This window comes from Syzygium oleosum, unplaced genomic scaffold, assembly GCF_021117445.2.
Source record: "Syzygium oleosum isolate NSW1041296 unplaced genomic scaffold, Sole_v2.1 Sole_v2.30, whole genome shotgun sequence".
Classification (NCBI taxonomy): domain Eukaryota; kingdom Viridiplantae; phylum Streptophyta; class Magnoliopsida; order Myrtales; family Myrtaceae; genus Syzygium; species Syzygium oleosum.
In genome coordinates, this window is record NW_026607514.1 from 2,873,427 (window position 1) to 2,944,933 (window position 71,507).

General features: G+C 40.1%; 3 protein-coding genes, 1 non-coding gene and 2 pseudogenes across 5 annotated transcripts; all 6 read right to left on the reverse strand.

Annotated features, from left to right (window-relative positions):
• Positions 1–1,895: 1,895 nt before the first annotated feature.
• On the reverse strand, positions 1,896–3,035 carry LOC115677544 (senescence-specific cysteine protease SAG39-like; annotated as a pseudogene).
• Positions 3,036–6,219: 3,184 nt separating this feature from the next.
• LOC115677575 (senescence-specific cysteine protease SAG39-like) lies at positions 6,220–7,540 on the reverse strand (annotated as a pseudogene).
• An 18,791-nt stretch (positions 7,541–26,331) lies between these two features.
• Positions 26,332–26,438, reverse strand: LOC115663919 (small nucleolar RNA R71). The gene has a single exon (XR_004003518.1). It is a non-coding gene; the product is annotated as a small nucleolar RNA R71 (small nucleolar RNA).
• Positions 26,439–34,420: 7,982 nt separating this feature from the next.
• Positions 34,421–36,024, reverse strand: LOC115677567 (senescence-specific cysteine protease SAG39-like). Its single transcript, XM_030600752.2, has 2 exons — positions 35,350–36,024; positions 34,421–35,228 (listed from the first exon to the last, which is right to left on the reverse strand). Exons 1-2 carry the CDS (start codon positions 35,783–35,785, stop codon positions 34,636–34,638), a joined length of 1,029 nt encoding a protein of 342 aa, XP_030456612.1. The 5' UTR covers positions 35,786–36,024; the 3' UTR covers positions 34,421–34,635.
• A 941-nt stretch (positions 36,025–36,965) lies between these two features.
• On the reverse strand, positions 36,966–42,644 carry LOC115677566 (ubiquitin-like modifier-activating enzyme atg7). 2 transcript variants are annotated; one of them, XM_030600750.2, is made up of 15 exons: positions 42,385–42,644; positions 41,383–41,704; positions 40,729–40,946; positions 40,216–40,407; positions 40,080–40,134; positions 39,892–39,986; positions 39,624–39,813; positions 39,425–39,530; positions 39,202–39,346; positions 38,965–39,123; positions 38,655–38,843; positions 38,247–38,447; positions 38,045–38,160; positions 37,802–37,961; positions 36,966–37,268 (listed from the first exon to the last, which is right to left on the reverse strand). In XM_030600750.2, exons 2-15 carry the CDS (start codon positions 41,519–41,521, stop codon positions 37,098–37,100), a joined length of 2,136 nt encoding a protein of 711 aa, XP_030456610.1. In that variant the 5' UTR covers positions 41,522–41,704; positions 42,385–42,644; the 3' UTR covers positions 36,966–37,097. The 2 variants fall into 2 exon arrangements, with proteins under 2 accessions (XP_030456610.1, XP_030456611.1); XM_030600751.2 differs by having other exon boundaries at positions 42,266–42,644.
• Positions 42,645–43,554: 910 nt separating this feature from the next.
• LOC115677562 (cullin-1-like) lies at positions 43,555–51,715 on the reverse strand. The gene is made up of 19 exons (XM_056304079.1): positions 51,557–51,715; positions 51,157–51,337; positions 50,943–51,042; positions 49,034–49,081; positions 48,724–48,951; positions 48,557–48,634; positions 47,129–47,218; positions 46,967–47,044; positions 46,827–46,886; positions 46,153–46,182; positions 45,993–46,079; positions 45,743–45,892; positions 45,614–45,669; positions 45,371–45,491; positions 45,134–45,295; positions 44,898–45,041; positions 44,586–44,804; positions 44,318–44,485; positions 43,555–43,834 (listed from the first exon to the last, which is right to left on the reverse strand). The coding sequence occupies exons 2-19, from the start codon at positions 51,285–51,287 to the stop codon at positions 43,733–43,735; spliced, it is 2,052 nt and encodes a 683-aa protein (XP_056160054.1). The 5' UTR covers positions 51,288–51,337; positions 51,557–51,715; the 3' UTR covers positions 43,555–43,732.
• Between the last annotated feature and the right edge of the window lie 19,792 nt (positions 51,716–71,507).

The window sequence follows — 71,507 nt, forward strand, 5'->3', positions numbered from 1 at the left end:
CATGAATCTGTAAGCAAATCAACAGGGTATCGCAATTGCAAGTCTTTCATTACTAAACAAGGGCGTAGACAATTAAATTACCTCCACAAATGCCCCGCGTGTAAGAAACCATCCGTCGAGAAACCAGAGCACTAGTGGAGTTTGAGCACTTGCAAAACGCGTCCCTGTGATCTCGCAAGCAGGTCAAGTCTGAATCTTCCACTATCATGCGCCGAAAGTGAAGCGACTTCAAGCAATCAAAAGACTGCACAATCTGGGGCACCCACAGAGTCACATAAACTTGATCTGCAACAGCACGAAAGAGACAATTCCCATCCTCCAGCATTCTTTTGACTTCCAAACCCTTAATCATTCTAATTTCAATCTCGAACTGACGTTCTCTTTCCAAATCATCATAAGATACAAAGCATGGTCCCTGCTCATCCGTGCTGTTATAACCCTCGCTTTCACAATGAGATCTTGAAGAATGCCGTGACCCAGTAGGTGAAGCTCGAGTTGAAACAACGGGCCAAGCACCTGATCTTATACTCCAGATAATCATCGTTCTTGTACTCCTTTCCTGCTCTTCTTCTGGCAGAGTGTCGAGGAGCAAAGGAGAAAGAAGTGTTGAGGTCACGAGGCATCTGCGACAACGTGGGCGCGGACGACAAAGGGCCTAGCGACCCGAGATGAGACGTTATCCCAATGCCCATCATTGCGAAGGTTGGATTGGATTAGATGATGACGACAATGTTTTATTGTTCTTCTTCCTGCCTTGACCACACTGAACAAAGACTAACTTCTGTGTAACCGAATGTTCCAAGGTATCTCCACATATGCCTTCAACATTGACTTCCTCCCAAACGAAACCTGCGAAAACAAAGTCTCTTTCCCGGGCAAATCTCCTTTCCACCACCACTTAATGCCATCCTCAGTTTGCATAATATCCTTCACTCCCACCAGTGATGCTATACCATTTTGTGCGTAAGATATATCAATGGTGGGTGATGATAAATCACTAGCGTCCAATGGCCGATTTTGACGGCAAGAGAAGAGCGTGCTTTTACGGACCGATTCGAGCAAAACTGCATGGCAGCAAAGCAGAACGAATGCGCCGAACAAAACTTGACTTTGATCGATTCTGACTCCATTGTTGCAAGATAATTCCTTAAAATTGTTGTAAAATAAAATGGCTTCGAATCAAAAGAGCAATTAAGTCGGACTTTGAGGCGTGATATCACTTTCTTTAAGGAATTATTTGCCCCACGAAGTTGCTAATGGTCACCGGCAAATTTCCTCAAGGATACAACAAAGTCTCGATTGAGAATACCGAATAGCAATTTCGGTATATCTCCAGAGTCTCTCTAGGAAAACAATTAGAAAAGATGGCTGTATATCTCTTGGAAGAAATAGAAAAAATGGTTGTTGTTCTTAATGAACAAAAACGTTGAAATATTTATACGTTGAACAAACACAACCTTTCGAATGTAAAGAAGTTATGTCCGAACAGACACAACCTTCCAAAGGTTGTAAGAGAGCCTAATTACCATTAGGCAGAAAAAAAATTCGAAATTAAATTATTAAAAAATAACTGCCACTCTATTGCGAACGATCACACTGTTTTAATATGACAAAACTGTTATTTTATAATAATAAATTCGAAATTTAATAAATAAATAAAAATGATCGTTGATTAGTGCCAAATCTCGTCCACGTGCGCACTCACATCCTTTCGATGTGGGACAAGGCACCTCATTGTTTGTTTTACAAACAAACTACCAACAGTGATTACATTCCCAAGATTTGTCATCAATTAAATTCCGGCACAGTTTGTGTACGTCAAATTCTGTTTGAAGTGAAGTTATCGATTCTTTTGTCTACCTGTAATATTTTTTAGTTCGAAATCGCCATAGAACCTATCTCCTCTGATAAAAACCGAAGAACAACCTTAAGTGAAAGATATTTTGTCCCAACCACTTAAGTAGTTGATAGGAAGCTTTCATTGCGATGCCACAAAGACCTTCCTCGGCCTTGATATCCCTTTGCATCCTGCTATATCCCTCCTTTCGCCATCCAGTGCCCCACGTTCTTAAACAACCTGTACTTGATTCCGTTCTGACAACATGGTGCAACTCAGTTCCGCATTCCCTGCTGAAAATGCCGCCTTTGTAGAACTGGAAAGTTAAATCGCCCGCGTCGATGACGCGGAAGACCAGCTGGTGAGCCACAGACTTCAGAAGGGCAGACTCGCTGTTGGAAGGCACATATTCGTATCCGGTTATCTTCGCAGCATGAGAGGCTTCTTTTCGCGCATTGCAAGAGACTCCTTCGTAAGGGTAATTAGTTTCAGTCGTGACGCCACGGTTTTTCACGATGAACTCGAAAGCATTGTCCATGAGACCACCCTCGCAGCCTTGGTCTTCGCTTGTGTCGCAATCCACTAATTCTTTGCTCAGATAAGCGGACGAGCTTTCGTGTTGTGACTTGGTTGGTTCCCTCCACAGCTGCCACAGCAGAAAAGGCCTGATAACACCCTATGATCCGACCAGGAGACTCATGTAAAATCTGATATGACAAATTTTTTTTCGATCGTTGATTTTTCATGAGGCAAATGGAGTTGGAAATTTCTAGTTTGATTGATGAATATTAGTAACGGTGCCTTACCACATTGGCCTTGATCTTTAACGGGCTTGACGGCTCCTTTCTTCCTCCAATCCATGTTTGATGGAACCACGCTGACGTTTTCGTATCTAAAGGGCTTAGCGCTCAACGACGGCTTCGGGGAGGACGGGCACTGGCATCCACTCCCGGAGGCCTGGAACTCCTTGTTTGTTAGGTCGGTTAAGATAGCTTGTATGGTTTATCCCCGGCCTTGTTGAAGGACTCTATAAGTTCGAGTTGTTCTTGAAGATAATGAAAGCCCGCTCTTTCTCGGCATCGTCCTCATACACCTGCCCATGACGAGCCATCCATTGTTCATGTCTCTCCCGCATGGTTGCTTTGTGCAGTTTGTGCGAGCGGGCTTGGGAGGCCCAAATCCCGCGAAGGGCCACCATCACAAGAACAAGTTTGCCGTCAAGCTTTCGTCCTAGGTCTTGTGTGTGTGTATTTGGAGAGTGAATGAGTGGCCAAAGAGAGAATTTTGTTGCATGTATTTATAGATGGGTTGGGTATACCATTACTCAAGAAGAGCTTGAAATTGAGTTCCCAATGATTATCGATGTGAATCGATGGGAATCGATGTGAACGAAGTCCCTGAGTGCCCGGTGAATCCGGCAAGTCGTTTGTGACGTGATGAACCAAACAAGTTGCGAAACGCTGCTTCGTTTTGAGTTGCTCTTTCAGAGCAACAAATATGGGGTTCATAAGGAAGAGGGGAAAAGTGCCAAAAAAGTCCTAAACCTTTTGCATTAGCGCCAATTTAGTCCTAAACCTTTTTTTGGTGCCAATTCAGTCCTAAACCTTTTGCATTGGTGCCAATTTAGTCCTAAACCTTTTTTTGGTGCCAATTAAGTCCTAAACCTTTTAAATTGGTGCCAATTCAGTCATAAACCTTTTATTTTTGTGCCAATTTAGTCCTTCCGGTCAATTTTGACCGGAATTTGCCGACGTGGACGCCTGCCGGCCGGTCACCGGCGCCGACGTGGCGCTGACGTGGATAACTTTAATAATATTTTAATATTTTTTTGAATTTATATTTTTTTTCCTTTTTTTTTATTTTTTTTTCCACTTTTTTTTTTGGCCCCCCCTCCTTCCTCCGGCGACCGGCCAGAGGCCAGAGGCCGGCGAGCTCGACCTCGCCGGCCACTGGCGAGGGCGGCGGCCTCGCCCGACCATGGCGAGGCTCGAGCCCTCGCCGGAGGCCGCGGCGAGGGCGAGCCTCGCCATGGTCGGGCGAGGCCCGACCTCACCGGATCCGGCGAGGTCGAGCCTCGCCCGCCGACCTCGCCGTGGCTGCGGCGAGGGCGAGCCTCGCCTTGGTCGGGCGAGGCTCGACCTCGCCAGATCCGGCGAGGTCCGGCCTCGCCCGACCATGGCGAGGCTCGCCCTCGCCGGAGGCCGCGGCGAGGGCTCGAGCCTCGCCTTGGTCGGGCGAGGCCCGACCTCGCCAGATCTCGCCATGCCGGGCGAGGTAGCCGCCCTCGCCAGTGGCCGGCGAGGTCGAGCTCGCCGGCCTCTGGCCTCTGGCCGGTCGCCGGACCGGCGACCGGCCAGAGGAAGGAGGGGGGGACAAAAAAAAAGTGGAAAAAAAAAGAAAAAAAAGGAAAAAAATAAAAATTCAAAAAAAATAAAAATATTATTAAAGTTGTCCACGTCAGCGCCACGTCGGCTCCGGTGACCGGCCGCCGGCCGGCAGGCGTCCACGTCGGCAAATTCCGGTCAAAATTGATCGGAATGACTAAATTGACACAAAAACAAAAGGTTTAGGACTAAATTGGCACCAATTTAAAAGGTTTAGGACTTAATTGGCACTAAAAAAGGTTTAGAACTAAATTGGCACCAAAAAAGGTTTAGGACTAAATTGGCACCAATGCAAAAGGTTTAGGACTGAATTGGCACCAAAAAAAGGTTTAGGACTAAATTGACACTAATGCAAAAGGTTTAGGACTTTTTTGGCACTTTTCCCTAAGGAAGAGAGAGATTGACTTGAGGTTTTGAAAGCAAATTTTCCCTTTGCTTGATTGGATTTTTTCGTCATAGTATATAATATATTTCATTCCGTTTGTAAGCATCCGAAAGAGATTGTTTTTATTTGGAAGCTTTGGTCAAGCATAAATGCGTCGTTTGGTTTGTCTCCGCCGTTCTCATCGACCTTAATCGTGTGCAGTTTTCCAATGCATCTCTCACTTTTACATCCTTTCAAGAGTCCAAAAATGTGGTCTAGGAAAATATTACGATGATGACGGTTTACATAAGCTAAGTCTACCTAAAAACTCATTTTTTCAAATGAAGGTACAAGATTTGCTTAGCGTTAATTGGTATTAATCGAGCTAACAATTAGCCTTTAATTTACTGGATAGCAAGCCTTCCATGCTCCCGGTGCATGTGAGCCGATCAGGTGGGTCCCACATGAGGTGCATCTCATCCAATGATGGTCACATGAATCGAATTAGAGCTAATAATTTTTCTTAATCTAGTTGATCTTTCAAAGAGCTTTTCGTTTTTGTTTGGTGCCCGTGTATTCATGGTTGAAAGTATGTTTTTTTTCGCCAGATAGAATCTAAAACGTAATTAAAGAGTTTCCCTTGGAATTAATAGCAAATTTGTTGGTCCTTGTTTATTCCAATAGAAATTGATACTAAAATAGGGGAAATGTGTGACATCAAAACAACCTTGATGGTCCTTGTACTCGAATAAGTAACGGGTTGGTAAACAAGTATGCTATGTGCACTACCAATAAATCTTACTAAAACCCTCTTACCAAATTAAATGCCCTTGTCATTGATGATACCTCATGCGTATAAATCTTGTTATTAACCTCAGCTGACGATGATTGATGTTTACCTTATATATATTCCGTAATTATATTTTGATTGATAGTATACTTTCTAAATGTGTAATTTCCTCGAGATAATTCAAAAGATTTGGTCCTCTAACTAGATTGTTTGTGTGATTTGGTCCGCCAGATAAATGGTAAGACGACCACATCGATGTGACTGAAGTCCAAGCAAAGCCCTCGTCTCTAACTTGAAAGTCATTTATCTCTGACTTGCAATTCATCTTTAATGACGGATAAAGAGAGAGATTTGAAATGAAAATTACATTTGAAGATTATGACACTGGATAAGGGTGACCATGTACTCTTAAAATAACATAAAATTAAATGTAAAATTAAGTTTACAAGTCTATTATTCAATCAAACTTCCATTTTATTAAATTTTATTTGAACTCTCATACAGCTTTTGTATGTCCGCTAAAAACACTCTATGCCTGATATAGATAGAATTACGTTCGAAGACATATGTCAGGGCAAAACCCGAGCCACCTATATAGTATATACTAATTAACTTGGATGGTAAATGTAAAACTCGATAAGATAAGATGTAATATATATTCTTTTAGTAGCCTTCCCTTGGGAACATATTTGAGTATCTTTTTGCATTTCAAATTGAACACCTTGTTATAATAAAATTCTATTGAGATTCTCAACTTCAGATGCATGATATATTTAATATAGTATCGATTTTGTTCATTAATTCCAGCATCTTAAATAACTGAAAAATATTTACTTTCGTTCACACTGAGGGTTCATATACAACGGGAGACCAATGTCTTCATGCACATGCAAGTCTACGAAGTACAAGCATTCACTGAAACAAGAAAGTCGACAACCCTCGACACATATGCACACACCGACAGAGACAAGTTTACCATGGTCCAATCTCTGTATTAACATGACATTGCTGTATTGTCCCAAGCAATTATGCAGTTGGATATGAAGCATCCATGGCAATGCCACAAAGACCTTCTGCAGCATCAATGTCCCTCTGCATCCTGATATATCCCTCCTCACCCCATCCGGTGCCCCACGAATTTTTGACCAACCAGTACTTGGTTCCGTCCTCACTTGTCCCGTACCCGACCGCGGTGACCCCGTGGTCCAAATCGGTCCCACATTCCCCGGTGAAAATCCCGCTGGAGTAGAACTGGAAATCTGATTCGCCTGCGTCGATCGCCACGGAAACTGGCTGGTGGGCCACGGCCTTCAGAAGGGCGGATTCGCTGTTGGAAGGCACGTCTTCATATCCAGTGATTTTTGCGGCACTAGAGGATGCTTTCCGGGCATTGCAGGTGCCATCGACAGCTTGATAAGGGTAATTGGCCTCGGTCGTGAGGCCGTGGTTGCTGATGATGAACTTGAAAGCATCATCCATGAGGCCACCCCCGCAACCTTGGTCTTCGCCACTCCTGTCACAATCCACTAGTTCTTGCTCGGACAAAGAGATCAGTTTTCCCGTCGTGAGTTGGGTAATCCCTTCCATGGCCGCCACAGCAGAGAAAGCCCAACAACATCCTATAATCCAAGGAAGATTCACGTAAGAAAACGAAAAATGAAATAGGATGATTGAATGTTATAGTAAAACCAAAGAAGATCCTGAATATATTTTTGATTCGATGCCTTACAGCATTGGCCTTGGTCCTTAACTGGCGTGACGGCTCCTTTGTTTCTCCAATCCATGCTTGATGGAATCGCAGTCACACTTTCGTATCGGAAGGTCTTAATGCTCGCTGGCCTCGGGGAGGACAAGCGCTTGTATCCAGTGCTTGAGGCCTTGAACTCCTCACTCGTTAGGTCGGCAAACACATTGATGGCTAGCTTGTATGGTTTGTTCCCATCCTGGTTGGAGGACTCAATGTACTCGACGTTGTTCTTGAAGATCGAGAAGCGTTGCTCCTTCTCAGTGGCATCTTCATACACCCGCCCGTGGCGAGCCATCCACTGCTCGTGCCTCTCTCGCATGGTAGCTTCGTGGAGCTCACGTGACCACGCTTGGGATGCCCAGAGTCCTAGGATGGTCACCATGACAAGAACAAGTTTGCCCTCGAGTGTGGAAGCCATGGATCACTCTTTGTTCTAGAGGGCTCTAAGACTATGTTTTTGGTATTGTAAAAAGTGTGTGAGTTGGCCAAGGGAAAATGCAGGGGTTTATGTAGATTGCGAAGGATCCTCCTCCTCAAGAAGAGGCTGAAATTGGATTCCATAGTGGTGTGAATCTGAAGAGAATAAGAACCCGATTAGCCTGGTGAATCCAGCACGTCGTTTGAGATGTGGACAACCAGATTAGTGCCGTGAACGCCGTTTCATTAGCGTTGCTTTCGTAACAATACATTGCTTTCTGGGATTTCAATTATTATATTTGTTTTGACTCTTAAGATTTGATTACTTTCATTTCCCTTTTCAAGTGATGTAATTCATTACCCTTCATTCAATAACACAAAGTTCATGAAAAGTTTTTCTTGTTTTGAGGGCATGTTTTGGTATATCAAACTGGCCTTGTGATAAAATCCTACCATTGAAATAAACGTGAGGCAAGGAAAAATTCTGAAGGCCTGGCTTCTTCATGTTCCCTCCAAATTTTGCGAAAACATTTTTAAAATAACGTGCGTACATCTTGCATAGTTCAAATAAAAAAATGGCAAATTAAGAGCATACATAAGGGGGCATTACACGTTCTGATGATCTGGTTGGGGAATAAAACTCTCAACCCTATAGCTATAGATGTTCTGAGAAGCCATGTTCTATGCAAACCAAGACGCAACTTGATTTTGTTTTTGCATAACATTCTGCATACAATATGAAAAAGGTCGAACCGTATTGACAGTGATTCTTGTCTTTCCTTTGTTTTTGCAAGATTGTTTAGGAACATTTTCACCTTCAAGAGCCGACTTGGTAAGGAAAAAATTGAGAACCCACCTTCGAAGGGAAAAGAATTACAAAGGAAGACAAGATTAATGTGGGAGAAAAAATCATCTCCTAGTTAAGTGTGATGCCATCTCCGAAGAGCCAAAAGGAGTGTTCAACAGTTCTCATTTTCATATGTCACAGACCAAAGTGACGCCAGAGTTCTCTTGTACTCGTGTGCCCTTGTGAGTGGAGCTTGGGATTATCGAGTGAAGAGTGAGGATGCCAAATGCATGAATACAAGTGGTTCATGGGAGTGGTGTTGGGACGGTTGGTGCTAGGAGTTCTAGGATAGAATGGTTATATCTCTATGAAGCTCTGAAGGTGGGGTTGACCTCCCATGTATAAACTAGTTGGGAGCTGATGCCTCTCTCCTAATGAGGTCATGGTAGGCCGAAATCAGTTGTTGCACCTAAAGTATTCTGCGCGTCTCACTCGATGGACTAGACGCCTGAGCTTAGCTGGGCGTGGTACAATCTAATACAAGTAAGCTATTCGCCATACGGTTCTTTGGAACAACTATCGAACGAAGGCTGGCCTGGTGTTAGCAACCCACCAGGCACCGTGCAGGCTATTCCACTGCCAAGGAACTGCAGGCCCGTGACAAATGGTATAAGAGTAGGATCCTTCCGATAGGTGAGTTAGAGTCTGAGAAAATCTGTAGTCTACTCAATCTTACGAGGGCAGAGAGTGAATTGCTAGGGCAAAATGTGCTCGGACAAAGTGTAGCTCTCGACATGCTTCTAGGATGACAATGGCAGCACAGGAAAGAACCATTTCCTTAATGAATAGGTAAAATGTTCCTGGATAAATTTGGCAAATCTCAAGATAGGTCTGCTACCATGTTATAAACAAGGAGAGAAACCTCCATTGGTCTACTTAGATCAGGAGAAGCTTAGTAGGCGAAAGAGGGTGTTGGCAAAAGGTGCATTTAGTGAAAAATGTCACACTTGTCAGGGAAAGTACAAGTGATCGGGGATGCCCAAACAACTTTGATCAAAAGAAGCTAGCGGTGGATTGGAGTGGCCTGTTATGTTGGGCGAGCATTGCCATTCGATGTATGATCCAAAGTGGCGCATCAATGGTTGAAGACTATTCAATGTATGACCCTAAATTGGCGCATTAACAATGGAAGAACGCATGGAAGCAATAGAACAGCCCATAACGAGGGCGTTTCAGAATTGAGTTGGGAAGAATGTCATGGATTGAAGCAACACTAGGGTTCTCCTATACTTGTGTGCTCTTGTGAGTGGAGCTTGGGGTTATCGAGTGAAGAGTGAGGATGTAGAAAAAATAAAAACAATTGGTTCATGGGATTGGCATCATGACGGTTGGTCCTAAGAGTTTTAGGATAGAGCAGCTAAATCTCTATGGAGCTCTAAAGGCGGGGTTGGCAACCTGTGCACAAACTGATCGGGAACTGATACCGTTCTTTTGATGAGGCCATGGTAGGCCAAAACCAGTTATTGTACCTAAAGTGTTTAGTTTGTCTCGTTCGATAGACTAGACGCCTGAACTTAGCTGGGTGTGGTACGATCCGAAATGAAGAAGCTATTCGCCGTACGATTCTTTAAAACAACTATAGAATGAAGGTTGACCTGGAGTTAACGACCCACCAAGCGTCATACGGGCTATTCTGCGGCCAAGGAACTGTCGACCCATGACACATATGTGATGCAACCTCCTTCCCTGCACACCAATAAGATGGTAGGTGCAAGTAAAAAAAGGGATCACCCAACTTTGAGAGAAAAAAGGTGCACCTCGTTCTCCAAAACCAATTTTGGAAATGACACTGTTTTCATTCTCTCACAAATGGTGAATTGAGAGGCATGTCAGGTTTTAAAAGCAATAGCGAACCAACTAATCCAACTGAGATAGAGCCTTGATTCTAGCCAAAATGGACGAATGGAATTTCCTGAGTCTTAGATTACATTTGCTTTTGGGCAAAAGAACACTACAAGTGCCATAACTTGTGTACGGCGCTCACTTTGGTGCCATAAGTTTTTTTTGGATCACTTTAGTGCTAAAATTTTTGAAAAACGATCACTTAAGTGCTAAAATTTTTGAAAAACGATCACTTAAGTGCCAACTCTGGTGCCGTACACAATTTTTCGCCGGAAATCCGATGTGGCATTTTTTTTATTAATTTCCGAAGCTGACGTGGCTCGCCAGAGATTGGTACTTAAGTGATCATTTTTAAAAAATTTTAGCACTTAAATGATCGTTTTTAAAAAATTTTAGCACTTAAGTGATCGTTTTTCAAAAATTTTAGCACTGAAGTGATCCAAAAAAAACTTATGACACTTAAGTGATCGTTTTTTCTCCTACTTGGCACCAAAGTGATCCGAAAAAAAGTTATGGCACCAAAGTGATCTTCGTATACAAGTCATGGCACTTATAGTGTCCTTTTGCCTTTGCTTTTGTATTGCATAGTATCCTATTCATGCTCTATCTCTTGTGCAAGGGCAAGAGCAAAAACAAAGCTTTTATCAAATCACAGATCAAACTTTCAATCTCGATCGATCAATTCATATGTCATTTTCCCTTCAAATATGAGCAATCCGCAGACACTCATTTCACTTTGTGTTTTATATTCTTAAGATCTAGGATAATTCTTTAAATGGTTGGTCAAAGCTATGTTTCTCATGCTTTTGATGATATTTTTTAGTATGATAAATTATCTGTTCCGAAGTTAGAAACTTTTCGTGCTTAAAGCCAATAAGCTCCCTATTTAATTCACTAATTTCACTAAAGATTGTCAAGATTTACCAATTTAATGAATGATGCGGAATTAATTGAAAATGATAAATGAGACGTGGCAGGATGATGAAAGGCAAGTCCTATTCTATACATAATCTCTATTTATATATTGTGGAATGAGTGGAAAAATTCTATATCCACAAGATAATGGGATTTTTGCGAAAGGTAAATGGTGATGGGCTTTTCGTTTCTCTATTGTAAACATAGCAGGTAAACCATTATTTATTCCTCTTGAGCTTGAATAATTGGGAGAATTTCTTTCAAATTACACATGTCAAAAACCACCCACACCGGGGCAAAATGGAGGTAAGGATGACATTACAAGGTGAGGAAAGTCAAACGAATTTTCTCTCACTTGAATCAATCTCAAGTGCCTTATTGCAAATGAACTCAAACAAGAATTTAAGTGCCTTCAAGTGATGAAAAACATTTGTTTCTCTATCCTGCACACTTTTATCCCTTGCATAGGCCAATTAAGCCTATAAATTTAAAACTCAGTTAGTGATCATCCTTCACATTGGGGCAAGGCAGATGAATTGTCCAATTAAGATAGCATAACCCGGAATGTCAACTTAAGACGAACACCCCGAGTGTCCAAAAATGTTGAATTATTCAAAAAATGATGGCACCACAAAAGCCACAGTCTCGCTGGTCCATAAGTGCATTGTAAGACGTGTTGAAAAAGAGAATAAACAAAAGGGAATAACGGAAAAAAAAATGAGTGCAATAAAAAGAGAGAAAAAAAGTGAAAAAATGTTGTACAATGTCCAATTGTTGATGAGAATGAAAAATATTTGTGTCGCGCAAATTTCAAAAATGAGTGTTGGACACGAGAAGACAATCCTCGGTGAAAGAGATGATTGGTAATGATGTCGAGATGATCACCAACTTCAAAACCCCTTCAATAAAAAAGTTTTTGAGCCTAATGAAATCCTTTTGCTTCTCAACCTATTAACTAAGCCTACATTACGTCTCTTACGAAGTCTCATCATATTAGAACACTTAAATTAAAGTAGGAATTTTAAAAGTTTCGCCCGAAGTAGTGCGGGCAAGATTGTTTTTATATCATTTGCATGGATCTTGACTTGTAACCCTGGCGGAGATGATGAATGAAGCATATTCTTTTCAATGCCATGGATTGAATTATCCCTTTGCTAAACAGTTGACTAAGCCTACATTACAGTCCTATCAAAAGACCTCTTAGATTGGTAAGGTGGTAGCACTTGCGAAAAAACTCGGACTTTTGTCGATATGACAATGGTATGATCGAGTGATTATTCTTCTTTTTTCCCATATCAATGGTTGGGACAAAATATCCTTATAAAATGAAAGTGATCAAAAGCCTTTTCAAACTAAAAGTTTCTCATTTAGCAATTTTAAGAGATCCACGTTATGAGTGAAAGTTTTCTTGATGATGACTCTCCCAGTGGAAATTTGGTGATGCAAGCATAGTAAAATCATTATGAATAAACCTCAATTGAATTGATAAAAAAACTTTAATGAACTTTGAAATGTGCGTTCTAGAAGAGTGTTGATTGTCTAACTCCTTGGTGAATGCATAAATATATATTTTAATCGTGTTTGACAGGTAATGTTTGTTTGAAGACCAAAGAGTTCCTAATGTTTGAGTTGATCTTTGAAACCTTGTGATTTGTTTAAACATTATTGTATTTTCAAATTACTATGGGCGATGATCCTCCAAGCAATTTATCAAATCCTAGGGTGAGGACCCGGGTGCTCATTATCTAAGTTTTTTCAAGCCCTGCTGACAAGGACCCATCACGCAACATATCAAATCCATGGGCGAGGACCCCTAGCTCAGGCAACATAGCGAATCCTTAGACAATGACCCCAAAGTGCTCATTATTTCAGTCTTTTCAAAGGCTCGTTGGTGTGGACTCGCCAGGCAACTTATCGAATTCTCGGGCGAGGAACCCTAGGTAAGCTTACTCATATTCAAGTTCTATAGGCGAGAACCCTCCATGCGATTTTAAATCCTGGGATGACTTCCAAGTGTATATTAATTCAACCATTAAATACTTAAGGTAAGTTTTAAGTGTTTATCAATTAAACATTCCTGAATATCCAAGGAATGTTATGAATATTCCAAAATTTCTAAACTTCCAGAGTAAGTTTCAGATGTTTATTTCTACCGGGAGGTGAGAGACCTTTATGAATATCCAAGGTACGTTGATGCAGCCTGTATTCAAGATTAGCTCACTCAACCAAGAAGATCAGTTTGCATTCAAGCTCAACGAGCCTTTCATCAATAAGCCCAATATCGATAAGCCCTCAATGGCAAGTCTCGCATTCAAGCTCAACGAGTCTCTCATCGATAAGGCCTCATTGGCAATTCCCTCACCGACAAGAGTCTCATCTTTAACCTTGTCATTTCTTATGCATTGGAAGCGTGCAACAAGACACTTTGGGATAACCGCAAGTATTGGAATTATTGTACTTTTAATAGCTTTTTTCAGTTTCTAAGTGCTTCTAGTTTCTATGTACTTTAATAACTTCTAATTTCTATATTTGACTTTAATCTTTTGCTCTTCTTTTGTTTTTCTTTAAAAGGCCGTCGAGTTTCTTTAGAATGAAGACCGAATTTGATAAATGAAATTTCTTAGAGCGATTCTCTTGAATCTCAAAGAGTTCTACCCCTTGAAAACCTAGAAGAGTTTTTACTTCGTCCTTGAAGAGTTGGAGCTTTTAAAGTCTACATTCTTGAAGAGTTGCAGCCATTAATCTAAAAGAATTTATGCCATGCCAAGTTCCTATCCTTTTTCTCATTCTGTCCATTCACGTTCGTCCACTTCCTTCCCAATTTCGCCCTTCCTAAGTACTCATATGAGGAAACTCTCGAGAAAGTTACGACCATTTTCCTAAGTTAGCGCAGAACAAATTTTCTTCTCGTTTTGTGGCGGAGTTTCCGTGTGTGTAAATCATTCTTCCGATCCAATTGTTTTAATCGAGCCTTGGGCTACATCATTTGGCATCAAAGCTTTGGAGGAGAGGACAATGCCTCTAAGACAAGCAAGATGTCAAGGTGATAAAACCATTCCATTGAACAAAGTGCACACACTTGCTGAGAATTTGTAGCAGCATATGCAACAACAAATTGATGACTTTAGTTGAGAAGTTCAGGATTTTGAGGGCTGAAGCAAACAACCCTTCACCTCGTTCAAGAACTGGAGAATCCAATGGTGATTCTTCTTATTTAAAAAATGTTCAATCTTTTCCCCAAAGGAGGAATGCTCCATATCACGCATAAGAACTTCATGAACCGGATTGGAAAAAGGAAATCAAGAGAGACATTCCAAAATTTTTAGATACCGATTTTGATGATGAAATTGTCTATTGGTTGAAACTTGTTAATGAAGTTTTTGAATATAGGAATGTCCTGAATGATCACCCAGTTGGCATCATTGCTATGCGATTCCGAGGCAAGGCCATAGCTTGGTGGAGACATAAGAAGTAAACTCGCTAATTTGTTGACAAGACTCCAATCACTTCATGGAGAAAAATAGAGGACAATATTCGAAAGTATTTCCTTCTCAAAGGATACAAGAGAGAGCTCTATCAAAGGCACCAAAATCTGAGACAAGGTATGCAAATGGTAGACCAATACACCAATTAATTCAATGAGTTGGTGATTCGCAACGACATTGAAAATCTGGAAGAGGTTCTTGTGAACAAGTACTTGAATGGTCTTCGACTTCATATTCAAGATGCCTTTGAAGTTCTTGACATTTGGGACTTATGAGATACACATCAGCAGGCACTCAAAGTGAAGCGTTCTCGCTAGGAGGCAACAACCCTCTACCTTGCCAAACCGAGCAACGAGGAGTACCACTGGCATCGCCAAAATTGCTTAAGCTATGGCACAACCCACTAGTAAGCCTTCTACTTAGGCCAACATTTCAAAACAACCAACTACAACTAGTTTGCATTGTTATTCTTGTGGGGAGATAGATCATCGTGCTAGCAATTGTTGAATCAATAAAAACCAACTAGCCGATAAAGCCTTCTTGATGGATCATGAGTCTGATGAGAACGTAAAGGAGCCATCTAAAGAAGAATCAAAAGATGATGAAGCTGCTGCGAAAGATGAACAAATAATACATACTAATTCTGACGAGCTTCTTATGGTAAGAAAGATTTTCCTCTCTTAAAGATGACACTGAAGATAGGTAGCTGTGCACCAATATTTTTCATTTAACTTGCACCATTTCAAGGGAGGTATGTCAAATGTTATTGACTCTAGTTGTTGAGAAAATATGATTTCTGAAGCGGCGACAAGCAAGTTTAAATTGGAGTTGAAAGCACACGCCACATGTGACATTCCGAATTTCGATCCATTTTTGGGATCTATAAAACGTGTATTTCGTCAGTGCGCTTATAATAAAATCTCGCCCAAAACTGATCACTCTTGGGTTACTTTTTAAATTAGGGATTTCGCTAGAATCGCACTCGATCGAATTTGGCCGTTATTTAGAGCCCGAACTTTGGTGTCGAATTTCTCGGAGTTTCGTGACGAATTTAATTGGACGGTGTCGATATTATTGTGGCCAGTGTCAATATTACCCGGGATAAGTGAAAAGTGAAATTTGGACCGGGTGCAAATTTGGACTAGTAGACCTCCCTCGTAGTGCGTTTTATTTAGTGTCTGTGGACCAAATCCTAATTTATAATTAGGGTTTTTCGTGGGCCGTTGGATCGTTTTCGGATTTGAACGTGGACTGTCGGATCGCACTCGATTTCTTTGACTTTCTCTCTCTCTCTCTCTCTCTTCTGCTGCGCCTCTTCCCCATGCACGTCCCCTCCCCCCTTTCACGCTCACGTCTTCTCTCTCTCTCTCTCTCTTCCTTCTCCTTCTCCTACTTTTTTCTTTTTGTTTCTTTCTTCTTTTCTCTTATTTTTCTTCTTCTTCTTCCTTCGTCCCCACGCCACTGCCCCTGCGTTCTTCTTGCTGTCCACCGCCCGACCGTCGCTGGCCGCCCGCGTTTCGCCGCCGCTTCCCCAGCCGCCGCCGGCCGCGCCATCACCGTCGCGACCCCCCCTCTCTTTTCCCTTCCCCTATTTTCTTTGCCCCGACTCCTCCCCTATTCCGCCTTGCCTACGACCGCTGCACGCCGCAGTTCCGGCCACCATCACCCCCACCGGCTCGCCACCACCATCCCAGCTATCCCCCCCAAGCCACCGTCGCCCCTGCTACTCCAGCGGCGACGCAGCTGCCATCCCCTGTTCTGGCCGAGCCCTCCACCGCCCTAACTCGCCGGCAACGCGCTCGCTCAGCTCGCTGTCGCCGTCAGCCGCTCGTCCAAGATCGGAACTGTCGCCGTCGCCCCTACTCTTGCTTTTCTTCCCTTGTTCGCGTGTCCTTGGTAGCGTCGGAGCCGAGGCCAACTAGAACCGCTGCTCGCCGCCCGTCCAGCCTCCGACGCCGCTGCTGCCTTGCCGTCTGCCTAGCTACCGGCCGCTCGCTGTCACTGGCTTGCCGTTCACGCCCCCACCAAGATGCTTGTCTCTCCCTGTCCTCCCTAGTTCAGCCGAGCTTCTTCTTTCAGCCCCTGTTCCAGCCTTCGATTCGTTGCCGCCGTGAGTCGCCGCGTGTCTGCCGGAGACGCTGCTGGGCCGACGCAACTGCTGGTCCATTTCGACGACCTTGCTGCCCCGTGCCAGCCTCCTTGCTGCTGCTCCTTTCCCCTGTTCCTCTCTCGCCACCCTTGTCACCATTTCCGTCGCCGTCGCTGCCCAGCCGCCGCCGGAGCTGCTGCCGTTCCGCCCTTGCCGCTGCCGAATCGCCGCCGCCGTTGTCCCGGCGATCCTCCCCGCAGCCCAGCCTCATTTCTTGCTCAAGTCGAGGTAAGCGATACCCTAAACCTTGTCTAGGACTTTGGGTATCAATAGACTTGTTTAGGGGTCGTTTGGAGTGGAAATGGTGGCTGTTATGGACTGTTTGGTGCGGATTGGGTGGCTGATTTGGTGCGGTTTTGTGAAGAAAATGGTGGTGAGTTCGGGATGGGTGATTGGGTTGGAATGTAGGCTGAATTGAAGTGGTTTATTGCTGATTTTATGGCTGGTTTGGGGGTCGTATAATGCTGGAAATTTAAGTCAAGTTTATTGATTATTCGTGTGTGATTTAATGTCCGATTTGGCGATTGTTCGTGTTGTTTATATGTGGCTGAATTAGAGGTTGATTTGGGGCCGTTGTTGGGCGAGTTGTTGGCTGGTTTTAAGGCCGAGTTATGGGTTGTCATGAGCCGGGACATTAGCTAGCCCGGTGGACTAATATTGGACAAGTTTTGGAGTGAAATGTGGGCCTTATTGTATCGGAATGGCGACCTAGGTGTGGCTGGTGGTTATTTGAATTACGGCTGATTTAATGCTTGATATTGTGTGCTCACGTGATGATTTGATGACGAGTAATGGCTGACCTTAATTGACCGTTTGTGAGTGTGCAAGTGTGACTTTAATTGGTGGAACAGTGGCTTCTTTGGCGTAAGTATGGCGAGTTGTGTTGTGGTCATTTGGAAATGGTTGCATGATATTTGATTATGTGAAAGACGTGAAATTGATTGAATTAAGTGGCGTGTGTGTTTGCTTGAAAAGCCCGGATTGATTGGAGGGCTGCCAACCTAAGGTGTGGTTACGCAGGTGTGGCGAGAAAGGCAAGAAAAGACATGAGGCGTGTTTACGCGGGTCATCGGAGGATGCTGAGCCTGAGGCGTGTTTACGTGGGCTGTGGAAGGAAAGTTGGACCTCAGGCATGTTTACGCGGGTCATTGGAAAGAAAGTTGGGCCTGAGGCGTGTTTTGCGGGCAGTGAGAATGAGCCTGAGGCGTGTTGACGCGGGCTGTGAGAATGGGACTGAGGCGTGTTGACGTGGGCTGTGGGAAAGGACCTGAGGCGTATTTGCGCGGGTCGTGGATAGTTGGATGGATATGCATGTGGAATGTGCTTGATCGAATTGGGTGAACGCACGTGTGTATGGCGCTCAAGTGATTGTGATGTGTCCTTGGAATATTATTACTTATAGTGATTTGACTAAAATGCAAAGTTGGCGCATGATTAGAAGCGAGGTAAGTATGTTTACGTGATTTCTAATACGTCGATGGTTAGATTGCATGTTGAGACTTGTCTGGGTACACATTGGCCTAGGTGGGGTTTAGGTTGTCTGCTTATTGAGATTTATCTCATTCCCGTTGTTAAACATTTTCAAACTTGAAGTGGCGAACGGTCGCCATATGTGGTTCGAAGACCGGAAGTGGTAGTGGACATCGATGTTGCTTCCCTTCTTGTATGCTCCCTTTTTATATAGTGTAGTAGACTATCAAACCACCGTCCCCTTTTTCTGAACGTGGTTTATTCGTTAGTAGCCTAGGTTGTTATGGTGTAAATGAAATTATTGTTCTGTATTATCCCTCTGTCATTATTTTTTGTCTGGGTTGTTTTATTTCCGCTTCCGCTTGCGTTTATCTTTGCGTGTTTCGTTTGGGTTGGCGACGCGTCCTGGGACGTCGCGTTCAATACGGCCGTCGAATGGGTGTCGCGAGCCCGTTGGGTTTCGGAGCGTGACATCACACCTTACAAAATGTCTTGGTTGAAGAGAGGCACCAAGATAATTTTTTCCAAATGATGTCTTGTCAATCTTTCCATTGGTTATATCTATTTTAATAAGATATGGTGCGATGTTCTACCTATGGATGCTAGTCACATTATTCTTGGCCGACCATGGCAATTTGATAGAAGGATTTCCCATGATGGTTATCCTAATACATATTCCTTTGACTATGGATTAAAGAAAATTACTTTGGCATCTAGCACGGGACTTCTCAAGACCCCTTTGATTGATAATTCCGTATCCCTTACTCTGCTCACAATGAAAGATGTAAAGAGTGCCATGAAGGGGGTTAGTATTGTGTATATTTTGCTTAACAAAATCGGTGTGGAGAATGTAATTATATCTCCCATTGTCCATCAAGCTTAGCTGCTTTTAGAAGAGTTTAAAGATGTCTTTCCATTGGACTTACCACTTGGTCTTCCTCCCATGATAGACATTCAGCATCAAATTGACTTGATGTCTGGTGCTTCACTGCCTAATCTAGCTCATTACCGAATGAGTCGGCTGAACATTAAAAATTGCAGCGACAAATTATGGAACTCTAGAGTAAGGATTTTATAAGGGAGAGTATCAGTCCATGTGCCGTTTGAGCCCTCTTGGTGCCTAAGAAAAATTGTACTTGGAGAATTTATATTGATAATAAGACAATCAACAAAATCACCATCAAGTGCCAGTTTCCTATTCCCCATCTTAATGATCTTTTGGATCAATTTTCGAGTGCAACCATCTTCTCAAAACTTGATTTAAAGAGTAGATATCATCAAATCAAAATCAAGTTTGGAGATGAATGGAAGACCGCATAGTGGCTAGTCATGCCATTCATATTGTTTAATGCACCATCCACAATAATAAGGTTTGTGACCCAGGATTTGAAGAAATTTTTTGGAAAGTTTGTTGTAGTTTATTTTGATGATATTTTGATTTTTAATTAGTCTACTAATGAGCACTTGCAACACATTTAAGAAATGTTACAAGTGTTAAGGAAAGAACGTTGGCATGCAGCCCCGACAAGTGCTACTTGGTGCCACAAATCCTATTCTTGGTATTTCATATCTCAAAAGAAGGAATTTCATGCTAAAATCAAGGTGATCAAAGAATGGCCAACTCCAACAAATGTGCATGAAGTTTGAAGCTTTCAAGGTCTAGCTTCTTTTTACTGGCAGTTCATTGCTCATTTTAGCACCATTGCTACCCCACTCACGTCTTGCATGAAGAAATGAGTTTTTGAGTGGACAAGTACATCTTAAAGAAGTTTTGAACGTGTTAAAGAAAAGTTGAGCACAGCCTCGGTCTTTGCATTGCCTAACTTTGATCTTGTCTTGAGGTGCATTGTGATGCATCAGGTACTGGCATAGGAGGAGTTCTAAGTCAAGGAGGTCGACCCATTACCTTCTTTAATGAGAAATTTAATGGTGCAAAACTTCATTACAACACTTATGATTTGGAATTTTATGCATTAGTTTGCACACTTGAGTATTGAAGGTAATATCTTAGTCATCGAGAGTTTATTTTGTACATTAACCATGAAGCTCTCAAGTAAATTTTAGGGTAGCAAAAGCTCAATTCCAAGCATGCAAAATGGGCTGAATATGTTCAAGAATTCGCGTTCGTTATCAAGCATAAGGCCGGAGTTCAAAATCAGGTTGCCGAAACTCTTAGTCGGAAGAGGAGTTACTCTATACTATGCATTTTACTGTTCTTGGATTTGACTATTTTCAGAAGTTGTATCAAGAAGATCCTTATTTTTCCAAGATTATTCCAGATGTGCAAGACAAGAAGCTTGCTAGTTTTACTTTATGTGATGGCTTCCTTTTTATAGGAAAACATGTGTGCCGGATTGCTTTCTTTGACAAAGGGTGATTAATGAAATTCACCATAATGGACATTTTGGGCGTGACAAGACTCTGCCACTTATTTCAGCTAAATATTTTTTGCCCAATCTGAAATGTGATGTACAACATATGATGAGGTGTCAACATTGCTAAGTAGGAAAGGGACAAGCTACCAATGCTGATCTTTATTTGCCCTTGTCGATACCACAAGCCCCCTGGGAAGATATCATTATGGACTTTGTCCTTGGACTACTGCGTATACTTAGAGATATTGATTCAATTTTTGTGGTTATTGATTGATTTTCAAAGATGGCACACTTCATTCCTTGCCGCAAAACTATGGATGCTTTGCGGACTGCTAAGTTATTCGTCAAAGAAATCTAAAAGTTGAATGGCCTTCCTAAGACTATTACTTCTGATTGGGACACCAAGTTTCTTATTCATTTTTTGCGGCAACTATGGAATAATATAGTACTGTGTTTCACCCTCAAACGGATGGACAAACTGAGGTTGTCAATCTGTCCTTGGAAACTCTGTTGAGGACTTTGATTGATGATAACCCCCGCTCTTAGGAGACATGGTTGTCATTTGGAGAATTCACATATAATTGTTCAGTAAACCATGCAACTGGATACAGTCCCTTTGTGATTGTGTATGGACATCCACCGAAAATTGCTCTTGATCTTGCACCCATTCCTTTTGCTGAAAAGTCGATCAATAAGGTGGATGATATTGTTTCTCAAATGAGGTTAGTTCATGAAGATGTGTGCCAAAGGTTAGAGAGCAAAGCTAAGTACTATAAAAAGGATGATGTTAAGTGGTGGCGTGAAATAATCTTTGAACCTAGAGATTTTGTTTGGGCTTATTTGCCACCGGAGTGTCTATCTCGTTGGAAGCTACAACAAGCTTAGTGATTGAAAGCTTGGTCCACTTTAAGTTCTTCAGTGCATCAATCCTAATTCATTTTGATTAAAGCTTCCTTCTCATATGAGAAAACGTGATGTGTTCAAATTCAGCATTTAACACCTTATGTGAGTGATTCTTCCAATAGTGGTGATTCTAATTCAGGGACGAATTATTCTTAAAAAGGGGGGAGTGATGCAACTTGTATACAAGACTAGCTCGCTCAACCATGTAGTAATTAGAATATTACTTAATTTAGATTAGGGTTTAATATAAATTATTTCCTTATTTAATTTGAGTCATCATGTAGATTTAGGAATTTTCCTATTTTAACTCACAAAGAAAATCTCAAAAATACTGCATGCATATCTCATATAGAACTAGTTAGGTTTATAATGTCCAAGTCATATATTACATGTCATTTAGTGATTATATACTTAGAGTCATATAATTTAAGTCATGTCATATAGATTAATAATTGTATTTCCTGCATTGCATCATTAGGTCATTATTATTTAATAAAAGTCGGTCAGGTTAGGTGTCCTAGAGTTTTGTCTTTTATTTCTTTAAAAAGAAAACACAAAAAGTCTACACGTAGTTCAAATAATACGGTGAATTTATAATTGATGATATTTCATATCTTTAGAATTGCATATAGGTTGCATCCAATTTGATTAACAGAGCATGCGTGTTACTTAGATTTCATTCTAGTTGAAGCATATAAGCTACGTTTGATCGTTTAGATTTCTAGTCAGGATAGGACTGGATATGATGGAATACAAAATCAAGGGATTTTTCTATATCCTATTCAATATTTGTTGAATTACAGTAAAAAAGTCTGATATTTTCACATCTTATCATGTCCATTATTTGTTATGAACAATATATCAGTGTAAATGATCTTAAACATTGCAGAAACAAAAATGGTAAGAGTATCTCACGACACTCTTGCCTACTTCATTTTTATTTGCTTATTTTTAATTTTTTTCCCTCTCTCTTTTTATTTCCTTTTCCCCTTCTATCATTATTTAATAATATTTTATAAAATAGTAAACCATACTAATATACCAAAAAATGTAATAAATATAAATACTAAATATATATGTATATATATGAATTTTATATCATAAGATAGGAAGAAATTTGAATATATAAATGTATATCATAAGTTATTTTTTGTTATTTTGAATTTTTTATATTAGAATTCAAATATTATTTATACTCAAATATTATTTTAATTATATTAATTTAACAAGTTTGTTATTCGAGAAAAATAACTTTTATATTATGGATATTAGAAATCCTATCCATCTTTATCCTACGTCCCCATGGGATAATTTTATCCGAGCAATATCTCTCTTATATCCAACTTTATCTTATCTTGAGCAGGCACCAAACATGGGATTATGATTAATTTTATCCTATTCTGAATTATATCACGACTATCAAACGTATCCAAATAGCTATAGCATTTGAATTAAATCATGTTCACGTTAAAATAAGAAAAACCCAAAATGAATTAATTGCATTAGCCTAGGTCATGCATACACTATTTGATTCTTAGTTAACATTTTGCATAACACTTGGTGTATTGGACATAATGGAGCTTTACATCAAGGTTTTTCTTTCTTCTCCCTTGAGTAATTTATATATTGCCTTGATTTATTGAGTGTTAAATTAATGTCTGTGAACCCATATTATCACCCATCACATGTTAGTGGTTTAGGATTAAAATTAGCTTAGACTACTTGCAAAATATTTTGGAAATAAAGAGAAAAGTAGTTAAAAGGTGCTAGATTCATCTAGCGTTACCAAATTCTCATATCCATGAAATATCTTATTTGCAAAGTAAGAAGTTTTCCAACATATTACTTGGATTTCTAATCGACAATTGGCGACTTCTAATTGAATGTTTAATCAATAAATTTAAACCTCCAAGTTGTGATTGGTATGGGCGTGAGAGAGTCCGCGCTAAGTGTTAGCTTAGTAATCCATTAGCTTTTCTCGGTGATTCACCTTTGGGAAGGTTGTGACCATTAGTAAATAGGTATGCCATGTGTACCACCAATGAATCTTACTAATATCCTTTCGCTAAATTGAGTGGCGATTTTTGTTGGTTGTTGATTATTCCATGGTCCCAATTATTTCAACATCCAATAAAAGTTCGTTACATCATTTTTAAGAGAGAGTTATAGTAAGAATTTTTAATATGTCTAGCATTTTTTCGTTTATACCTAGCCTTTCGGACCCTGTCAATTTATTGCAAACAATCCATTCACATTTTAATATGAAATTATGGTATCATTAATTTAACCTAATCACATAGCCTGATTACCCCACAAGCGTTACTATATTCGGGCAGGCTTGGAAAATGTTATTGTCATTTTTTATACCTTATGCGTATAAATCTTGTTATGTTCACCTCGGCTGATGACTGATGTTTACTTTAGATTAAATCTGTAATCATATTTTGATTAAAAGTAAACTTTCAAAATTGGCAGTTTTTCAGGATAATTTAGGAGATTTGCTCCTTAGAGTTAATTATTTGTCATTTGGTCCTCTTGATAAAAGGTAAGGCGACCCTCAACGATGTGATGAGGTCCAAGCAACGCTCCGCCTCAATCATTTTGCCTTAGTAATTGCCACGTAGGAAGCCACACGGCATAGTTTTGTCACTTGTCCCATATTCAATCAATAGGTATTATCTTTTCGATTTGTCACCCCTAAACTTCTATCTTTCATTGTGTTTGAATATCAAAAGTGAATAAAGAGATAGTGATAATTCTATTTTATATAGAGTTTATTTATTATTTTAACTTAATATTTGCTTAGTTTTAATTGAATTTGATGCCTACTTTATTTATTTTAATTAATTTTTGTAGGTAATTGAAGTTAAAGGAAGCTCAGGGACTAATTTTGTAATTTGCCGGCTTTCCACGCGTTTTGTCCTCCTAAGCTGCGTGAAAGTATCCATAACAATCCAATTGTTCCTAAATCGTGTAGAAGCTTCCCAAATTGGAGATCAAAGCTATGCAAATCTGAAATCAAGAAGAATCAAGCCTATTTTGGGAAGAAAATCAAAGTCCAAGCTAAAAAAGGAGTTTTATTATTGAGAGGAGTCCTAATTTGGAAGAACCTTTAATTGCAATCCTATTGTGATTAAGGATTCTTGGAAAACAAGAGGAGGTATAAAAACGTGATTTTCAGAAGAGAGAAAAAGAGGAAGAGGAAGGAGGAGGCGATAAAAAAATCAAGCATTTGATTATTCTTGGTGAATCTGTTCTAGTTTTTCATCATGTTTAGTTTAGTTATTGTTTTTAGTTTAATGTTCATTATGTTCTAGACTACTTGTTGTTAGAGCTACGATGTAGCTTAACTATGATTGATTAATTTTCAAGAGTTGTTGATGCAATTCTAGATCTCGTATGTGTGAGTTATATATCATGTTCTTAATGCTTTGAAGTGCTTGATCACCACTTGAATGATTTTTATTGCATGATGAAACCGAAAGGAGATTCTATGCGAGTGCTTTATGATATATAGCCATGAATTTAACTTAGATAGAGATATACTAGGTTGTTTGTGTGGTTTCGGTAGTAAGTAAATCGAGGGTGGTTTATTGAATCCGGGAACATTCATAGATTTTAATGCACTTAGGTTTACTTAAATTCACATGGACCAAGTGTGGGTTGATAAATCTAAGTAGGGTTGCTATACCGGACCAAGGATAGTAATTTAAATTAGGAAGTTCTACCATCGCACTATGATTTCAATTTGATTGCATGACGAGCTTGGTTAATTAATCTTGATTGGTTAAGTGAAATCGGATGCTCTAACGTTTTTAATTCTTGATCAAAGTCCTTTGCTTCTTGCTTCTTTATGTTCGAAATTTCTAGGTTTAGTTTGTGAATTTCTATTTTCGATTTTGGTTTGCTGCCTTGGTTAATTTAGCTTTCGGAAATTTCAATCGTAATAGGTTAATTTAGTTTTCTTTAGAATTTCGATTGTTTTATTAAATCTTTAATTGGTTAGATAAAGTTGAGGATTGTTCACCTTTAGTAAGTAATTTGATTGATTTGTCTATAATCTCTGTGGGAACGATACTTTAATTCATCACTTTATTACTTGTTCGATACGTACACTTGCGTTGCTAATTTAGAGAACAAGTTTTTGACGCCGTTGCCGGGGATTGATTTCATAATTAACAATTACTATTAATACCGAGCAATTCTTGGTTTAGTCTAGCTTTATTTTATTTTATTTTTATTTGTTTGATTTTACAGAAGAAAAATAAAAAAAGGAATTCTGCTCTGTACAAGAATTGGGTGGAATATTGCATGACTCGAAGCCAACAGGGAGAACTTGAGAAGCTTGATCCTGAAATTGAGCGCACTTCTCTAAGGCGACGACGAGAGCAAAACAACAACACCATGGCTGAAAACCAACAGGGAGAAGAAAATCCAAGGAGGACTTTGAAGGATTATGCCGCACCTACGGTCCAAGGATCAACATCAAGCATTAGAAGGCCAACCATACAAGCTAACATTTTCAAAATTAAGCCTTCCTTAATTCAGATGCTTCAAAACGCAGTCCAATTCAGTGGATTGCCGAATGATGATCCTAATATCCATTTAGATGCTTTTCTTGAAATTTGTGACACTATAAAATATAATGGCGTTACTGATGATGCCATTAGATTGAGATTATTCCCTTTTTCCTTGCGTGATAAAGCTAAGACGTGATTAACTTCTCTTCCTGCAGGATCTATCACGACTTGGAATGACATGGCTAAAAAATTCCTTAGTAAGTACTTTCCTCCTCCTAAGTCTGCCAAGATGCGTAACGATATTACTTCTTTTGTACATATGGATGGTGAATCTCTGTACGAAGCATGGGAGAGGTTTAAAGAACTACTAAGGCGTTGTCCGCATCATGGCCTACCAGTTTGGATGCAAGTACATACATTCTACAATGGAGTGATGCCGAATTTGAGGTCTACCATTGATGCCACAGCTGGAGGGACGTTGAACAATAAATCGCCTGAGGAAGCCTTTGATCTTTTGGAGGAGATGGCGGCTAATAGCTACCAATGGCCGATTGAGAGGCTATCTGCTAGAAAGTCGAGTGGAATTCATGAAGTCGGTGTCAATACTACCATTGCCGCAGAGTTTGCTGCTTTAAACAAAAAAATCGACTCAGTGTTGAAGATTCAAGGCCCGACTTGTGAATTTTGCAATCGAAGCCATGCTAGCACCGAATGTCAGGTAGGTAATCCTTTCACACATCCTCCTGAAAATACTAACTTTGTTGGAAATTTTAGAAGGCCTTCCCAGAACAATCCATATTCAAACACCTATAATCCTGGATGGCGAAACCACCCGAATTTCTCCTGGAGCAACCAAAATCAGCAAGGGCCGAGACCACCACCACCATCATTTAGGCCGCCTGAGCAGAAATAGCACAATCACCTTGAGGAGATGGTTACTAAGCTAGCTCAAACAACTCAAGACTTCATTAAAAGTGCTGATGTGAGGTTCCAAAATCAGGAGGCATCCATTCGAAATCTGGAGAAGCAGGTTGGCCAGTTAGCTAACCATTTGTCTGAAAGACCGTATGGTACCCTTCCGAGCAACACTGAGAAGAATCCAGTTGAGAATGCAAAAGCAATCACCTTGAGGAGTAGAAAAGAAGTTAGCAGAAATTTGTCTAATGAAGCAGCAAGAAAGAAGAAAGAAATCGAACCACCCGGAGCCGACGCACCCGAAATTGAACCCTCCAAAGCTGATCCACCTCGAAGCAAGTTATTTCCAGACAATCCAAAACCATATGTGCCGCCAGTTCCATACCCGGAAAGACTTCAGCAACACAAAATAGATAAGCAGTTCTCTAAATTCCTTGATGTTTTTAAGAAATTGCACATTAATATTCCTTTTGCAGATGCCTTAGCCCAGATGCCTAGTTATGCGAAATTTTTGAAGGAAATTTTGGCAAACAAATGGAAATTGGAAGATTATGAGACTGTGAAGCTTAATGAGGAATGTTCAGCTATTTTACAGAATAAGTTACCACCAAAGTTGAAAGATCCAAGGAGTTTTACTATTCCTTGTACTATTGGTAATTCTTATTTTGATAAGGCATTGTGTGATTTAGGTGCAAGTATTAATCTAATGCCTTATTCTGTTTTTAGGAAATTAGGTTTTGGGGGAAGCAAAAGCTACCATTGTACCTCTTCAGTTAGCCGATCGATCGATCAAATACCCGAGAGGCATAGTGGAGGATGTTCTAGTTAAGGTTGACAAGTTTATTTTTCCTGCAGATTTCATTGTCTTAGAGATGGAGGAGGATTTCGAGGTCCGGATCATCCTAGGCCGACCTTTTCTAGCAACAGGGAGAGCTCTAATTGATGTGCAACAAGGAAAATTAATTCTTAGAGTTCAAGATGACCGAGTCACCTTTGATGTGTTCAAAGCCATGAAATATTCTGCTGAGCCGAATGAATGTTTGAGAGTCGATGTAGTTGATAGGCTTGTGAAATCAATTTTTGGTAAAGCCACAATTGAAGACTCGTTGGAGGCATGCTTGGTTTGGCCAAGCAAAGAAGAAGCCAAAGCTGTAGAGGTCAAGCAGTACACGAAATTTTTGGAAGCAAATCCACCTCTTCCGAGATTTAGACCACCGAAATTCGAAGAATTGGGATTGAATTTGAAGAAACCGAAACCCTCTATTGAAGAACCACCAATTCTAGAACTCAAATCTTTACCATCTCATCTTAAATATGCTTTTCTTGATAGAATGTCCTCTCTTCTAGTAATTATTTCTTCTTCTTTGACAGGTGTGATAGAGGAAAAGTTACTCCGAATCCTGAGAGATCATAAAAGAGCAATAGGATGGACCATTGCAGATATTAAAGGAATAAGCCCCTCGATATGCATGCATAAAATATTGATGGAAGAGCAATTCAAACCGATCATCCAACCCCAAAGGAGGCTCAATCCAAAAATGCAGGAGGTGGTGAAGGCTGAGGTGATTAAGCTACTTGATGCAGGGATCATCTATCCTATCTCTGACAGTGCTTGGGTAAGTCCTGTGCAAGTTGTTCCCAAAAAAGGAGGTATGATTGTTCAACCTAATGATGATAATGAATTGATTCCTACTAGAACAGTTACTGGATGGCGTGTTTGCATGGATTATAGAAAATTGAATGATGCCACCCGTAAAGATCACTTTCCTTTGCCTTTTATTGATCAATTATTGGAGAGACTTGCAGGGCATGAGTTTTACTGCTTTTTAGATGGATATTCTGGTTATAATCAAATCCCTATTGCACCTGAGGATCAAGAAAAAACTACTTTTACTTGTCCCTATGGTACTTTTGCCTATAGGAGGATGCCTTTTGGTCTTTGTAATGCGCCTGCTACTTTTCAAATATGCATGATGGCTATTTTTTCTGACATGATGGAACAATATATTGAGATATTTATGGATGATTTTTCTGTTTTTGGCTCATCTTTTGATTCATGCTTGAATAATTTAGCTTTGGTGTTACAAAGATGTGAGGAGACTAACCTTGTCTTGAATTGGGAGAAGTGTCACTTTATGGTGTAGGAAGGGATTGTGCTAGACCATAAAATCTCTATAAGAGGAATTGAGGTGGATCGAGCTAAGATTGAAGTTATTTCAAAACTGCAGCCTCCTACCTCTGTGAAGCTTGTTCGAGGATTTTTTGGACATGCAGGATTTTATAGGCGTTTCATTAAAGATTTTTCTAAGATTGCTAGACCCCTTTCTAAATTGTCGGAAAAAGATTCTAAATTTGACTTCTCTGATGATTGTTTGCAGGCATTCAACACATTGAAGGAGAAGTTAATTTCGGCCCCTATCATGACTGCGCCTACTTGGGATTTGCCTTTCGAGTTGATGTGTGACGCTAGTGACTCGGCTGTTGGAGCCGTACTTGGACAAAGAAAGGATGGAATTTTTCGAACCATATACTATGCAAGTCGCACCCTATCTGGAGCTCAATTGAATTATGCCACAACTGAAAAGGAGCTTTTGGCGGTAGTGTTTGCTTTTGATAAATTTCGCTCTTATTTGATTGGTTCCAAAGTCATTGTTTACACTGACCACTCTGCTCTTAAGTATTTGCTTGAAAAGAAAGATTTAAAACCTAGGTTGACTAGGTGGATCTTACTGCTGCAAGAGTTTGACTTGGAAATCAAAGACAAGAAAGCGAAAGAAAACTTAGTGGCCGACCATCTCTCTAGATTGCCGAATGCCCTTGTGGAAGAAAGACCAATCCTATATGAATTTCCTAATGAGGCACTTTTCTCTATCAAAACCGAAACCTCTTGGTATGCTGATTATGTTAATTTCTTGGTAAGTAAGGTTCTCCCTTCTGAATTGACTTATCAACAAAGGAAGAAATTCTTTTCTAATGTTAAACACTATTTTTGGGAGGATCCTTTCTTGTTTAAGGTATGTGCTGATCAAGTTATTAGGCGATGTGTTCCCAATGAAGAAATACCTAACATTCTTTTTCATTGCCATGATGGACAGGCAGGTGGTCACTTTGGTGCCTCCAAGACTGCAGCTAAGGTTTTACAGTCTGGTTTTTATTGGCCTACACTATTTAGAGATGCATATTCTTATGTTGGTGCATGTGATAAGTGTTAAAGAACTGGTAATATATCTAGAAGACATGAAATGCCTTTAAACAATATCTTAATCTGTGAATTGTTTGATGTTTGGGGTCTGGATTTCATGGGACCCTTTCCACCTTCATATGGTAATACTTATATCTTGACTGCTGTGGAATATGTTTCTAAATGGATTGAGGCCGTAGATTTGCCTTCTAATGATGCTAGAGTTGTGATTAAATTTTTGAAAAAGAATATCTTCACCAGGTTTGGCACGCCTAGGGCTATTATAAGTGATCAAGATACACACTTTTTGAGTAAGCAATTTGAATCACTTTTGCATAAATATGGTGTGACACATAAAGTAGCTGCTGCTTATCACCCTCAAACTAGTGGTCAAGCTGAAATTTCTAATAGGGAGATAAAGAGAATATTGGAAAAGACAGTGAATTCTAATAGGAAGGATTGGGTAATTAAACTTGATGATGCATTGTGGGCTTATAGAACTGCTTATAAAACTCCTATTGGTATGTTACCTTTTCGACATGTTTATGGAAAAGCATGTCGTTTGCCTGTTGAGTTGGAGCATAAAGCATATTGGGCAGTACGTTTTCTTAACTTCGATATGCAGGCAGCTGGTGAGAAGAGATTGTTGCAATTGAATGAGTTGGATGAGTTCCGCAATGAAGCATATGAGAATGCCAAGATCTATAAGGAGAGGACCAAGAGATGGCATGATAGGCACATCTTAAGAAAGGAGTTTCATATAGGTCAAAGAGTTTTATTATATAACTCACGTCTTCGTCTTTTTCCGGGTAAGTTGAAGTCAAGATGGTCTGGACCTTTCACTGTCACCCAGATCTTCCCTTATGGAACAGTTGAAGTTGTTAATGATAAGGAGGAAACCTTTAAAGTGAACGGTCAACATCTCAAGCCCTACTTTGGAGGTGGTTTCGACTCCCAGACAGCCACCATTGCTTTGCTTTCGCCTGCCTAGAAGAGTTGGAAGAGTTTGGCTGCAAACTATAAAGCAAGCGCTTCTTGGGAGGCAACCCAAGCATTTTAATTTTTCGCATTTCAGCTTTATTTATTTACTGCATTCGAAAAAAAAAATTGAATCCTCCCAATAATAGTTTTCCCTAATTACTTGGTTTATTTTTGTAGAGACCTATCTTCAAGTTTTCTCCAAGCTTTCTACCCCAAATACCCCTATGGCATGCGTTCATCATATTCCAGGGGAGTTTCTCTATCTTAATTTTTTTTCCAGCATTGAGGACACTGCTGCATTAGAGTTTGGGGGTGGGAGATAAAATTTTTGCTGGAAAATTTTCGTGAAATCTGTGCTTAATTTGAAATTTGGATGCAATTTTCGAAAAAATATTGTTTAAAAGTGGGATTGATGTATGAGTTAGTCTTGATCCTGAGCATGTAGTCCATATTTCGAGCACTAGTCCTTACTTTTTGAGTTATGTGTACCTAGAGAAGATTTATGTGAAGTATGTGATTCTCTTATAACTCACCCAGATCTTAGAATTTGTCTGATTTTCTCTCGAGGGGAAATTCTAGGCTAAACTCAATTAAGAAAATGATTTAGGCATTCGTTGGATCGTTTGAGCCTTTCAAGCCAATTTTGTTTATTTATCCTTAGTCACCCCATTGAGCCTTATATTGCCTAAATTTCTTTGGACACCGTTATAATGTAGCCTGAGCTTATTGACATCAGTTTTCCCTATACCCTACAGACACGGATTCGTGATGCAAAAAAAAAAAAAGGAGAAAAGTGTTTGAAAAAGAAATATGTGTATAGTTAGGAAATATTGTATCTTTAGTACTGCTTGTACGGATCCCCATATCCAACTTTCAACTTGAGTGAGCCTTTTGGATACTCAATGGGTTGGAATTGCACTATAAAAGGAGGGACTTAGGGAGGAACTTCGCCGTAAAGCATGGAACAAGAAGCAATGGAAAACAAAAAGAAAAAAAAGAGAAAAAAAAAGAGAGAGAGAAGGTATGTACTGTTGTTGAATCCAGAAAACAAATTGAGCTATGGAATTGATGTGTCTGTAGGGTAAGTTGAGCTTAAACATATCTTTGTCAAACCCTTAGCCAAGCCACATTATAAACTTATTAAGACCTATTGATTCATGGTTGAGCTTATGGTCTACATTAGTGGAGAGAGGAATGAATGGCAAACTTATGAGATTTGGTTAAGTGGATTTAGAGTTTGGGGGCTTACATATCAACGTGGATTTATCTAGGTTGCATATAAGTTGAGGAGTTGAGGATTACACACACACACGGATTGCATGTTTAGGGTTAGACTTAACTTATGCATTGATTCTAATGTTTTTCGTTGAGAATTCGAGCAACTATGGTTGAGTTTGGATTTGTGTTTTTAGTTTTGGTTTTGCTCGAGGACTAGCAAAATGTTAAGTTTGGGGGTATTTGATAATTCTATTTTATATAGAGTTTATTTATTATTTTAACTTAATATTTGCTTAGTTTTAATTGAATTTGATGCCTACTTTATTTATTTTAATTAATTTTTGTAGGTAATTGAAGTTAAAGGAAGCTCAGGGACTAATTTTGTAATTTGCCGGCTTTCCACGCGTTTTGTCCTCCTAAGCTGCGTGAAAGTATCCATAACAATCCAATTGTTCCTAAATCGTGTAGAAGCTTCCCAAATTGGAGATCAAAGCTATGCAAATCTGAAATCAAGGAGAATCAAGCCTATTTTGGGAAGAAAATCAAAGTCCAAGCTAAAAAAGGAGTTTTATTATTGAGAGGAGTCCTAATTTGGAAGAACCTTTATTTGCAATCCTATTGTGATTAAGGTTTCTTGGAAAACAAGAGGAGGTATAAAAACGTGATTTTCAGAAGAGAGAAAAAGAGGAAGAGGAAGGAGGAGGCGATAAAAAAATCAAGCATTTGATTATTCTTGGTGAATCTGTTCTAGTTCTTCATCATGTTTAGTTTAGTTATTGTTTTTAGTTTAATGTTCATTATGTTCTAGACTACTTGTTGTTAGAGCTACGATGTAGCTTAACTATGATTGATTAATTTTCAAGAGTTGTTGATGCAATTCTAGATCTCGTATGTGTGAGTTATATATCATGTTCTTAATGTTTTGAAGTGCTTGATCACCACTTGAATGATTTTTATTGCATGATGAAACCGAAAGGAGATTCTATGCGAGTACTTTATGATATATAGCCATGAATTTAACTTAGATAGAGATATACTAGGTTGTTTGTGTGGTTTCGGTAGTAAGTAAATCGAGGGTGGTTTATTGAATCCGGGAACATTCATAGATTTTAATGCACTTAGGTTTACTTAAATTCACATGGACCAAGTGTGGGTTGTTAAATCTAAGTAGGGTTGCTATACCGGACCAAGGATAGTAATTTAAATTAGGAAGTTCTACCATCACACTATGATTTCAATTTGATTGCATGACGAGCTTGGTTAATTAATCTTGATTGGTTAAGTGAAATCGGATGCTCTAACGTTTTTAATTCTTGATCAAAGTCCTTTGCTTCTTGCTTCTTTGTGTTCGAAATTTCTAGGTTTAGTTTGTGAATTTCTATTTTCGATTTTGGTTTGCTGCCTTGGTTAATTTAGCTTTCGGAAATTTCAATCGTAATAGGTTAATTTAGTTTTCTTTAGAATTTCGATTGTTTTATTAAATCTTTAATTGGTTAGATAAAGTTGAGAATTGTTCACCTTTAGTAAGTAATTTGATTGATTTGTCTACAATCTCTGTGGGAACGATACTTTAATTCATCACTTTATTATTTGTTCGATACGTACACTTGCGTTGCTAATTTAAAGAACAGATAGCATCTTCATGAAAATCTTTAAATGATATAGCTTAATTACAAAATTATTAAATTTATTGTTAAGAAGGATATAGAGAAAGATATTTTATTTTAAACATAGTTTGTTAGATATGTTCTTTATCTAACTTAGACTGAATTACTGATAAGTCAAAATATAACTTCTTACCATACATATGTAGATAGAATTACGTTTGACCACATATGCCCGTGCAAAACCCTTGCCACCTAACTCATATACTAATTAACTTGGATGGTAAATGTAAAACACGACAAGATGTAACATATTATCTTTGGGTAATCTTTGTACGTCCCTGTAGACATATTGAAGTACCTTTTCTGGTTTTCAAATTGAACTCCTTGTTATAATACATTTCTATTGAGGTCCTCAACTTCAGTCGCATGATATATTTTATTCAGTATCGATGGGGTTCATGGAGTTTAGCGTCTTAAACAACTGAAATCATTCGCTTGCATTCATACATGGGGTTCATTTACAACAAGAGACCAATGTCTTCATGCACATGCAAGTCTACGTAATACAAGCATTCACAAGAAATAAGAAAATTCACAACCCTAGACATGTATGCGCGTGCGCGCACACAGACGTTTACCAGGTCCCAATCTCTGTATTAACATGACATTGCTCTATTGTCCCAAGCAATTATGCAGTTGGATATGAAGCATCCATGGCGATGCCACAAAGACCTTCCGCAGCATCAATGTCCCTCTGCATCCTGATATATCCCTCCTCACCCCATCCGGTGCCCCACGAATTTTTGACCAACCAGTACTTGGTTCCGTCCTCACTCGTCCCGTACCCGACCGCGGTGACCCCATGGTCCAAATCGATTCCGCATTCCCCGGTGAAAATGCCGCTGGAGTAGAATTGGAAATCCGATTCGCCCGCGTCGATGGCCACGGAAACTGGCTGGTGGGCCACGGCCTTCAGAAGGGCGGACTCGCTGTTGGAAGGCACGTCTTCATATCCGGTGATTTTCGCGGCAGTAGAGGCTGCTTTCCGGGCATTGCAGGTGCCGTCGACAGCTTGGTAAGGGTAATTAGCCTCGGTCGTGAGGCCGTGGTTGCTGATGATGAACTCGAAAGCGTCGTCCATGAGGCCACCCCCACAACCCTGGTCTTCGCCACTCCTGTCACAATCCACTAGTTCTTGCTCGGACAAAGAGATCAGTTTTCCCGTCGTGAGTTGGGTAATCCCTTCCATGGCCGCCACAGCAGAGAAAGCCCAACAACATCCTATATTCCAAGGAAGATTCATGTAAGAAAAAGAAAGAAGAAAATTGAATGATTGAATGTTGTAATTTAACCAAAGAAGATCCCAAATATATATATATATATATTTGATTCGATGCCTTACCGCATTGGCCTTGGTCCTTCACAGGCGTGACGGCCCCCTTATTTCTCCAATCCATGCTTGATGGAATCGCAGTCACACTCTCGTATCGGAACGGCTTAGTGCTCGCCGGCCTCGGGGAGAACGAGCGCTTGTATCCAGTCCTTGAGGTCTTGAACTCCTCGCTCGTCAAGTCAGCGAAAGCATTGATGGCTAGCTTGTACGGTTTGTTCCCATCCTTGTTGAAGGACTCAACGTACTCGACGTTGTTCTTGAAGATCAAGAAGCGTCGTTCCTTCTCGGCAGCGTCCTCGTACACCCGCCCATGGTGAGCCATCCACTGCTCATGCCTCTCTTCCATGGTAGCTTCATGGAGCTCACGCGACCACGCTTGTGAGGCCCAGAGTCCCAGAATGGCCACCATCACAAGAACAAGTTTGCCCTCGAGTGTGGAAGCCATGGTTCACTCTTTGCTCTAGAGTGTTCTAGGACTAATTAATGTTTTTGGTGTTGTAAGAAGTGTGTGAGTTGGCCAAGGGAAAATGCAGCGGTTTATATAGATCGTGAATGATCCCCCTCCTCAAGAAGAGGCTGAAATTGGATTCCATAGTGGTGTGAATCTGAAGAGGATAGGAACCCGATTTGCCTGGTGAATCCGGCACGTCGTCTGAGATGTGGACTACCGAATTTGTGCCGTGGACGCCGTTTCCTTAGTGTTGCTTTCACAACAATAAAGTACACAAAACACCTGAGTTTTGAAAACCTGCATTAAATCATGTTTCATATTCCATGAAACATGTTTCTTGATACGCATTATTTTCATTTAGTCTTTCGACAAACTTGGCATTGTTTTAGAATCTGACTGAAATAGGCTCTTTCTCCCTCCTAACAGCAATGGCTTTTTATAGATAGATAGAATCAAATGGCCCGGTTGAATTGTCATTTGGTTTTTTGCAATCATTCTCCTTAATCAAACATAAATTCCAACGTATCTTATATCCATACCCCCATCATATTGCATCAATGTTGTTGACACCTGAGGTCGGTCGCGACAAATGTGGTCTCTATCTACGGCTATATCACACTAACGCATAAGCCGTCACTAGAAAAGATTCTTTCAATCGAAGGTAAAATCATGATTTATTTATTTCTTTCTTGTTTTGGCGATGCGAACTAGGTTAATGATAGTATTGTATATGGCAGGTCTTATTGTCAGTTTGGTGTAGCAATGCTCGTGTTGCTACTATACTGCGTTATGGCCGCGCTGTGAACTTGCGTGTGGTAATTCCATACTTATAAAGCTGCAGCACATTAAAAATGATATTTCATTTGGTGGTACATGAAGAAATTTACGAAATTGCATGACAGTTATATTGAGAATTTTAAACCATAATTTCATATAGCAAATCTATTACTATTAATAACATTGTAACATCATCATGAGTTTCCAGGAAATTTTGGAGCAAAACTTGAGGTTGAAACTCTCCACCTGGTTTGCGTAAATCATTCCTTTGCTAACTGATATTCGTTCATGTTCTATATCACTAGCTGACAAGATTATACCACAACTGAAATTTGAAGATCTGCACTGGAAATAAACATGTAGAGGGTCGGTCCAAGGACTTAAAAGCTAGAAAAGATTTAACATGAGAAAATCACTTTTAACTGAAGAAGAGGGTGACAGCTGAGAAAGGGTAAATGGCATTTCTTTCTTCTGTTTCTGTACAATTGACCAGATAAATAATCTAGCATAGTTCCTGTAAAAGAATCCTTTATATCTCCACAAAATCATCGTCGCCGTCGTCGTCCTTGTCCCAGTCCACATCAAAAGAGCTTGTGGATTTCATAAGATCCGTTAGGCCAGTGAGATCCTCCAGATAAGTTGGATGATTAATCGCCTGAAGTACGAACTCCATTCCCCTATCCTGATATTCGGAAACCACCTGCACAAATGTTTGGGACTATGAGAAAAACTAGATGGAAAGGATAAAAAATGAACCCGATCACAGATGAAACAGAGAAGTAAGTCATAAATGATGCAATCACTTCACGAATTCGCTTGGAAGTTGCTAAGAGATTGATGTGTCAGCTAGTTTCCAGCTGCAACAGTACCGTTTCAGTTAATCATTTTTCACCTCTAGTTCCTGACTTCTAGGGGCAAGGTATATTCGGTGACAGGTTCAGTGACACTATCAACGACACATGCATATTCCAGTTACAAAATTCCAGATTCTTAAAAGGGCTATATACAGGATCAATTGAAGGTTCTAGCCCTAGATCCTGTCACTGAGCCCATGCTCGCCCTTTCCTTTCTATTCACTTTTTGGTTATATATACTTGATCACCACATCAAGTGAGTCATTCATATTCAACTTTCCTATGTGAGGCAGAGGAATGGTAACCACCAAAGACTAGAGAAATGGAAAAGGGTACTTGAACTTGTGGGATACACAAAAATGGGGCTTGCAATTCTTACAGTTTCAGAACATGCAGTACAACTTCTCGAGCTGTGACCCACTAGACTGATCTGAGAAAACTGCGGAAGGGAACCTCGAATCTGATGTGGCAAAATTCCAAGTGGTTGTTCATAGTTCGCACTTATATGTGCATTGGCATGCTCACCTTCGGCATGGATCCTGCTCAAAGAGTGGAAATAAGAACATCTCCCAGAATGAAAAAAGTAGTAGATTCTCCAACTATAAAGTTTCCACTGATTTACCCATGAGGATGATGCAGAATCCCAACCAACAGTTCGACCGCAAGAGCTGAAGCAATAGGTGCTAAACCTGGACGTGTGACCGTGCACTGCTGGTCAAGAGTGCGATTTGCAGTTGACTGCATCAAAATAAAGGTATCAAAAGCCGAGCATCAAACAGAAAACAGCGCCAAAGTATCAAATGCATTATATTTTAGAATATTACGTCGATTGGTGCAACAACATCATTGCAGAAGTAACAGCCCAGCCTCTGCAGACCATTATTATCAGAAAGCAATGCGGTGTCCATACTATCAGGTGGACCACTCAGAGTTTGAGTTTTCAAGTTTTTTGAAGAGCTAAAAGGACCCGCACCATGCCTCATTACCAAGAAGCTATCAAATCCTAAAGCAGCAGTTATGGTGATCTGTAGGAACCAGAAACAAATGAATCAGGGACATCAGCAGGCGCTAAACATTTAACTGAAACTGAAGAATACAGCATTCAATCATTAAACAGGAATATGTCCACCACTATGAGTAAGTATGATATGGTGACAATAGCACAAACAGAAATCCAGCCAGCACAGAACACGAACCAAAAAGATAGTAAACAAAGAAAAAGGAGAGAGAACCTTCTTAGAAGCAGCTGAAAAAAGCGTGGGTAGCCACCGACTTTCCCTCGTGTCAGTCAACAGAAAAACTACATCATGAGAATTAATCAAGTCATGTAGGCGTCTGCAATCATTCAGGACACTTTCTTCTTCTTGGCTAGGAACAGGATGCCCAGGCATAGGTATAGCCATTATGACACCTTCTGCTTCCTGAGAGGATTCAGAGCGAATAAGGTTCAACTCTTAAAATTACCGGCTCATGAAAAGGCAAACCATTAAGGAGGCATCTTCACAGAGGGTATTCATTTGAACGGACGTAAACATTACATACCACAGCTGGGAATATCTGCTTGAGATTTTTGACAGCTGAAATGGCTTTAAACTCACCACCATTCAAGCAATCATTCAGTGTATATAATGACTGCCTCAGTGGATTTGACATTGCCACTTTCCCGCTATCAACTAGGGTAATTTTCCTGACACCCCAAGCCTACAAGTGATCACCGCCATTCAAGACAAGTATGAAGAGTGGCAATGGCAAATGAAAGCTAAAATCTCCAGGACTCACCATGAGCATGCGTGCAACCTGGCACCCAAGGGTGCCAGCCCCCAAAAGAAGACACTTGGTAGCGGATAAGATATTTAAGTCCAGTGAGGGCAAAGCACGCCATCTCATCAACTTCAAGTTCAAATCTGCGGCAGATATGGCTAACCTGTAATTTAAATTTACACAAAACTAAGTACACAGATGTTGGCACAAACTTAAACAAGAGATGATGGAGACAGTATACCTCGTCGGATCCATTGCTTTGGCAAGGTTGACACATTTTGAACTTTTTTTACCCATGTTGTACTCCCACCCAACAGCATTAGGCATGGAGTTATGATCCTTCCAAACTAACAAAAATGGGACAAAAAAAATTACAGAGATGATAAATAGAAAAACCCTTAATTCTGTAAAAAGCTTTCACTAAGCTTCCGCACATCTACCTTCTGGAACTGATATTAGGGCTTCACCAACAAGGGACAATCCCATATCTGCAAAACCACGATTCTCCCGATAGCAGAGAAAGTGAATCCTTCTGATGTTCCATTTGGTGAAGATAAGGGCAAGGTAGTTGCGAAGAGGCCAACCAGGATTGTGTGGCAGATGGCATGGGTCATAAAAACCAAATAACATCTGCATATAGAATGTGGAGAAATCTTAACATAGGTATCCACTTATCATAATCAATCCCTTCTTCTGAACTTCACTGACCTTCTGACCATTGCCGTTGCAGGCTTCCCAGTCCTTCAGATGTCTAATTCTCACAGACGAATCCGAAGCAACACTTACCAAGAAGAATGGCACATCTGCAGTAGACTATATGGTTTAGTTTACCTTAAGGATAATAAGGAACAATCAAGTAGCAATCAAAAGGAATATAACAAATAGAGTAGACGCACCGGCAGTTAAATTTGAATTTCTCCATTCCCTACAAGCAGTGGATAAGGATTCGGCCTACATGAAAAAAGAAGAATTTTCGTATCAAGGAAGAACTCTCTGAATAAAAGAATCTCTCATCTAGCCAAAAAAATTCACCTCCTCTGGGCTAAGCCACTGTGAAGCTGGCTTGATACCAACCAAAGTTGCTGCAGGTTCAAGGACAAGAGCAGGAAAAGCAACCCAATAATAAAAGTTCCACTTTTTGAGGTCAGCAAATGAGATGATAAGAAACCTTGAAAGCACTGCACTATCCTCCAAAGCTTTTCCTGAATGAATGTCGTCCCAAATCTACTAAAAAACCAAAAAAAACTAGTAAAAAGGACATCAAATAAAATCGTTTCCTGCTATTAATGCAATAGAGGAAGCAAAGTCATTCTGCATTCTGCAAATAGTGCTTTCTTAAAAGAAGAGAATCAATCGCAAGTTTTAGCATGCTACAGATGCCCATTAAAGCTATATGCATAAAACACAAGCAGATCAGATCAGCAAATTGGACTACTACTTTTTGCTTCTTTAAATGTCACAAAAGTGCATAGGACAGCTGACCAAGACGCAGCGGAAACTAGCAGATACTACTAAATAAAGCTTCAGGGCCATATGATCAGATACCTTCTTGGCTTCAGCCTTTAACAAGCTCTGTTTGTCAAGAGCATGGTAGCCCTCAAGAGTATTTGTGTTGTATATCGTGCCTGGCACAGAACACTTGTTCCTATTTCCAAGACTAACTGATGGCGTGCATGCTTGTTCACTTGCTTCCGTTGGCAAAGACTCAGTGAGGAGAGAAAGATGATTAGATACCTGAGCATGTGAACAGGGAGCATAGAAACCTGCAATGTTAAGTTGACACTTCAAACATCACAATAGATCATGAGCAAACCTTTGCTGCTATTCCAGGTAATCCAAAAGATATGTGAAAAACAGGGGACAAAATGTCATTGAAGAACTACATTTGAGGAAAGCAAACACAAAATAAAGACAGTTATCCGAACTGAACCGAGCTCAAAACATAAAAGAAGAAGGGCTCATCATACTAATTTAACAAATTGATTCATAAGAGCATAAAAACAAAAATTTGAATAAAGTCGTCAAAGCCTGCCAAGTCATTTTTGTCGAAGAAATAAATATGATATGATTTTTTCACCAAGTTCATAGCAGACATTCCAGCTCACTTACAATCAAAAGAATGTATTCCCTCGGTTCACTTGCCCAGCAATATCATAATCAACATCCAAGAAACAAAATAGGGAAGATAAAATGCGATACCAGAAATGGAAATAGGAGAGTCGTCAATGCCTAATTTGTTGAGCTTGAGAGAAGACAACCGGTGCCAGAAACCCTCATCCACAACACTCTGAAACGGTGCAAACTGGAGAATGGGCTTCTTCTCTGAAACATCAGCCATTTTGTGCGTCCTTTCTTTATCTACTTGACAGCACAACTGTAGATGTACTGATACAAATCTTGTCCTCCAATCGAGTCAAACTCAATTCAATTTTGCTTGATTCAAGTGGGATCGGTGGTTTGCTCATAGAGGCATCTCTGCAACGAAATCCAAGACACAGCCAATTTCAAGCCAAACTGACACCTGATCATGGAGAGACCTTGTCATAACAAAGAATCATCAAACTGCGCAAGGCACTAAATATGAATAATTCAGTTTTCAATGTATTAATTCCACAGAATACCATGGGATCAGTGGATTGGGAAAACTAAAGTTTCCTCATTTGGCTATTTAACAAGTGCCTGGGGGCACACCTTAACAAATATTAAAAGCAAACAATAGCTCCTTTTAAACTTTCAATTCAACACACAATACTCAACTCAACGAAAAAGGTAAACGTTCAGGCAAGATTAGCACTCTCGTCGCAAGACGAATCTCGACGAAGTCCCCCAGATTAGATCCCAATGAAGCTGAACTTTCAACTACAATTTAAAAACTCCAAACCCTCTTTGCAAGCCAACCCAGAACACGTCGGAGATAAACAACCACGAAAGCAAGCCAAAAACCGTATCTTTTTCTATCAAAGACGCAGGTTCACCAATTCACATGCGTCCAATTCCACACGGAACACAAAATCCGCAGCGCCAAACCCAAGAAGAAGCCCAACATGCGGCGAACATAAAAGAACTGATTTTGACAACGCACAGCACGAATCGAGTGCGTGACGATGAAGCTTCCCAGATATGAATCAGCAAAACCCATGTGGGAGATGGGCAAAAGGCGCAAACAATCGCGTCCACAAACGACAACCCTCAAGAACCAACCTCTGCCGGGCCAATCCTCCCGATGACCCGGCCGGCCGGCCTCGGGGGCGGCTTAGCTCCGTTCGCCGGTGGGCGGTGGCGGCGGCGGCGCCGGTGGCGGGCGATCTCGGCGGGTCTGAGGTGGTGCCGTGCGGTGGTGGTGATGGTGGTGGTTTCGTGCGTTCGGGTCTTGCGTGGGGCCAGGACAAGGCTTTGGAAGTTGGGAGCTCTGTTTCAATGTATCGTGTTGACTTTAAGAGCCCATGCGGGACAACTTGAAAGACAAGAACATCCGCAGGTATAAAGAAACACGAAGTAGGTAGGAGACCTTCAAGACATGTACGAGTAATTTCTTTCCAAAAGCATAAAATTGAAAGGAAGAAGCTTATTGGAAGCCTTGAAATTTGTGGCGAAAGTGTGATTAAGTTCTAAAATTTTTCAAGAGTATAATTAAGTTCTAAAACTTATCATAAAGTGAAATTGAGTCCTAAAACTTTCAAATAATGCAATCAACTTGTCAAATTGATCCAATCAATTTGACACAAAGTGCGATCAAATCATAAAATTTGTCACAAAGTGAAATTGAGTCCTAAAACTTTCAAATAATACAATCAACTTGTCAAATTGATCTAATCAAGTCATTTTCTTAATTGCACATTTTGAAAATTTTAGAATTGGATTGCACTCTCGTAACAAGTTTTAGAACTTGATTGCACTTTTTGAAAATTTTGAGACTCGATTTCATTTTCGTGTCAACTTTTAGGACTTGATTGCACATTCGCGCATAGTACACTTATCCCTTTAAATTGCATTAAAAGTCCTGAAACTTATCGCGAAAGCACAATTAGGCTTAAAACTTTCGAAAAGTCCAATCAAGTCTTAAAACTTGTATAATTGGTCCAATCAAGTCTCTCGTTGATTGAACTTTTAGAAAGTTTTAGAACTCGATTGTACTTTCGTGACAAGTTTTAAGACTTGATTACACTTTTAAGATAAGCTCTAGAACTTAATTACACTATTTGAAAGTTTTATAACTCAATTATACTTTAGTAACAAATTTTAGGACTTCGAGTGCATAGGAATCATCAATTAAGCATACTAACTATAGTTAATATGTAGAATTTTACGACATGCTCGTTATATTTTACGGAATTATTGAAGAACCGTCACAACGGCATGCGCAGTCCGCCAAATCGGAAGGGGAAACCTTAGCATTAACATGGAAAAATATGCTGTTCCCGACTTACACAACAGAAGCTAACAACAGTAATTGCAAAACCTGATGCTGATTGTCCTCGGTCATGTTGACTATGCACCAACACTAAGTATTCACAAGTATAACCAATTTTCCCTTTCAGTTTAGCTTGTATTATGCCAAGTATCTCATCAAGGTTGGATTGTCCTTGTCCCGCTCTAGGTATTCGCGGAAGATCAAACCTTCGATCTGTTTCTTGATCGCTCTCACTTCCGGCTGCAAAACCGAATTTGAGGAGTTAGAGGACGGGGTAATTCTAGAGCAGCGACACGATTAGTCAGCATGAGAATGAACTGTTTAAACCACCAACAGTTCGCACGAAAACCTCATGTAAGAGAAGCATTCATCATTCATGCCCGTTAAAGAACAATTATTAACTGCAAAATTGCACACTTTACCAATCTTGACGATGAGGCGGCCACAAGAAATGCGTATGCAGAAAAGAGAGAACATAAATGATAGAGATACTTCAATAGCAATTGCCCCTGCTCCCATGGAAAAGAGAAGATGCTAAAAAGAAATGATCTCAAAGATTTGCAAATTGTTTTCTATATTAACGCCGTTGGTCACCATCTTAGAGTCCTGATCTGACTGAATTAGCTTCGCAACACTTTGGAAGATGGAGAAAATATTCCAGACATATCTGTATACTGAGAACAAACCAAAAAAGGAGGAAACAAAGACAAGAACCAGTTGCACCTTGAACAGGCGAGACAGCTGCTCAATGCACTCTGCAACTAAGTGCTGATGACTTAAAACCTTGCGCATCTTCATTATCCGCACAATTGAAGCGTCAATAGCACATCGCCTATCTCGGTCAACATCTTCAATCGTCTTCCTCCTTTCTTCTGCAGGTGGAAGAGAAATCTACAGCATAGGAAGGATTTAGCCATGAAACGAAGAGAGAAGGAAATACAAAAAGGCACGCTTGATGAATTAAGGTCAATCCCACTAGTCAAATGCACACCTTGATTCGCCTCATTCTATCAGTGAACATTGCATTGAACTCAAACTCATCAGTGGCTAATATTGTCTTTGAACTAGGGTACTTCTTTAAAATCTTGTACTTTGCACAAGAGAGAGAATGCAGCACTCTCATTAAGTCATTCTCTGCCATGTTTGACTGTGCCTTGATATCTTCATACCCAAATCGATCCGATCCATTAAATAGCAGCAGAATGGCAGCCTGGACAATTGCACACAATTACCAAACATTGGTTCTGAGAGACATTCCATCCAAAACACACTAGCTTTCCACAACACAGAACTTTAGTCGTACCTGATATGTTGACATGATAAGTTCAATAGGCTTCGGCTCAAAATTGCCATTAAGAGTGCAATTTCCCAATGAGTAAATCCAAGTAAGTTTCTGGTTTTTCCTCCTCATTTGAAAGAAATCCGTGAAAACTTCCATACTCTTTACCTGAAAGCAAAATAATTTGAAAAGTTCAAAGTCTTGGGGAAACATGTCTGATGTGATCCTAAATCGAGTAGGGTCTATGTTCCAATAATTACCATCTCAGAGGGAAGGTTGAGATCAGCGGTTTTGGTACTTGGCCAGAATCCACTTGTGAGGACTGCTACTGTCAGATCTATACCAGGGTTTGCAATTTTGTTACTGGAAAGATACTGCTCGAACTCAGTCTTAATATCCCTAGTCAATTCCAAATCCTTGACCTGCCGAAATCATAAGAAGCTCAGTGAGGGAAAATATCATTACTGAGTCAAAATTTAGCCACGAAATACACTGACCATGGTCTCCATCTTTGAAGTGAAGTATCCCCCATATTGCTGCTTGAACTTAGTCAAGATCCACTTTTCATGATCTTCATCAACACTCCGATCAACAAGTAACCGCCGAAAAAGTTTTCTCCTACAAACCATCAACAGATAGTTTAGAAGATGTATATGTTTCAATGAAGAAGGATTTGCATTGACTGATATACACTCTGAGCTGGAGCCAGAAAAAACAGAAAGCAATAAGGTCAGATATACCTGTAGAATTCGGCAAATATGTCTCTGTCGCCAACATAAGCAACCAGCTGTACAACCTGAGGATTTATTATGTAAGGATATCTAACACTTCCAATTGAGATAATTCTTGAGAATTCCTGGACTCTCTACCTTTTCGAGCGCTTTCTCAACTGCTTCATCAGTTAGTTTCCCATTTCCACCTGCCTTCAGGATATTGTCACAGTAAATCGCTAGCATTTCCCCACTCGAAAGACCAGAAGGACCCCAGTTGAAGAAAGTCCTGAAACTTTCATTAAGGGCCTGTATAAGGATAGTAATGGATAGAATTAATGATAACACGAGATGCTTGACATGAAGTGCTAAGAACATGTCTAACCAACCAACACAGTGCCAAACAAACCTTGTGAAACAGAAAGTGGTTTGAGAAACAATCAGTAACATATGCCAGATACTTGTGATGAAGCTCGATTATCTGCACTACAAGAACCTGAAAGATGCATAGCTAAAGTAATTAAACTCTCAACATACCCCCTGTTAACAGCTTTTGGCCAGATATTTACCTGCTGCCGCGCTGAGATCTCATTTGAAGCCTGTAAGCATAGTAGGCAAAAGTTCAAATTTAAAACAGAGGAAGATCAATCCACTTGGGTCAAAAGTTTCAACCCAAAAATCAGATGCTGAATAAATGTCATTGGCAAAACAAGCATGCATGATATGTGTAAGTTTTAAGACATGGACTTCTACTTGATTTCATTTCTCCCGTTTTATTTTCTCTTTTACACTGTATGCTACTCTGTTCAAGGGAAGGGACAATCACTGCAGAAAGAGCAGGTGCAAGGCAAGGATTTAATTGGGTTCATGGAGAAGAAGAGGTGCATCAACAGAAAATTTGCCAAAAGACGACAAAGACAGAGTTCATGTTTCTGAAGACTTTGTTTCAATGGTTCAATGGGTTAAAGACGGAAGTCTAAAAGAACAACAAACATTTGTGGACATGACTTAGTACAAACAGATTTAGCATCTTTTTTTTTCGAAAGGCAATTGTTATTCTTTTCTTCCCCATTGACTCAGTAGTTGTTCCTGCAACACAGTTTCAGCTCACTACTGAGCAGGATAAAAATAAAATGGACAAATTTTGTCCTCTGATTGACAGAACCTTCCATCAGACGAACATAATGAAAGAAATCATCAGCAGTGTACTTTGAGCTACCTTAGCAAAATGCATTTGACAAACCTTGTTGCTTGCAGCATCTTCACCCTGTGAGACTAAGGCTGTGCCTTCAGCAATAATGTGCTGCCAAAAGAAAATGGAATAAAAATGTTGCAAATCATGATCATGTAAAGGCAATTACAAATATAAGACAAGATACAAACCTCTTTGAACATATTGGCTACAGGCTCCAAGAACTGAGTCATTTTATGATTACGATACATCCTCGAAAGATCCTCCATCTAGAATCAAAACTAAACAGTTAGAAATTATTACATCCTCAACTGACTGACATTTTTTTCAAATATCCCAACAATAGGACGCACCTTATTATCTTTAACTAATGCAAGTGAGTAAGACAGCTCCATTTCAAGTAGCTGTTTTGAGTAGACCGTGAAGAGCTCATGCTGGACTATCTACAAAGTACATAAAGATCGTTTAATGAGATCATAGCGAAGACATCTAATTGTATACGGCATATAATAATTTAAGAAACGTTTGACTGGCAAGTAACAAGGGAAAGGCTTATATCGTTATGGTTGTGTTTGTTCCGCTGACAAAGGTTCCACGAAATGATTTTCCATACTTTCATGTTTTTGGTTTGCTAAAATAGATCGTCAACACAAAAGACTTTATAGTCAAAGATAACACCCTTACTTAAGATTATAAAAATGATTCCTCCATCTTTCAAATAAAACAGTCTTCCACAGATGCTCACAGAGAGCTTCAATCTAATCTCTCTCTCTCTCTCTCTCTCTCTCTCTCTCTCTCTCTCTCTCTCTCTAATACTTTTTGTAGCTATAGTTCACCTCATTGCAACTCGAACCTGTTTCATCTTCTTCAAATTAGGTACAGACATCAACTTTTAAGTCTTCACATATAAGAAAATTGGACATACCATAGGCCTGCTCGACTAAATTATCATCTTTCATATGATTTTGCCCTCAGTCATGTGACTCATATTGTTAGAGGATGGCATGAAAGGTGTTTGTTAAAAGCCAAGTTAGGATGTTCTTGTCTTCACTTCTTTGATGACACTTCTTCTTTTTTTCTAGTTTGAATGGTTATTGCGGTATCATTCTTTGATTCATTCAGTCATTCCATCTAGGGATGGAGAATTATTCTCACATGAAGTATCATGACCTCTGAGAGATGAAGTTCGTCCATTATCTGCACCTTCTTTTTTTGCATGCTTTAATTCTGTTTTCTGGTGTGGCTTCTTCATTTTGGTAATTGGGAAATTGTAATTATTTACTCTATACAAGCATTTTAATATCATTGTGATATTTCATTTAAGGAACTCAATATTGTTATAACTAAGAAAATAACTCTTGAAAGTAATCAAGCACAGAAAAACTTTTTCTGTCTCGCTTTCAAATACAACACTACACAACGAAAAACTAGTCATGTTCCCTGAAATTGATTATTGCGAAAACACTTTCCTCCGTCGTGAAGTTTTCTGCAGAACAAGCTCACTCTAATTTATGAGCACATCAACAGTTTCCTTAAACATCAAGCTATAAGCTTAAATTGATATAACGTACAAAATTGTAGACGTTGTGCATATGAACCACTCATCCAGTAATAGAAAGCATATAATAAAGGCCCTAGCATCATAGTTAAAGTCACAAGTTTTTGCCATTTTTGGTCTTTTTAAAAAGGTTCTTTAGATCAATTGAAAATATAAATGCACAAGAGTAATAAGAAAACCTAAGCAAAAACTAACTTCTGCCAAGTGCCAATTATATGCTAACCTCTATCAGCTTCCGCTCACTCCTTGATAATAGAACTTGCGAGATTATTTCTTTCTCCTTTTTCAAGCATTCTTCGGCCTGTAAAAAATTGAAAGTAGGTATTAGAAAGTGCAGTTAAATATTAATATTCCCAGTTCCATCATATATAATGCACTTCTACCAGTTACCTTTGACCAGTAATTGTGACATATATCCTCCACATGACTGTAGTCCTGCCCGGTCCAACTTGATGCCTTACGAGAATAATAGATCCTAGTTTCCGCAAGCAAATATACTTCAAAGTCTTTTTCATAAAAGTCCCTTTGTCTTTCTCCAATTTCACATTCAACATAGACATCTAATACATTCTTCAGCAAGGATTTGTCCACTTGATTGCCATCACGGTCCTGATTAATCTGCTCCAAAAGCACGAGACACTAAAAGTGATCTACCATGATCTGTAAACTAAATAAGTGAACTGTCCAAAAAGATACTTACCAGTGCAATTATTGCATCTCTAATTTTAAATTTCATTGTTTGGAAGACCTGAAATGATAAACAATGTGAAAGTTTCAAACCACACAAATTATAAAGAGGAAGGATCCGATGAAATTCTAGTCTAAGGTGAGGCTCAAGTTAGGGTTTGTCATTCCATGCAATGATTTAAAAAACGGACCGAATTGGCCTGGTAACAGGTTCATGGTTGGTTTGGTCTGGTTAATAACCTTAACAAGAGTTGGTCGAACCTGGTCAAAACAGGGTTTGAGTTTTGACACGAGTGAAGCAGCAAACCACAATTCAATCGGGTCCATTGGAACAAATCAGTCTCACCAAAAACAACTTGAATTTTCACCTGGTTGAGTTGGGAACCGAAGGCAGCCCAAGAGATGTGGTTTCATGCAGCAACCCACTCAGCTGTGGCTTTGTTTCCCACTCTTAATTATCTTTGTTTCTTTGTTTTTTTTTTGTATTGGAAACAAACTTGGCGGCAAAATTGGAAAGAGAAAAAAGTATCAGCTTCAGATCTACAAGTTGGGACATGATGATTTGGATGTGCGCCCTTCACCATATTCATTTTGTATTACATATGCAATTAAACATATTTATACTGTATCTGTAACCAGCCGGTTCACGGGTAGAAATCGGTAACTAGAGCCCTAACTGGTTTTTACGCTAGTATGGTTATGGAAACATACAATTTAGAGATAATTTGTGCTACAGTGAGGTGGCTAACCTCAGTTTTGAAGCAACTAATTCCAATGTCCCTGAGTGAAGGCAAACTCCTCCGGGAAATAAAATAGCGGTCAAGGTAATGAAAAACTCGCGCAAGCCATCTAACCATCACTTTATGATTCTCCCATCTTCGCACAAACTCCTTCAGTAGAAACTCATTGTGTTTACGTCTTAAAGATGGCAACACCTTCAGCAAAAAACAGAACAACAAAGATTTTGTCATGAGACAGTTAAATCAGATAGAAGAGGATAAGACTAAGTTAAAACTGCTTTATCTTAACGATCCAGAAGAAAAAGCTCTAAACTATTAGCACGACCCATCAACTGATTGAGCATCATCTTACAATTTGAAGAACAGACTTCTTACTCCACCAAAAAGGGCCAACAGAAATGTGGTCAGTTTTGACCTAATGTCATTGAAACTTTCTTTCGCTTAAAACTTGGACATTTAAAAATTAAATATCTCTTGTGTGTAATTGACATAATGAATAATCGGGCAATAACATGATCTAAGGGCATGCTTTTAACATACCAAGAGGAGACTATGTCATCACTGAAGTAGCCCTGCAACTATGATCCAGGTTCAAGGAGAGTCCCTTTCTCTAAGTTATAGGGAAAAATACATTAATGCAAGGGATGCATGAGCAGTAAATACCCAGAACTTATTAGTTTCGGTCAATATACGGAATCCATTATACCGCACAAAGATACAGTGATCATGTCAATGGGTTACTTCCTCCGTTTCCTTTTTAATATGCACCCCAACACGCACACATGCACGCACGAGAGAGGACAAATTCTAACATTGAGACTTCCATTGCCCTAAAAGAGTACAAATGAAGCAGTTGCTAAATAACTGTTTGAAACTTCATCGAATCTAACGGGAGAATATTAACCGTCAGCCTACTGAATACCAAATTTGCTGCAAATACGGACAAATCTTATCATCAAGGGTTCAGAATCCACAAATGTGCCTGCTTGCTCAAGAGTTACCATCACCATTAATAATGAAAGCTGACATTTAAATTTCTCGGGCTGATAATCAGAAGTTTGCACCACTTACATGTTTTTTATATTTATCATTGATGAATAGCTCTGTATAATGTACGGATACAGCATAAACCAAGATCATCTTCATAGACAAAACGACAAGAACAAAGCGCGGGATTCTCACCGCCTGGAGCAGATACTTTCTAATCTCCTGCTTGTATCTGTCATAAAGCTGCTGAGAATAATCATGGGGCGGCTTTTGAGTGCACATGTTGTAAACACTCCTGCAGTTTCAATTCCATCAAAGCAAACAAAGAAAAAACAAATTCTGTCAGCCGACATTGAACAAAGACACTAATTTGCAGCCAATTGAGGCGCAAGAAAAGCTGTTCAATTACGCATAGGTCATCATGAAGTCGTCTGCGCTCATCGGCGTGTCGTCGCACCCCTCGATAATGTTCTTCAGCTTCACTAGCACCTGCTCCACATGCCCCCACCCCACGTCGAGGTCCAGAGGAGGAGTACTCATTCTCGCAGGACCAACCCACGCCCACGACCAACACGCACACCTTCGACAAGCTGATCAAGAAACCACCAGACATCAATCAACAGTTCGGCCCATGCGGCATTTCTTGTTTCTTGCAAGAAACACCTCGGCAATTTGCCCAGAGACCAAGCAACAACATAACGACCACAACCTTAACTGGGTCAAAGAGAAACTCAATTACACATGTGCCCGTCCGGGCAAGTCGCAGAAACTCTCCAAGAAAGGCACGCGAAGAGAATTCCTGAACTTACCGAGGAACAAGAGTGGGAATCGCTCAGCTGCTTGATCGGCGGCCCGGCGGAGAAAGACGGTGCTCCCTTCCGGGGCGGCGGCTCCCCGAGGTGGGTCTTCGCCGGAGAAGCTTCTGGCGGACGTCGCCGGTGCCGGGGACGAAGCGAACGGAGGGTCCCTTCGGTTCTTGATTCCGCGGGCTGACGGAGGTGATCTCCGGCATGTTGACTCGAAATTGCATTATGTAGAATGAAACGGCAGAGGACCCAAGAACAAGACAAAAACAATTTAATTGGATACGGGATACGAGACTTTGTTACCTATGGCGTCATACAAAGTTTAGGTCAACTTTTGTGAATTTCACATGAATCTCATTGATCCCGATGGTCCGGTTCATCGGGCTGATTTCTCGGACATCGGGCATCACCGACCATCTCGTTCGGGAGAAGAATTAGGGAAAGAAAATCGACGCGATCGTGATCAAATTAGGAAAATAATTTATGTCCGGTGCTTTTAAGGAGGGCGTGTCTTAATCGAGAAATATGTACGTGACTGGCAAGACCTATATTAATTAAGGTATTGACAGGGAATTCCTTTTCTCGATAATCGAATTTCAATATTACTTCTTAGTCGTTGTTCGATACAGGGTCGGGCATATAATGTGTTTGTTTGAATGATTATGATCGTGACAATGCCAAATATTGTGTACATGACCAAATTTCGGGTGTTACTTACTACTTTGGGGCTATTTCAACACCCTTTTTGGCTGGATACACATCATTTTCGTGGAGGTGATCGAATTGACATTGCATTGAAAATTTTAGTATGGAAATCCATAATTGTATTTATGTTTTTCTTTATTTTTCCTTATTTACCCATCACTTTATTGTTCCTTCCTTTTTCTCAATATACAATGTTGCAAAAAAAAAAACGGTTAATACCACAAAAAATCTCAAACTGGTACAGTTGTGACAAATTTATCCCAAACTAATTTTTTGACCACCAAAACCCCCCAACTGGTACACCTGTGATAAATTTACCCTCCGTTAATTTTTATTAAATTTTACTGTCGAATTTCTGAATTGGATGATACGTGACAGTTGACGGATATACTAATTTGAAATTTTACCCCTCCATTTGTCATAGGTTTGCTAATTTGTGATTTTTTGTGATATTAATCCAATTTAATGAAGGCTAAATTTGTCACAAGTGTGTCGGTTTAAACATTTTGGTAATCAAAAAAATAATTTGGGGTAAATTTAACACAAGTGTACCGGATTGGGATTTTTTGTGGTTAAAAAATTAGTTTGGGGTAAATTTATTACATGTGTATCAGTTTGGGGTTTTTCGTGAAATTAACCAAAAAAATGACATTTTGAGCTTTTTATCTTTCTATTTTATTTTTCATGCATTGCCATTTTTCTTTGTACAAGTTTGTTTCTATGGATTGTCATTTGACTCTTGCTTTTAGAAGCATAAAAGTAAAGGAAATATTCCACGATTTTTTAACAAGAAAACTATTAGATTCGATGAACTTCAATCGTACGACTTCTATGTATGTTTCCAGATTACATCAAATGCATTGAGTCGATGGTTTGCTACTATTTGGTGTTTGCCTTGATTAAAAACACAAATTTCATCATTTATAAAATTGTGATGAAGCTGAATACAATAAAAAAAAATTAAAAGATGAGTGTAAGTAATTTCGTAAAATTGGTAGAATCAATTTTTTTTTTAAAGGCATACAATTATGTCATTTTTTCTTATTACCAAAGTAAAGGGCAAAAGCAATCAAAAACTCTAAACTATGCCTACTGTAATACATTTACCCTAAACTTTTTTCGATGACACTAAAAATCCAAAACTTGTACATGTGTAACACATGTACCTTCCGTCAAACATATGTTAATGACAATAATTAAAAATCTGCCTATATGGACGCCAGAAAGCAAACGGTGTTGATATGGCGCTCACGTGAGTTTTGATTGAAAAATCATCTAATGAAATATTGACGGCGGGTAAATGTGTCACATGGTACAAGTTTGAGGTTTTTTATGTCACAAGAAAAAGTTTAGAGTAAATGTGTCATAGTAAGCATAGTTTTAAGATTTTTTATGTTACAAAAAAAGTTCAAGGTAAATATGTCAAATGGGCATAGTTTGAAATTTTTTTGTGGCTTTTGTCCTAAAAAAAAAAGAAGCAAGTATAAAAAATACAAAGATTAACTCTATCGCTTTCGGTTAATGGAGACAAAGAAAGTTTGAGTCAATTCTCCATTGTGTCGAGCTTTAGTGACATGAATATATGCTCGGATGGATGAGGGGAGGGAAGATGAAGTCTTGTCCAATCAAGTTAAACTTGAAAATGTATGGGTTAACACCATGAAAAACCCAAAATTGATATATCTATGATAATTTTACTCCGAACTAATTTTTTGATCACCAAAAATCCCAAACTTGTACAGATGTGATAAATTTATTTTAAACTAATTTTTTGTCAACCAAAAACCCTAAATTAGTATACTTGTGACAAATTTATCCTTAGTTAAATTGGATTAATACTACAAAAAATCACAAATTGATAAACATGTGACAAACAGAGGAGTAAAACCCCAAACTGCACTCGTCAACTATCACGTGTCATCCAACTCGGCAATTTGACGGTAAAATTTAATAGAAACTAACGTTGGATAATATTGTCACAGGTATACCAATTTAGGTTTTTGGTGATTCAAAAATTAGTTTTGGGTAAATTTATTATAAGTGTATCAGTTTGGGGTTTTTCGTAACATTAACCCAAAATATATAAGAAGCAAAAGTGTTCCTTAAGATCGTGCATGTAATTAGAGTTGAATGACCTAGAATTGGAAGGTGGTCCATTGGATTGAATCAGTCAGTGTTTCTTTTCTATGTTACTTGCTAAATGTAAAGTTTGGGCTTAGGGTTTGACTTTTATTTTTAACTATTCCCCATTTTATAAAATTTAAGGCATCCACAAATTTTGACACTTTCTAGCACGAAGCATATAAAACCCGTTTCAATATACAAATAAGGGATTTTATTGGATGGTTGACATGTGAAATAATTAATTTATAAAATCATCTTCAAATACATGCGTCACTAATCCAATAATAAATGTGTAAGTATATTTATACACAAGCAGTGGAACTAACAAGGATTGTATATAACTTTTTGAAATCTTAAATATTTTTTTACTTTTTTTTGGGCGAAAAGTCATTAATGAAAAGGTATAAATGTGGTGAGTCAAAAAGGCATATGATAAGGAAAATTACAACATATTCAAATGTTGAATTAGACAGATCAACATACATTCCAACAATAGTGAAATCCCCTTCATCCTGTACTTGGAAATGATATCGTTTGAGCGAGATTTTTTTTTTCACGTAAAAGGATGTCCAGCGTTAGCAAGCTATAGATTACCGGCAAGCGAATGTTCAATTTATGATAGAATTGGATTTGATTGCTCAATAAATTCTTCACCATTGCATTGAGTAAAAGGGAACTGAGATGGAAAACTGGAATTGATGTTGCTTTATGATCATGATTTCTTTGCCATTGGGGGGCATTGGTATGGGTGTTATGGAACGAGTGAATAAGATAAGTATGCGAAGTTAAGGAAGATAAATTGTGGGTAGAATTTAAGAAGTTCTATTCAAAGAAAGATTATTGATAAGCTAAGAAGCCCTTCTTTTAAGTGAGTTTATTAGTTGCTTTTGATTGTAGCAAGTTTGTAAATTTAATTGAGATTTAGTAAACATGGCATGCCATTTTAATAGGATTACCCAACATTAGAATTCGTGCACTATATCATGCACGCCATAATTTTTGTACGGAGCTCACTCCATATTTTTTTTTCAATCACTTAAGTGCTATTACTTATGTACAATGCTTATTTGAGTGCCATAACTTTTTTGTCCGATCACTTAAATATCATATGACTTTTCAATCGATCACTCGAATATCATCACTTTTTAAAGACGTTTACTACAAGTGTTATGTCACATCAGATTTTCAACATTTGGATGAATGTTTTTAAAAAGTTATGGCCTTCAAGTAGAAGTCGTACAAAAGTTATGATACTTGTGGCGTTCTTATCTTATCTAAGACACATGTACTATTCACATGGATAAACGCCATCTTGTGCAATCTTCTCTTCTTGGTAAACTTGGATCCGTGATCAGCGGTATCTATGAGCATCATGAATGTCCTCCTCGCCATTAGTGAAGCAATTAAATGTTGGGATGTAAATCTGATTCCTCTGTTTAAATGTTTGTTCTAATTCATGATCCTCCAATCATTCTACACTTTTTTCTAGCTCTGATGTGAAATGCGCTGGTCAGTAGATCACCCTCGTGATGGGGTCTTGTTTCCTTTTAAACTTCATATTAGGGTAATTTGGGGAGGTTGGGTTTTCTTTTTTCGATAAATAAGCATGTGGTAAATGAAGTTTTTGATCGATTGTGTTTCTCTAGCTAGCCTAGAGTGTTTTTTTTTATTGTTAATACCACAAAAAACTTGAAACTGATAAACTCGTATCATATTTACTTCAAATTAAGGGATCTCAATTGTTTTTTTTTTTGCCCCAATATCCTTAATCACTTATTTAATAAATATCGTGTCCATGGACAGATGTAATATGCATAATTTCATAAGTTTATTTTATCTCACGTTTTTCGATAACAACCTTTAAAAAAAAGAATCTTGAAAGATTTCGTCTTTCTATGAATACAATCTCTTGGTATAGTGTATTTTTGTCAATAATTTCTTTTAATTATGTCATTCAACCTGTTTGCTAACTCAATTAAGCGCTGAAAGTTAAAAATTCATCACTTAATGAAATTAAGCTTGTTTAATAACATCAAACGGAATTGACTTAAAATATTCAATTAAGTGAAAAAATCGCTTAATCCAGCAAGTGAGGGAAATGTTACTTAATTTGTTCTATAGAAAAGTAGTTGCGAGTAATTGAACTCTTGCCAAATATGTCGATAAAACCTACCAATAATAGTCATTTTTCAAAGTTTGGTATGAGATTAATAACATTCCGCTATCAATTTTTAATTATTATCAAATAACTTTTTATTTTTTATTTTCAGCACTTAAGATTGTTTCTCAGGGCATTGTGCCCTTGCGTCGAAGGCCGTTGTAAATCTGTTCATTTTCGTGATAGTCCAATTCGAAGAGTGGTAAATTGAAAGCACCATATTGTCAAAGACCATGTCGCTGTAAATAAGGGCAAAATATCATAAATAAAATAAACTCTATTCCAAAAAAAATGCAACATTTTATATTGTACCACAACGAAATAAATCGGTTTACAAATATATATGCTGTTCAGAGTTTTACTCAATTGAAAACACAGCATAGAGCATAAAGGGAGGCTAATGGCTGACCGAAAATGGGGTTTAAACCTGGAAGTAAAAATTGTTCACCAAATGGTTGATTTTGGTTTTTTGTGAAAATGGATTTTGCGTTGATTTTGGACAGGAAACCACTTGGCTTTTAAAGTAAAGATGAAATGCAAACTCTAAAAGTATTGGAAATGATAAATGTGCGTGAAAATGAAAAGGACAAATAGCCAATACATTGAATAAAAAACATCTGGGAAGTTGTGTCCGAGAGAGAGATTCCCACATGATTACATGCGTCAATATTTCTAACAAACTTATTACAGCCACTTACGAGCAGCTACTTTTCTAAGTACAATTACAACTGCATTCTCGAGATTCCAAATCTCGTATTCGCTTATCAATCCTATTTGTAAGTAGTTACAACTGAGATAATTAACCATCGATGCCTTAATTTGACATCTTCAGTCCATGCCGTATTCTTTCTCTGTGTTCAACCACCTAGCGAATTTTACAATAGTTATCCATCCGTAAGTCTTTATCTCTGAATCATGAATTTCTGTCGATCATCCTTCGCCTTTCGTCGATGACCATGTCATGTAGTTGTTGACGATCATGCCGTATAGTTGTCGATATTCACGCCACGTGGTTATCGATTCCCCCCATGTCCTTTTGTCATCTTTCTCAACCAAATTCAATTAATCCATCAAACTTCACCGTTTGTCGACCACCAAGGTTTGCCTATTTTTTTTTGTGTAAACAAGATTCGTTTTTAGAGAAATCCCTCATTTTTAAGACTAATCGCAGATCATCTTCTCTACCCAATATACGAAGCTCATCTCAAGCATCTCCAGAATCTCATACTGTAATCTCCATATTGGCAGACTCACTCACCCTAACTCTGCTCTAGATAACCTCTTGGTGAAGTCAATTTGTAACTTCCTCCAGAAGTTGGTCTCTAACCTCTCAAAGAAGTTGAATCATTATTTTAGAACTAAATCTGTACTTGTTTCAAACTCCACAAGTAGTTGCTCTTGAACCTTCCCAACAAGTTACCTCTACACGAAGTTACATGTGACCCTAAACTAGTACAGATAAAGGCTGTTTCTACCATTTTTTTTTCTAAGCACAAAGAAGCAAGTTGTTGGAGAAATCTATTGGAAAAGATGAAAAATAAGAACAAATGTTTGAGTGATGCGGGAGCATCCGATTCTATTGAACATTCTTTAGGTTCCGATTCGATTACATCGGCGAGTCTAGCACTATCGATGATCATCCGGGCCAAAGTTGGCTTTGGTTATAACTTACATTGATGGGTCAAAGAATGAAGCTTTCAATGATGAGACTCTCGACCAAGATATTGGTTAAAGTTGTTGTCGATTCTTGACTTAGTCAATTTCGTATCGTTTCATCAAGATTAGTTGCTGATTTCAAGGCAGATCGATAACATATCGATGGGAGGATGTTCCAAGCAATTTCCTAGGACATTTGATGATTTATTCATATGGTTATCTTCTGGTCAAAGATAGTGGACGAATTTTGAAGATAAACCACAAGCCTGATGTAGCATTCTGAATTTTCGATCCTTTTCCCAGGATTTATGAAATGAATATTTTGGTCAATGCACTTATAGTGAGATCTCACCCGGAACTGCGCATTCTCGGGATGCTAACCTTAGGGGTAAGGCCATCACAGGATTGAGTTCGCACGACCAAAGAACTCGACCTTAGTTCGACCTTCGACTATAAGGATTGACGAGGGAATGTTTTGGGCCAACAGAGACCGATCCATTCGATCAATCGTGTCCGAAGGGAACTAGCAACAGACCCTCGCAATTACATGACAATCAAGGTCGCCTTGGCTCGAGCAAACTTAAACGTGACTCGACTTAGTATCGGTCACGGGTCGAAAAGCGCGTAATCCCAATGAGCCACCCGTTAGTAAGAGATAAGCTAAAGTCGTGATTGTTCGATTTTAAGCGTTTCTTGGAATCCAGGCCCGGGAATCGAGAATTTTGAAAGTGACAATTTTTAGCGGCCGATGACGTTTTTGGAGTGGCCAACCTTGGGGCCACCCATTTTTGTAAAAAAATGGATTTCGGTTTGGGACCGGAAAAATGACCGTTTTGCCCTTATGCATCGCGAACGAATTTTGAAGACTGGGTTAAATCGGGGGACTGATAATTATTCTGTATGGCCGAAAATTTGAGGTCAAGAATGCCCTTCTCCTCCCATGGTCAATTACTCTTTTGCCCTTGAATTATTGGATAAGATTGAATGTGGGCCGTTGGATTTGGATAAGATTGAACATTGGCCCTTGGATTAGTGTGGTAGTTAGGAGGGTAGATCGGTAATTTCTGGTGGGGTTTTTAGAGTCCAATTATTGGTGCACCTATATATTTAAATTTTCTCTCTCTCTCTCTCTCTCTCTCTCTCTCTCTCTCTCATAATTCTCTCCCTTTCTCTCTCTTCTCACCCCACCGATCGGAAGCTCTCTCTCTCCCTCCTTCCCCGTGAGTGAGCCCATCTTGGCCGGCCACCAGCTCGCAAGCCGCCTGGTCGCCGCCCCCCCCGCTGTCCGCCGCCGGTGCTTCTCCTTCCCGACCGCGCCACCAACGTCTGCCGTTTCTCTCTCTCTCTGTCTTGCCCTGTTCTGTTCGGCCCAGCCACCACCAAGCTACCCCTGACCGTCCTCCTCTGGCCCATACGTCCCCATCGCCGCCCCCAGCCGCCCAATCGCTGCCTGCCAGCCGCCCGTCCACGGTGTTGCCGCCGTTCGCCCGCCTGGCCGCTGGCGTCACTGCTCGGCTGTTGCTACTGCTAGTTCGGCTGTTCCAGTCTCCTGTCCAGCTTGTTGTCACCCCTTTTTAAGGTAAGTGACTCCCCCAAACCCTCCTTAGGACCTCGGGTATTGTTGGACATGTTTAGGACTCGGTTTGGGTAATTTAGGGGCTGTTTGAGACATGTGAAGGGGGCTGGATAATATGGTTGCTGTGGACTGATTTGTGGGATGAAAATGCGAGGTTTAGAAGGCTCGGATAGGGCTGTGGTGAAGCGACACGACATTGGCTGAATTGTATGTTTAATTGGTAGTTTTATGCTTTAAATGGGCTTGTATGTGTGATTGTGTGATTGGTGGTTGTTGGCTGCTTTTAGACTGAATATTGGACTGAATATGTGTGACCGTGAAGATGTGGCGATGTGACCATGAAATGAGGCTAAGTGCCAAGTATGTGCGGTCGTGTGGTGTGATTGTGTGATGGTGATATGAGTTTGTGAAATGTACGTGTGGCGTGAGATTGTGTGGCCGTGTGTTATGTGTGGCGGTATGGCACGTGTGGTACGATGGTATGAGATAATTGGAATGGTTGGAAAAAGTGGTACCCTGAGGCGTGTTCGTTTACGCGGGGTAGGTTCCGTCCTGAGGCGTGTTACGCGGGACGATGCCGTCCCTGACGAGGTGACGATGCCCGGCCCGACGGGGTGACGATGCCTGACGAGGTCAGAAGACCGTTAGCCTAATGCGTTTTACCCGGGCGTGGTAGTAATGGAAAGTTGGGAATGGGTTAGACTTGGCTTGACGTGCGAGAATTGTGAAAATTGACGCATGGCGTGAGTTAGTGTGCGAGTGTGGTTTGCCTCGCGTAATATGGTGCTGCATGAGTGTGGACATGAATGGATTAGTTGTATTATTATCTGACATGCAGGGATGTGCATGATGGATCCCAGGTAGGATCGCATGTGATTGTTAGTGTGATTGGTTGTTGTGTCATGCGTGTTTCGTCTGACGGTACGTGAGAGCCTATGTGGGGTTTGGGGTTGTGCACTTATTGAGATTCGTCTCATAGTTGTATAACCACAATTTCAGACCCCCAGCCATGAACCCAGGAATGCCGCCTCGTTTTGGGATCCCTAGTCATGTGGATCATCAGGAGATGGAATACCCTTTAGGAGACGACCGAGCTTTCGTAAGGCACTCGAGCGTTGTTTGGGTTGACGAGGGCGGACTATACCTGAAGCCGTATTTGTACGTGGCGTGGACTTATCGAGATGGCTTAGAGGAGACCGGTCCGTTGAGAAGCTTCGATATCCTCTTTTACAGCGTTGGTGAGTGGGAACCTTCGGCGATCATTCCTCCCGATGGCGAGATCGTGGATCCCGAGGAGCCAGATGGGAAGCCATTCACGGTACCCCCAGTGGAGCCGCAGGCTGTGCAACCATTGCAAGCGATCCCTCCGTATCGCGGTCCACGTGATCTTCCGGAGTACGAGCCAGAAGACTCAGCAGAAGAATGGGAGGAGGGTGACCCTTAAGTTTCACCAGGGTATTTTAGGGGTTGTGTAGAGTAGGTCTGACTAGTCACTTTTTGGAAGATAGGTCGACCTATAGTGAAGCTAAGTTAACCCAACCACCTGTCCCTTTTTGTCGTGTCGGTGGTTTTTGGATGCTCGACTTGCTAAGCTTGTATGTAGCGTTGTTTGTATGCTCGGTACGTTGAAAATGTATATAAGTTAATGTTGTTAGTTCATTGACTATCTTGATGCTCTACCTCGTCGTCATCTTTTGAGTACGGGTGTTTTTATATTCTTTTCCGCATGTGCTTCCGATCGTGGGGTCGGCGACGTTTCCTGGGACGTCGCATTAATTCAACCAAAGAGGGATGTCGCGAGTTCGATAGGGTTCGGGGCGTGATACCTGAATAGTCAAGAGTTCAAGTCTTTATGTCTTTATTGCACTTCATAGTCCCTATGTGTTATCAATGCATTTTCTAAGTTCCCAGGTCTTTATGCATCTTAACTGTTATGTAAGTTTCAAGAGTCAAATGTTAGGCTATTTCCTATGTCCTAGTTCCTCCATAAATAGAGAAGAGTCTTCCATTGAAATGTAGACAATACTTGTTGAATGAAATACATGAGATTTTTTCTATGTGAACGAATATCTTTGGAGAGTGGATAACTCCTATTCGTATTTCTTTATCCTTGAAAATTGGATTACTCCTTATGGTGAGCCAAAAAGTGCTTTATCCTCGACTGGTGGCATTTCCCTTTAGGCCATGGTGGTGATTTTCCCTATCCCGAAGTCCTTTAACCTTTGGGGGGGAAGGGGAGGGGAAGCCTTAATTGGTGAACTTCGTCGATCCCGATCATCATCCTTGATTGGTGGCGTGTCCTTTATACCTTGGTGGCGATCGTAATCTGTAATTCGTTTCCATTTTTACCCATCGACATACATCCTGCAAACACACACCCATCCATGCACATAACCCAGAAAAACCCCATTTTTTGAATCACTCGCCCACGAACGCATCAAGTTGGTATCATAGCTTAAGATTGAGCTCGTTTGAGTGATAACTTTTATCCATCTCATACTCAACATGGATGAACCAATTCCGAGAGGTTTAACTTTGGAGCAAACACACAACGAAAGGCAAGACCGTGCTATACAAAATCTCTAGCAACAAGTGGAGAGAGTCTTTAATCTTCTTAGGGCCTGTTTAGTAATGTTTCTGTTTCTCTTTTTTTTTTTTTTCTGTTATTTTGTTCCCCCGAACAGAAAAAGAACAAAAATCCGTTTAGTAACATCAGTTAGTTTTTTTGTTCCCCAGAATGTTGACACCTAATTTTTAGCTTATTTTGTTAAATTTTTACAAAAATAAAAAAATTAGGATTAGGAACCTTGGCCAAGCTTAGGAACCTATTTCTAAACCAAAAATAAATTTTTTAGAATTTTCCTGAATTTTTCCTTAATTTCTTTTAGTCAAAATAATAGAGAAAATCAAGAAAAATAGCAAATGGAGTCCAAAAATTCCATAAAAATAGAAATTAGTCTTATTTTAAATCCAATTTCATTAATACAGTGTCAATTTTAGAAAATTTCAATTTGGAATGTGTTTTTCCCCGAAATTGGGTAAAAGCAAGCCTAAATTGAATAAAAAATTCAATTAATTCATTTCTAGTCATTTTTCGGTCGTGGTATCTTCACAACAAATGATCCTGGAACCTTAAATTACATAATGATCGATCCAATTGTACAATTTACCAAAGAAATCAAAAAGCCCTAAAATCCAATTGAAAATTGGGGATTTTTAGCTCAAATTGGGGATCATTATCAATTCGAAATTGTCGAACCATGAGACCCTCATTTCTAGGATTAATCAGTCATGAGTAATCCAATTTTGGTATCAATTTTGCTCAATTAGGTCATTTAAGTACTGGATTGAATAGAACCTGAGTGACTCGGATTTTAAAATTTGGAAATTTTTAGTTTAACTGTGACAAAAATTAGGACAAATCACATATTTTGTTGCAAATGTGCCAAGGAATTCAATTTTGAGGTTAAATTTGAAAAATTGGGTCAAAATTGGGCTTAATTTGCGATTTTAGACCAACTCGGGTCGGCCGGGTCAACCTGGCCCGACCCGAGTTGGTCTCCTTCCTTACCCGACTCGCCAAGAACGTGGTAAAACCTAGAAAATCAACTCTTGCCCACCTCTTCGCCGACTTAAACTAGCCAAATAAGTACGTTTTAAACTCCGATTCCAACTGGCATTGGAGATTCGATCTAACCGATTCGGAGTTGGTAATAACAAACTTTGGGTGGCAAATCAAGCTAGAAAAGGGGAGAAAAAACATTATCAAACGCATAGAGGGTGTTCGACGAAATCACATAGAGAGAGAAAGAGAACCAAAGAGCGAGAAAGAGAGAATCTGAGCTTGAGAGGTGTGTTGAGGTTCTAAGGACTGAGTGATTGGCATTTTTCCGGCGAGAAAAATGCTGGCAAATTGGTTCCGACGATGAACCTCCTCACTTGGAAAACCTGTGCCGAAGCTGGTCGTGAAGCTCTGAAACTCGAGCTCGGCCAACGCGTCCAGAGCTTCTCCAGAGAAGCTGAGACCACCAGCTTGGAGTCCAAGTGTTGAGGAAGAATTCCATGATCGCTAGTTGCTTCAGAAACTTCGATTTTCCCCGCATCGAAGCAGGTAAAGATCAATCCTCACCTCGGTTTAGCAAAATTTCCAGAAAAGGAGTTTGAACTCAATATTGTAGATCGTGTGATTCTCTTTATGATTTTGAGCTTCTTGATGCTTAAAAACATGTTTTAATCCCATTTTCATTGTTTGATTGCAATTTAAACCATTGAAATTGCATTGAACCGAGTCGGCCGTCCATGAAAACCCTCGCCGGAACTCCTGATCATCGTCGGAGTGCCTCCCGTCGCTATAAGCTACTCAAGTTAGTAGTCTCTCACCTTGATTGATGTTCAGATGATGATTTGGATCGATTTAGACGGTTAGGGCGATAAATATAGTGATCTGAATACCTGAGGAACAGAGGTGTTTAGTTTTCAGGTTAAGGTTTTTAGATCAGTTTTTTGCTAGTCGGCGGTGGTTAGGCGACAAATCGGTGAGCTGAGATCGATAGAGGATAACATAGGCTCAATGTAGAATAAAAAATTAGTCTAAGAGGTCGCTGGAAGCTTGCCGGAGCTTGATTCAAAATTGCGGCCTAAAAAATGATAAACCCAGAATCATGCCCACCAAGTGTTCGGCGAAATGCCGAAGAGAACAACGCCATAAATGGCGCTGTGCTCGCCGGGGCGCTAGCCGGCGCTGGTGCCGGCCGATCTGACTCGATTGGACCGGTCTGAACTGGTTCGGTCCAATTCAAACCTCGGCAAGAAAATTTAAAGAAATAAAAATAATAAAAAATAAAAAAATCATAGAAAATTCATAAAAATTAGAAAATTCAGAAAATTTCTAAAAGAAAATTCGAAAATTCAATAAAAATTTTAGAAAATTCAAAAATTTTCAGAAATTCAAAAAATTCGAAAAATTAGAAAAATTCTATAAAAATTCAGAAAATCTAAAAAAAAATAAAAAATGTGAAAAATTCAGAAAAATACAAAAAAAATTGGAAAATTCAAAAATCCATAAAAAATTTTAAAAAAAATTCTCAAAAACATGAAAATCAACTCTCGAAAAGGACAATTCTCAAAAAAATATTTTTCCAAATCAAAATTTTCAAAAATTCATAGAAAATTCATTATGGCCAACCTTTGCAAGTGAAATTGGAATTTTCAGAAGTGCTTAATCAGCATTTTTAGAAAATCCTTAGTTTATGGTTTTTTTTTGTAAGAAGTATATTGACTATTCACGCGCAACTTACAAGGTGATAGGCCAAAACACAAAAACCTCGTACCTGAGGCGGCACAAAGAGTGTCTCGACAGGTGCAATGGTGTAACAACTAAATGAAGCTTAAAAGAAACCCGTGCACAGCACAACCCAAGGCCGGAATAACATCCGACAAATAAAAGACTAAAAAGGACAGCAGAGACGTCACTGGAAGATAGAGGCGGAGATGCCCCATTTAACTTGGATTCTTCTATTGTGGGGGGTATCTTCAACAGGCTTGAAGGAGATAGCTGTATCCCTCACTATCTTGGTATGGTGAGTCCGAAGGGATGGCATAAGGAGGTTTTGATCCCTGAAAAGGATATGGTTCCGTTCCGTCCATATACAGTGGCACAACGCCCTAAAGGAAGCTCTAGCGATACGCTGGTGGAAATTGCGTCCACCAATAATCCTGATGGCCCAATTGAGATTTTCCTGCCATGTAGCATTTCTCCATGAAATATTGCATTTTTCTGCCCAGAAGCGTGCAAGAGCACCCATGATTGTACACTCAAAAAATAGGTGATCAATTGAGTCCGTCCTTCGACGGCAAAAGGCACAAGAACCTTCAGAGATCCTGTGGTAAGACAAGAGTACCACCTGCGTGGGGAGTCTATTGAGGCATATCAGCCACAATAAAAAACCATATCTTGATGCAATGCTATTATCCCATACAAACGTGTTCCACGTTACTTTGTGTCCCTTAGACCTGGTAATATCTCAAGCCAAATAGATAGAAAAGTTACCAAAAGGGTGGCTTTGCCATATGAACCTGTCTTCACTTGCCGTGTCCAGAGCTGTGCTGGCTTTGGACCAGGAGTTTATAGTATTGATAACATTGGATACCTGCTAGACGGAGGCATGGAAATCCCGTACAGAGGCACTTCTTGGAATACCTGAGCGATAGATATCCCTATCCGTGAAGAGCTTGTAGAGGGGACCTCTTTGATGCCAACGGTCATACCAGAAGGATGTAGTGGCTCCATTTCCAATTCGCCATTTGAAATGTTGCTAGAATTCTTGGCGGATGTCTAGGATCTTTTTCCATTGCCAAGAGCAGAATGTTGGTTTGGGTACAACCTAAAAATTTTTATGCTTGAGGAAGTTGGAATGAATCCACTTGCACCATAAGGACTTTTTATCTGTGAATAGCAACCAGATGTGTTTGAGCATTGCTGCACAGTTACATTCAACCAATCTGCAAATGCCCAAGCCACCTTCTTCCTTCGGGAGGCACACCACATTCCAAGGGACTTTGGCACCCCCAACACCTAAGTCCGGTCCTTTCCAAAGGAATTGTCTAAGAATTAACTCAATCCTCGAAAGGACAGATAAGGGTAGGCTGAAGACACTTGCCTAATGTACATGGATGGCATGAAGGACCGACTTAATGAGTTGGAGGCGGCCAGCAAAGGATAGAAATCGTTGGGAGCACGAACGTGCTCTAGCAGTTATGGAGTTCACCAATGAGCAACAGTCGGCTTTGCTAAGCGTGGATGCAATGACCGGTACCTCAAGATATCGAAAGGGGAGCGTACCTTTAAGGAAGCCGAAGGATTCAAGAATAGAATTACGTAGCTCCGTCGATCCGCCTGAGAGGAAAATCTCACTTTTGTTCATATTCGGCTTTAACCCAGACCGGGACGAAAATAAGCCAAGTCCTTCCTTGAGAAGAGTGGTGGAAACCACATTAGCCTCCGTAAACAGGAGGACATCATCAGCAAAAAACAAGTGGGTTAGGCTACTAGCTTTGCACCGCCAAAAAAACTTGAAACCCGGGAGCCGTGACCGAGCATTGAGGATGCCCATGAAAATTTCCATGACTAGGGTAAAGAGGTATGGGGATATAGGGTCACCTTGACGAATACCTCTACCACTAGCAAAGAAGCCATGAAGTTCACCATTGATGGCAATAGAAAACTTTGGAGAGGTAACACATTCCATGATAAGCTTAACAAATATCCGAGGGAAGCCAAAGGTTTGTAAGACCATTTGGAGGAATCCCCAATCAACAGTGTCGTAAGCCTTTTGGAAGTCTACCTTGATTGCACACTTGGGCAGGTATGGCTCATGGTGAAATCTAGCAAAGAGTTCTTGAGCTAGGAGGATATTATCCCCAATCCTCCGCCCCTTAACAAAGGCATTCCGGGAAGGGCTTATGAGAGACGGCAGCACAGAGGCAATTCTGTTTGCCAAAATCTTGGTGATGCATTTATAGACCGTGTTGTAGCATGCAATGGGTCGGAAATCACTCATAGCCGAGGCATTGGGTACCTTTGGCACCAGTGTAAGAATGGTAGTATTGGTTTCCTTAAGCAAAGAGCCAAATTGGAAGAAATTCTTTATAGCCAATATGACTGAAGGGCCTACTGTATCCCAGGAGGATTAAAGAAGTCCACATTGAAACCATCATGGACCGGAGCCTTGCCTTTCGTCAGGGAGAACATAGAGTTACGAATCTCAATGTCGGTGATGTCTCTAGCCAAAAACCGAACCTGATTGTCATTTAGGACTCGCTCAGTTACTGCCCGTAGATCCGCAACAGCAGGTTGGGTATTTGAGGTATTAGCAGCTAGCAAATTCTCGAAGTAAGATAGAATATGGTGCTGGACCAAACTCGGGTCATTGAGGATAACACTGCCATTATCATATACTAAGAGGATACGATTGTGGAGGTGTCTCTTGTTGACAAAGTGATGAAAGTACTTCGTATTATGGTCCCCTTCCTGCAACCGTTTGATTCTCGACTTTTGCTTAAAGAAAGATTCCTCTTGGATTCTGAGAAGCGAAAAAGCCAGGAGCTGGTCTTTTTCAAGACTCGCCAATACCAGGTTAAAAGGGTCAGCCTCAAGAGCATCTTGAGTGGAGGAGAGGGCTAACCTAGCTTGGGCGGTGCGAGAGGATATCTCAGAAAAGGCTTCCCTGTTCAGTTGTTTCAGGCGCCTTTTAAGTAGCATCAGCTTCTAGCAAAGCACAAACATGGGAGATCTAATAAACCGGGTTTCCCACACTTGAGTGATCAATACTGTATAAGATGGATGAGACATCCAATAGTTAAAGAACTTTAAAGGCTTCCTAGAAGAGTTTGGAGGCACAATTCTGACGATTATCGGGGTGTGATCCGAGACACCGGGGGCTAAGAAAGTGGCCTTCGAAAAGGAGAAATCTATGCCCCACTGCTCATTTATCAGGACTCGATCAATCTTTCTTTGCTTATGTCGAGTACCCAAGGATGTTGACCAAGTAAACCTATAGCCAACGTATCTAAGATCCTCTAGGCCAGCTTGGTCTAAGCATAAACTGAACTCCTCAAAAGCGGGGATCCAGGCATTAGAACTGCCTATCCTATCCGAATCATAACGGATAGCATTGAAGTCACCCGCAACCAGCCAGGGGGCATTAGCAAAGCGAGAACTCGTTTGGATAAGATCCGCCCAGAGAGCACGCCGAGAGACAAAAGTATTTTCGCCATAGACCACCGAGAAATAACAAGTCTTATTCAAAGCTATTATACTCAAATGTCCATGTATAACCTGAGATGACAAAGAGATAACAACCAACTCCACCTCTAGAGATTTCCACCCAATCCAGATTCTTCCCCGATGGGAGGAGTTGTAATTTGAGGTCCATACCCAACCGGGAATCAACCCAGTAGATATTTCTTCAAAAAGGGACGTTTCAACCTTTGTCTCAATGATACCAATGCAAGAAAGGGAGTTAGATCTGACAAAGGATCTAATTTCAGGGGGACCATTAGCCCCCTAATATTCCAGATTCCAAAAAACATATTTACATGGGAAGGAAGAGCCTATCACCTTTTCTTGCCAGCCCATTTTTTTGGCTTCAGGTGGGCTACTTTAGCAGTTTTGGGGTTGCTTTCAGGATTGGGAGTGATCACGGTAGGGCAGGAAGAGTAGGGTCAGTAGTGCCTAAACCTGAACCACCATCTGGGGGCAAACCAGCTTGCGATCTAGAGAGTGGCGGGACAGGGGAGTAATTCTCCTCCTCATAATCAGTTCCAACTTTGCTGGGCAGCAGCCCTTCAGAGTCTTCAGAGTCAGAAGAATCCACGGAAGTGGCTAGAGAAAGCAAATTAGGGTCAGGAAGGGACTGAGTAGCCACACCAATGGTGTTGGGTTTAGCAGGAACAGAACCCACTAGAGGGCAGACTGCTACAGCGGGGTTTTCCGCTTGTAGAGCAACATTCTTCTTATGGACAGTCTCCCATTTTCCTTCCGTCGGGAGAGATGGATTCTGGGCAGCAGGAGTTGGAGAGGGGGCATCATTGTTGTCTGTGGGCGTCACCCTAACAAGGGGACATCTGTGCCCGAACGTACCACAGACCTTGCATGAAACTGGTCTCCATTCGTATTCCATTGTGATTGTCCATATTTCACCATTCAAGATGATTTCTACAGGTTCAAGAAGATTCTGACTTGCCTTGATCTCAATACATACTCTAGCGTACGAGATCATTCTCATTTGCTCCGTTTGGATATCTACATGTAGTGGCTTACCAATAGCGCTAGCCATAGCACTTATGTCAGCAGCGGACCATAAGGCATAGGGTATATCCCTCAGTTTTACCCACACCGGTAGAGATTGGTGCTGATTCTTCTTCAGCTTCAGGGTGGGGTGCCATTGTTGTATAATCATAGGTACCCTTAAGATGGTAATCGGGCCACCATCCAGGATTTTCCGCCGAATAGATTCATCTAGAATGTGAAAGAAGAAGAATCCATCCATATTCGCCATGACATCAACAACATGTGCTCCCCAGACATTTTTAATGGCGTTTTCAGTCAACTTGAAGGGTAATTTCTTACCCACAAAATAGCCAACTAAACATTCCCTTCACTTGGGGTTAGTGTCTTTAAGAATCTCATCAAAGATTTTGACAATAGGTTTTCCATCCACAATTGTGGGAGGGATGCATGAAAGGGTATATCCCTTTTCAGCTGATTTGGCTACAGCAGCCCACGAGCGTTGGGCTGGTTGCTGCTTAGGGTCCTGAGGGGCTTTCTTGGAAGCTGCTACCCCTATACTTAAGCTTCGCCTTGAGGTTGGCCCCTGTTAACTTGGGGTTCCGCAGAGGTTCCAGCTTCAATTGCCTCAATACTCAGTGGGTTTGCCGAGGATCATCCTCGGCTATGTCCGCGTCTTCCATGTCGCTGTGCTTGCTGAGCCACAGCGATGAATGTCCCTACTTCTACTAAAGCATCGATAATTTTCAGTTTCGCGAGTTCCATAGGAGTCGTGGGTCGCGGGATGGCTTCAGAAGAGCCAGCTTTGGCAATAGAAGGGGCATTGACAGCAGAAGAATGCTTAGCGAGTCCCAGCTTTTGCTTAGCTTTCGGTCCAGGGGCCTTCAACATATGCTCCATTTCACAAGATGTGGGATTTCCAGACATGGAGTCCTTTATACAAGTTTAGCCATTTAACAAGATAGCACCGTACAGGAGAGGACCAAAGAGCATCCAGAAACCAGTGAGTCAATCCTTAGAACAGCAAAACGCACTAGAAAAAATTCCAGAGCGAAACCCAGAAAACCCAGATCTGTTCCATAGCCCAGCAGAGAAAAGAGTTCGGGAATCACAACGGACGAAAGAGAACGTACTTACTAGCGACCCCAGGTACCAAAACTTAGAAGAATCCAGCGGCTAGATCGACCATGAGACTAACAAGCCAAACGGATGAACAGTTTCGTGGGCAACAGCATTCGAGAGAGAAGCTGAACAGTACCAGTGTGAACAGTATCAGGGGTGGGTGAACAGTTAGTTTATGGGGTTTTATCCCTAAAAAAAAAAAACCTAAACTCTAGAATGACACATATCATCAAATGAATAAGCTTTTAGGGCTTTACTAGGGTTTGGGTGTTTTGAACTAATTTTCATTTTAGAGATCCAAATTAGGATTGCTTTGATTGATTGTAATTGATTGTGTTGTTTATATTGATTGATTGAATTCCCATGATTAGAATGGTTAGAATTAGTAGATAGACCTCGGAAATTCATGAGACATGTTAGACATATCATATCGTTTTAGGTACCAAAAGGGCGTTAGGGATCTCAATTCAGGATCATTAGCGTAACCAAGTCCCCGTATTCAGAATCTCTATTTTGCAGAATCGTGGTATTTCTCTTGTACCTCGATTAGGTTTCTAGTCAACCTACCAATAATGACTAGTGGCGACTCCAAATAAAAAAACATAGATTAAATAGAAAAAATAAAAATCACAACCCGCTGTCACGTGAGGTATGGTCTGGGAGAGGCGTCCGTTTATCTAGTGATGGGATGTCTGTAGGACGTTTGAGTGAATTATCCGTATCGGACCCTAGTAGCTCATTCGGGGACAGTTTCCCCATTCGTGACGAATAGAAGTACCTCCTTAGTGTGACTGAAAGTGCGGCGCGACATAGAACATAAAAGTGG

Excerpts from the sequence above, each read along its gene's own strand:
- LOC115677562 (XM_056304079.1), bottom strand. The coding sequence starts at position 51,287 with ATGAGTACTCCTCCTCTGGACCTCGACGTGGGGTGGGGGCATGTGGAG. Across the intron at positions 48,635-48,723 it reads GTCACAATTACTGGTCAAAG|GCCGAAGAATGCTTGAAAAA; the intron begins GTAACTGGTAGA and ends AATTTTTTACAG. Across the intron at positions 46,080-46,152 it reads AGATCTCAGCGCGGCAGCAG|GTTCTTGTAGTGCAGATAAT; the intron begins GTAAATATCTGG and ends TGCATCTTTCAG.
- LOC115677567 (XM_030600752.2), bottom strand. The coding sequence starts at position 35,785 with ATGGCTTCCACACTCGAGGGCAAACTTGTTCTTGTGATGGTGGCCATT. Across the intron at positions 35,229-35,349 it reads GAAGGACCAAGGCCAATGCG|GATGTTGTTGGGCTTTCTCT; the intron begins GTAAGGCATCGA and ends CTTGGAATATAG.
- LOC115677566 (XM_030600750.2), bottom strand. The coding sequence starts at position 41,521 with ATGGCTGATGTTTCAGAGAAGAAGCCCATTCTCCAGTTTGCACCGTTT. Across the intron at positions 40,947-41,382 it reads CTCTCCTATTTCCATTTCTG|GTTTCTATGCTCCCTGTTCA; the intron begins GTATCGCATTTT and ends TTAACATTGCAG. Across the intron at positions 39,987-40,079 it reads AAATTCAAATTTAACTGCCG|ATGTGCCATTCTTCTTGGTA; the intron begins GTGCGTCTACTC and ends AGTCTACTGCAG.